This window comes from Gavia stellata, chromosome 9, assembly GCF_030936135.1.
Source record: "Gavia stellata isolate bGavSte3 chromosome 9, bGavSte3.hap2, whole genome shotgun sequence".
In the NCBI taxonomy this organism is placed as follows: domain Eukaryota; kingdom Metazoa; phylum Chordata; class Aves; order Gaviiformes; family Gaviidae; genus Gavia; species Gavia stellata.
This window is the reverse complement of record NC_082602.1, coordinates 22,218,427-22,290,515: the sequence shown is the minus strand read 5'-3', so window position 1 is coordinate 22,290,515 and position 72,089 is coordinate 22,218,427. Positions and strand designations below refer to the sequence as shown.

The 72,089-nt window shown below is 38.5% G+C and overlaps 1 protein-coding gene across 2 annotated transcripts; it reads right to left on the bottom strand.

Annotated features, from left to right (window-relative positions):
* Nucleotides 1-29,798: 29,798 nt before the first annotated feature.
* PCGF5 (polycomb group ring finger 5) lies at nt 29,799-59,401 on the bottom strand. 2 transcript variants are annotated; one of them, XM_059820924.1, is made up of 9 exons: nt 59,112-59,401; nt 47,850-47,946; nt 42,572-42,627; nt 42,390-42,449; nt 38,601-38,749; nt 37,170-37,268; nt 35,437-35,526; nt 33,436-33,495; nt 29,799-31,151 (listed from the first exon to the last, which is right to left on the bottom strand). In XM_059820924.1, the coding sequence occupies exons 1-9, from the start codon at nt 59,221-59,223 to the stop codon at nt 31,104-31,106; spliced, it is 771 nt and encodes a 256-aa protein (XP_059676907.1). In that variant the 5' UTR covers nt 59,224-59,401; the 3' UTR covers nt 29,799-31,103. The 2 variants fall into 2 exon arrangements, with proteins under 2 accessions (XP_059676907.1, XP_059676906.1); XM_059820923.1 differs by lacking the exon at nt 33,436-33,495 and having other exon boundaries at nt 59,112-59,261.
* Nucleotides 59,402-72,089: the final 12,688 nt, after the last annotated feature.

The following is a 72,089-nucleotide window of genomic DNA, read 5'->3' as shown; positions in this document are numbered from 1 at the left end:
TTTATTATTCAGGGACCCCTAGATTTTAATTTTTATATTTTTTCTAATGCTTGACTTGCGTTATGGTAGGAATTATGCTACTGTCATTTGGTCAACTCTAGCAGCCATTGCTTTCATTAAAACCAATGGAAGCAAGATTAGATGGAAACCTACTCACAGCAAAGCCAACCAAACAACCAAAAACGCAGACAACCCCCAAACCGTGTAATTTATAAAACACTTTCTTTGGTACAGCTCATCCACAGCTCCATGAGAACCATGAGGGGGTATATCAAACCCTTTGCAAGGCTGAAGAAGGCAAGTATCAGGTGGAAGACACTTTATAGGGGATCTACACTGACTATTTCTAAGACTTTGAAACTTTGGCAACTATCTGAGATGTCTTCAGGTTTTCTGGCTATAATCTGTTCTTTTCAGACCACAGAATTGCAGAATCACAGAATCATTAAGGTTGGAAAAGACCTATAAGATCATCAAGTCCAACAATTAACCCAACACCACCATGCCCACTAAACCATATCCTGACCAAACACAGACATTCTCAAACCAAAACAGTTTTCCAACCAACATTGCAGAGGATTAAAAATGAAAAAAGTAATTTCTCCCTTACACAGTTAAGGGAAAACCCCCAATGAGGAACTCAAAAGTAATACTCTGCTTTTATACAGAAATTCCAAGAAAAGAGGAGCCGGGGAACAAGTATAATGAACAGCCAAGGAATGGTCTTTAAGAAGGATGAAACATTAGACAGTTTTCAAGCATATCTTAAGCAGATATCATTGAAAAAATGGCTATAAGGAGCTTTTGTTAGTGTTACAAATTTAACTGGAAGCAGGCTTCTGTCACAGTAATGAAGCTGTTACTGTAAATATTTTACAATGGAGAAATAAGCTTTTAGTAGCTAATAAAAACATACATATTTAAAGAAACAGTGCATTACCCAGGTCAGCATTATGTTTCACCCCTGATTTCCCTTTTTTTCACACCCTCTGCACATTTCTGTCTTGCTGAAGGCTATAAACCTTGAGAGAGAGGAGGTAGTGAGGTTCTGCACAAGTGTAATAGTCTAAACCTGTCTTTTTTTTTGCAGATTGATACTTAAGAATTTAATGATTTACAAGGCAACACCTCTGCTTGAGGCCTTCTTTCAGCTTTTATTAATTAAAAGTACATGTCTTTTTGATACAAAGTGGAACCTCCACGAGGTGAGAGGCATTGCATTCTTGAGTATATTTAACAGAGCGCAACGTAATAGATGTAATTTAGGGCTCTTATATACTGCTCATCTCTTTGGTGGCATAAATTTAGAAAGTGTTAAAAGGTTTAGTGCTTATAGGGCTTAAGCATGTTATAGCAAGCCAGAAAAAAAAAAGGCGGGGGGGGGGAGATTATGCATTCTCTCAGGAATCTGACTAAGGAAGTTATGGGTGTAACTGCAGCGCGCTTTGGCTTTGGTGAAAGTCTAGAGCAGGAAGTATTGTGGGATGTCCCTGGGGAAACTCACAGAAACAAAAGCTATAAAGTAAGAGAAAAATCTAGAAAAGAGAATTGTTATAAAACCTCAGGAGAAATGAATCTCCTATTGGACTGAGAGTCTAGAAGAGGAATTCCCTCTGGAATTGACAGTTTATTGCAGAAAAAGAAATGAAATGCTATAGCAATGATGGGTTCCCCCAGAGTGAGAGGAGGTTTTTTTCTATTCTGCTATTTTTGTTAGTTATGGCTATGACAGCAATTTAAGCAACTGAAAGAATTTTAAACCACTTGGGAAAGTAGTCAGGATTTTGTGATTGACTGTTCTTTTGTGATTTCTGTAAAATGAGTGGGAGTCAATGCAGTGGGACTTCAAATCTTGCCCTCGTCACCACTGACCCCAGAGACGATCCAAAGGTGGTGCTGTGAAAGCCTACACTTACTACTGGAAAGAGTCGTTACTGACAAACATGGTTTCAGAAAATGTTCAAAGTAGTCATGCAGCCTCATGTCTGACTTCTTTTTCTACAAGCAGAAGTTACCCGGTTAAGTCTCTTCCGGTATAATATTGTCAGTTGTTTTCTGAGTGTTCAGAAAGTCCTGCTTTGTTTGCAAATTTAGACCAGAGAACAAAAAAAAGTAATTTGTCAGCTTCGGCAAAACTATATATTTGAAGCTGGAGGCAAATATCAGGATACCTTCTTGCTTGAAGATTATGGGCCAGACTACATCGAATGGTGGAAATCAGAGTAAAGTTCAACAACATTATTTTGCCAGTTCCCGGTAACTGAACGTCTCAGTCTGGGCTGAGCTGCCCCACGGTCAGACTCCAGTGCTTGCAGCCAGACAAGGTTTCTGCTCCACAGACCTGCAGAAGGGCGCAAGTGACCAGCGGCCCTGCAGAGACATGTTTTAAGTGTAGCTTCAGCATCTGCAAGTAGAGACCAACGCCTTCACTTGCATAAAGCACTGGGCTCTGCTCAATTCTGCAAAAAATCACGTTTATCCTGTTAAGTTTCTTTAGGGAAGAGGCATACTAGAATTAGTCTGCTTGAAGCTGTTTCTTCTGCTGCTGCAGCTTTTTTTAAGTATAGAATTTATTGGTCTAAAAAAACAGACATGTGCCTGATGCCAAAATTCCAGTGCCCAGTGTTTTATATCTACATTTGCTTTGCAGCATCATTCAAGCCCCGGAGTTGACTGGTCCAAGTAGTCTTAATAATAATTGCTTAATAATACTACAGTAGCTCCTCAGGAAGTTCCCACATGAAAAAACCACTGCTGGCAGATTGAGGAGGGAAGAGGTTCAGGTAGACATTCTCCCTCCTGCATAGGCATCATTAGGATTTTATGTGGACCTAAACATGTGAAGAATATAGCTTTCACCCACAGATGGCGATGAACACAATCTATGCCTTCCCAAAGATAGAAAATTACATATTTAGACTCAAAGAAATGCCAACATATAGCTTAAGGAAAGGACCTCTAGCTTATGTGAAAACAATAATCAATCTGGCATGAAAAAAGTGAGAGTCAGATTTGTGTAACATCTACCCATTCATCAGGCTCCTGTGCAACCCAGGAAAGCGCAGTCTCTGAGAGGAAAACTGCCTCATCCTAATAAGGCAGAGCTGTCTGCTAGCGACATAGTCTGGATGCCTTCTATATGAACTAATGCAAACCATCAGGAGAGCTGCTTCTGTGTGGCTGAGGAGCCGTATCATCTTTCCATCAATAACAAAGTATGATCATCTTTGCAGGATTATTCGTGCTGAGTTGCACACAAATGCTTTGCTCGTATGTGTGCTGCATGAAAACCTCAGGTTACAAGAAAAGCCACTTACCAATGTCCTGGGTTACCCTCTGCACCTCCTTCATTATGAAAGAACAGTGAAAAAAACCCAGTCATCGTGCCTGAATAGTAAGCATTTTTTATGCACAGGGAATATAAAATTATAGCAAATATTTGATTTATTTTTGACTCTGTAGTAAAATGATATTGCTTTTTAGTTTGACTTGTCAGGACCTTCCTTAGTTTAGATTTAACTAGATATGACTGAATCCTTTAGAAATAATAGATGTGCTTTGGAACAGAAGACAACAGCTCAGAAGAAGGGCATCTATTCAAACAGCCATGCTTCTGCCTATTGCTGAGTGGAGGTGGCAGGGTGTCTGCTGAGGTAGAAGCTCACTTATTTTGAAGAAATGGCTTTATTTCTTGATATATTTATAACATTCATATCCACTACTTTAATGCATTTCAGGGAGAGCCAGATCTCCCTACTGACGTCAAGAGAAGCAGCTGAAAACAGGCCAATAACAATTTTTGGGTTTCAAAGCAGGCTCTGTGGCTGTGCAGGAAGGAGGAGATTTCTTGTTAGAAGCACAAGAAAGAAAAAAGTCATTTACAAAGAAGAAAGTAAGTAAATCATGTCAAAATTACTCATGTTTTGCTGTAGCTCTTATATTTTGTTGCCAAAAAATGATCCTTCCTGCAGCAAGATTTCCATCTGAATTATTAGGTGGTTTGCTTGATTAAGGACTGCAAGATGTGGCTTTTGCACCAAAACTTCATTTTGGTCTATCGGCAGTGTGGGCTTTTCTCATTCAATCAGAAATACCCAATATATTAAAATGAAAATGAACACTGAGCTACATCTACTACATCTTACTGTTTTCTCTCAACAATTATAAACATCCATCCAAAACACAGTGACATTTCGTACTTTTGCAGAGGAGCTAAGTTAAAGCAAGTGGTGACCTTTTCCTACTGCCTGCAATAATCAAGTATGGTTCTACCGGCCTCCTAATCCTCCTCCATGCCCTCCTTCCAAATTTCTTCCTGGAACAGGGTATTAGTGGCTTGAAAGAGAACAACAAATTGTGGTGAGGGTAGGAGAGCATGCTGTGGTGCTCTCAGGTGAATAAACAGTGCAATTGAAAAGATTTTGATTAAACGGATATGTTTATCTCTGAGCAGAAGAAAGCACGAGCTTATTCAACTCACATTTTTATGAGGTGGTTTGCTTTTGTTCATCATCATTGGGGCTCCCTAAAGTTCAGGAAATTAAGGTAGCCCCGACATTCACATGCAGAAAGGAGCCTCCACCACAAACCTGCCAGTTACTGTAAGCAGCTCCTTTAAGAGCAAACTTCTGCAAAACCAGAAGATACCCAAGAGGTGCATCAGACCAAGCATAAATACACCTCTATAGCTAATAAAGCAGAAAAGAAGTTGAAATTTTGAAAGGTACTTTTAAAAATCCTTCTAATGAATGTATATACACAGAGCCAATGAAAACTATGATGGATCTCTTTGATGTGCCATCTCCTACAGATATGCCTTTTCTCTACCAACAAACCACACATGTCAAACTCTACCTGTGACAGGAGAGAAGCTGGGTCTGACTAGGGATCTACAATTCACTTACAAGGCCTCCTATTTCACTTGTCATTCTTTAATAGCTTCAAGTTGCCAGTCATATGGTTTCAACAGTGGGCAACTTCCCCGCATGAGTTATGGCTTCCATATTCAAATTTCCATATTTGAGTAGATGGACAGACCCCGTTACTTGAACTTACAGATCTTGGAACAGTCCATCTCCATTGGAGCAACAGAGAGAGGGATTGCAGTACACTCAGCAAAGAGACCAAAAGGTAAGCAAGCGTGGACCACTGGTATGGCAGAGTGCCACTGAAGCATCGTCAAGGTGCCCTACACTTGTAGGTGTAGTCAGTATAGAAACCCATCAGAAATTTTCCAGAAAACAGTTTCCACGTGACCAACATCTTCTACAGATCAACAAAAAAAAAAAAAAAGTTCATTATTTCACCTCTCTGTCCCAAGCAGACAGGACAAGAACAAATGCTGACACATCAGCCTTTCACACAAGACAGAAATTGTCATTTACAGCCACCTCTGCATTTTTCTCCTTTGGATGAAGGATTTCATTCCTCTGCACCAGAATCTGTCAGCACGCACCTAGCAATAATGATGTATCTAAGCGTAGTTACTCAGCACTATGTACCTGAGCACCTACAGCTGAGCAAACTATTCATTTAGTAAGCCAAATTTGGAGCCTCATTCTGCTTACCCTGAAGAAATGCTCCATCATCATTCCACTGCTTATGCTCTTGTTCTGCCATCCACAGAAAGCCTGGGGACTCAGAAATGTCCACTCTTGGGCAAAAGAAAATGGAAGACATTAGAAAGCAGAAATACGAGAAAAGAAACCTCCTTAAAACCAGGAAAGGTCTTTTTTTTTTAATTTATTTTGAAGTGGGCTGGCCACAGAGGAAAACTTCTTTCCTCTTCCTCCATGTTGCTTGAGTTCTCTACGCATACTCTGAGTCCAGGTGGTGGTTGGGAGGGAGCTCATTCATCTTTAACATCAGTTGTGATGCAGGGTTTACTAGACTGAACTCCTTCATTCTGGTTGAGAAATAGTTCCCTCATTTCACCGCTTTCTTTACTCCCTTAAGTTTCTCTCTGCTCTCTCCATGTCACCATGATGAGAGAACGGTGAGCCCAGTCCCAAGCAATCATTCTGAGTCTGTATTTCAACATTGTTGTGGTTAATTAACTTGTCAGATAGCAACTGAGGTGTAGTTGGATATGTAGGTCCCTCAGGCATGCTGCGTATTTTATCTTTGCCGTATCGCTAATTATAACCATAGTTGTGATTAGAATGCTGAGATTCACGTTCTTACACCTCGCTCTTTCCTTGCCAATCCTGACTTTCATTTCAGCCTCCTCTCTCTGGCTCCAGCGGCAAAGAAAACAGACATCAGTGACAGGGAACGCCTGCCAAAGCAGCAGGAGCGAGCCAATGCTGATCCTTCTTCCAGTAACACGTCCTGGCTGAGCATGTCCAGACTAAAAAGTTATTAGAGCCAAACTTACACATCCTCAAAAGCAGCCAGTATCACTAAGTACTAAAATGAACAGCACTGTCATCAGAAGCTTCTTGAACAGACAACCTTTAGATTAATGGAGAAATTGGAAGCAGGTTTAAAACCAGCTTTTCCTTATACTGGAGGGCGTTTCTTATGCTTAGTTGCACTAATAATACCTAACCCCTTGAAATGCTCATCCTTTCAGAGACCTGTTAGGGTCCTTGCAATAAGGGAATTAGACCAACAGCCCTGAAAAAAAAAAAAAAAGAAACAAAAAAGGATACAAGGCAACATCAAAAAGGACTTATGCGGGACACAAGTCCCTGATCCCAGACTCTCTTTGCTTGGTTGCCTCCTAGCACTGGAGAAAACTCAGTTTGACAGATACCTACTTTTTCCACTTCACGATGCCCAGGTGCCCTGAGCTGCACCACTTTATACATTCAGAACTGTCTCAGCTCAGACAGAGCAGAGGAGCTGAGCATCCACCTCTGCTTCAACCTGCTGTACACCCAGAGGCAGGGCTTTAGCTCAGCCAGGTGGCAGGAATCACTCACTCATGGTGCAGCTGGTTTCCAAGTCTCAGAGATGCAGACAGATACCACAGTGGCTCCTGCCTTCTTGTAGAACAGAGGATGAGGTGGGATCCTCTTCATTTGTTATCAGTCTGATGCTTAGCTGCTTCTGCCTGTGGGCAAGAAAGCTGTGATTCTGGGCAGGATGTCTTCGTCACTATGCAACAGCTTCATCCTCCATGAGGCAATGCTCCCCATCCCACCAGCTGAAGCTGTGATACTGTTCAGGGAAGCACGGACCATCCTCAGGGCACTCCAGTGCAAGCAGGGAGTCCTGGTTACTTTGCTGCCAGAAATGCTTGCATATATTACTGTTCAAGTGCCAAGCACAACTCATGTTGGGGGCAGGAACCACAGCTCACAACATCCGTCTTCCTCATGAGTGCCCTAAGCATTAGCCCGCAGTCCTGCAGCCTTTTTTGTTTCTTTGTGTTCATGCTTTCTCTCCTTTTAATTAATTTTGGTTTGGTGGCACATGTTCAAAAGGAAAGGGGAAGGGTGTTCTTCCAGGATAAGCAGTTGCCTTGAAAATAGGACATGTGGATTTTAATTCTCTCAGGCTGAGAAGGGAACCGAATGTAAATCCCCTGCTTTCTCTGCAAGGGCTGTAACCACCCATTGCTATGGGAAAGGTGCACATCCGACACCCAGCAAGCCATACCCTGCTCCTTGAAGGAATGAACCTTGGAACCGTCCCCAAGGCAGAGCCAGGACCAGGCTCTTGTGGGAAGGCTTCTCCCTGAAGCTTGAAGCCCGTAGTAGGACATTTCACTCAGGTAGTTATCCAGGCAACTTCTTGCTGAGTGTATAGACTTTGCATGACCCTTTCTGGCTGCTAATCTAAAATGTTAAGAAAAAAAAAAATCAGTGATTCTGTCTAAAAATTGGTATGGTAATAATGATGCTTTCCAGATTAAGCCAATATTTACAAGTGCTACACTGACCTTACAGTTTGAGTGAAATGGTCTTATACCTGATTTAGTTACTTTTTTGCCTGAAAAATTCTTTTCCCCCATAACTTCCTTTCAAGCAACGTTAGTATTGGGTCTGGGTTACTTGGAGCTAGTCAAACTGCAAAAAGGTTGTCTCAGGGCACGTTCTTTCTGAAAAAATGCCAACAGATATTCACAAGCTGGGCTTAGATCACATGCTGAGTTTTGTAGGCTATCGTGAAGGTGTCAAGTGATGACCACTTCAGGCATCCATAGCAAAGGCCTAGGGGTGGAGAGGCTGTGACCCTGCCAGTCCTTTAAGCCCCACTGTCCTGTGTGCAAAAGATCAAAAGCAACTGAAATAACAGTTATCATGTTACATCATGTTGATTCAATACACAAATACACGTATTTTCACTTCAGCTTTTCCTGTGCTTTGAGAAAAGTGCAATTTAAAAAAAAAAAAAAACTTTGAAATTAAATTGTGTATGTCCAAAAGCCAAGCCTGTTATGTTTTGCTACTTTTCAGTTAATTTACACTAACAGGATATTTAAAAGTTCAACATACCACCACTGTCCTGTAATAATACTTCACAGTATGATAAGATTCACTGCCTTATTTTTCTTCTTGGCCCAGAGTGAATAATTCAGCATTGCGTGTTTCATAGTCTGAGTCATAAATGTTGAAATTGATTACACAGAGGCATTGGAGTAGTCTCTCATTTTGCTTGCTTAAAGATCCACTAAAATTCGTTGAGACATTTACAATTCCCATGAAACTCAGGCTTCTAACTTGAAGCTTTTTATTTTTTCCCACCCACTGTCAGGACAGGAACTCTGAGGATGCAATACACGTTCAGAAATCGCAAGAACGCCAGAAACCCCAGATGTTGTCTGTGAAGTGACTATGTGATGAACATTGCTTAAGCTGGCTTTCTTCTAGCAGTGGACAGGTATTACCAGTATACAGGCATATGCTAATTCTCAGTACTGTGTAACCTCAGTGGCAGTCCCTGTTCCTCTGTCTACAAAGAATTTTGGTATTTAATGAAGTTTCTGTTTACTGAAATTACCTCTTTTAACTTTCTAACACCCTTTTTGGTAGCAGAAGGCAGCAGTTAGATCCTCCCAAGTCTTACTGCTCCAGGATAAACAAACACACACCCCACCCCACCCCTTAGCTCTGTTCTCCTCAGTCATACACTCAGCCTCTTCAGTCCCCCATTCTAATGGCTCACCACTGAATTAATCTCTTTGACAATAATTGCACTTGTTTAAAACAAAAAAATATATTGCTGGTCTTCCTACTGGAAGTAAGCCCAGATACACCAGAGTGCAGGATGGAAGACATTAAAGTGGGTTTTTTTTAAAGGTGGGATTTTGCTTCTTGCCTATGGAACCAGTTGGTGTCAACTCAACAAGTCATTTATGCCCCTGTTGAAATCCATACAAAGCTGGAGTAAATCTACTAGAGGAAAAGCGTTGTTTGACGTTGTTCTTCATACAGGTGTAACTGACTCGCTTCTCTACACCACATCCAATGCCAAAGCAGATTAGTGTTTGCCATTTTGGAACACAGATCAGAACTGATACTTGTCTGACCCCCAGTGCAGGAGATAGATAGCTAACATATAGCTAGCGTCTAACAGAAAGGGTGCAGCTCAAGGTAATATAGCTAGAATAAAAGGGGCACTAGCAGCACCTACTTCAAATTCTGAATATGCTGCCTGTGGAAGAAAGTCAGTGGAAGACTTCAGGAATTTCTAAACATGCCAGCCATTTAAATAATGTTGTGTTACATACAATAGTGCAGATCTTCATCCATCTGTAAGTACTGTGCAAACTTTTTATGCAGTGCTTAATCATTTTCTTTTCTGCAAGCCAATGGGTACTGAAATGGGGACTCCGAGGCAGATCAAGGGAGCTGATGGAACAATCTCAGCAGCCCGCTCATTAGACCTCCTACATGACCAGGACTGGGCAGGATTTTCTGCATAGCATGTTCCTCTTCCTCAACTTCACAAGGGGAATTAGAGTACATCCAATTAAGACGCAGAGGAAGCTACAGCTAGAAGGAAATAACTTAATTCATATTTCACTGGGACATGAGGGTGAGACATCCATCTTTAATTAGATGGTGATACATCCATCTTTAATTAAAGCAAACACAATAAGGATAACAACGCTCTGCAGTCCAGGACCAGAACACAACCCTTACTGTAAATAGAGGGTTTAAATATTCTTAGAAGGATCATGTTTTAAAGAGTTGCCAAAACCCTTGCTGGCCAGAGCTAATGCCCTCTGACATGTAGGGAGTCATATTTTTAAAATGTTTTGTCTTTGTGACAACCCCATCCCCTAATGAGGGGCCATCCCGCACACGCCCCATTATAGGCTGCTGCGTTGCAGCCTGCTTTGTGCACGTGTCACACCTTGCAATTCTCCCTTTGTTGGTTCTATTCGCAGCACTATATTTCAATACCACTCTGATCAACTGGTTTCCTGTAATAACCTTTGGAACTTACATCTTTGAAAAATTATACAGCAAAACCACTCCAGAGATAAGAGTTTTCAGGTGGGCTGGAAAACACTCTCTGGCACAGAGGAGACTCAGGAGTTTTTAATTTGCTTTAATGCAGTATGTGTGTTTTCTGGCACCAGTGGGGAAAGAAAATAATGTTGTTTACAGACAATGATAAATCAAAGTATTTTTAAAAGACTGTGTTCCACTGTCTCCCGATCGCACAACGGTTTCATGGAGAGGAGCACGGACATGAGGCAAAGCAGTGCCTCCCAAGAGGGAAGAGGAGGGCACGTGCTGACACCGGGGCACAGCCAGATCACCTCGTCCCTCCCAGTGCTGCGTATTTGCTCTGCAAAGCCCCAGCTATGCGAAGGGCTTGCTTTGCTTGCTGCACACTTTTTCAAAAGAGGGGTATTACTTAGGTTAGAGATGTCTATACTGCACAGTAAGGTGGGGAGGGATCTGTGGTGAAAACGAGTAACACTGTTGTAAACCTTTTATACCTTCCAGCCCAAGGCCTCAAAGCATTTCCCAGCCGTTAGTGTGGCCTCAGGGGCTCCCCAGGATGAGGCCGTCCTGAGCACAGTGGCTCCCACAGCACTCCCAGAGTGGCTGCTCAACCCCACAGCATCTTACTGCGAACCCCTCTCTGATGCTGAGCGGTTTTGCTTTTAGCTCTGGCAGGGAACGTTTCTGTTGCATCAGTGCAGAGTTATTCTGTTCCAGGGGCAGCCTCCCAGTCTAATGCATGAGTTTTAAAAGCTTACTTAGTAAATATCAGATTTCATACCGTTTCATCTACCATTTCCCACCCCAGTCGCAGGGCTAAGGACAAAAGCAATGATGTAACTTGCATTTCTGATCAGATTGCTGCCGGTCTCCTCTCCCCTTCCACCTCTCCCAAGGTTTCTAAATAACAAGCATTACCATTTCCCCCGCAGTCACTCCAAGCCCACATCGACACAAAGCCAGGCGAGGCTGTGGCATCTCTTCAGGAACACAAGAGAAAATGAGACCCAAGACACCCACGAATTGGTAGAAGGTAGGAACTATTTCAGTCTGCTCCTGGGTTTAAAGAGCCAGCTGCCAGGAGAAAAGACTATGGAAAATCTCCTCCACAAAGACTCACAGTAAATGAGAAAGGTCAGCGGTGACAAAGCTACTAAAGAGATGGTAACTGTAGCTAATTAGATGGGCTGCTGCCTAGCTGTCTGAAACTCAAGGATTTGTCTGTGAGACACTTTATTTTAATTTTTTGGGGCCTCACCAGCCTTGTGTATTATGCCGATGTAGTTCATACAACACAAAGGTGTTTCTTTTGCCTTTCTTTTACTATTCATGCCTTAAACACATCATTGTGCTCTCCATTAGGTCTTTTTTCCAGAAAAAGTAGGTGAAGGTAGGTAAAGGAGAAAGCTGCAAAATCTTACACACCCAGCATATAAGTGGACACTTGTGAACTTAAAAATATTTTGCAGGTGGACAATTATTTCAAAATTTTTTCATTAGGAAAAAGTTTTCGCATTTGAAATGACCAGTTCCAACATTTTCCTAATTGATTTTTCAGTTCAAAATTAAACAAAATTCCTGTTAGGGTCATTTTAGCTTGGCATCTCCAAGTCAGCATCTCTCCCCCTTTCTTAGCACGTCTCTGTTCTTTCCCTGCTGGAGATAAGCTGGGGGATTTGCATGCTATTTTCACACTGACTCATTTTCCAAATATGGCCATTTAACAAATATTATTTCTGCAGGCAGCCATCCCCTTCAGATCCTTCATAAAGGAAATTACTCAATCAATAAAGCTAATTTTCACTCCCCCCTGAAGCAGCCACCCACCCCAGCAGATGTTCAGAAAGAGACTAAAACAAAGCCGGAAACCTACTCAGGCCCAAACATCTCTTGCCAATGTCCTCCCGCAGCTAAGGTTGAAATTAATACTTTATCTATACTCGGAAGCAACGCAGAGAGCAAGACCGTGTTCTGCTGCTTTAATTAGCTAACTGAAAGATTAGTAAACAGCAGTGATGAGCTCTGGTCCATTCTCACTATGTTCACAGTCAACCCACTTCTACTAGAAATACAGTTTTCATGTTGAAACAAATTCAAAGGTGACATTAGCCCTACCTAGGTGTCCCCTGTGTACAGCACAAATCACCGCAGCTCTGAAACTGGCCCAGTGGGACAGAGGAACTAGTCTCACCGCCTTGTTTTGTCCCAGGACGAGGTCCACTCTGGAAAGGGAGCAAAGCCTTACCCGGAGATCCTGAGGAAATCCTGCAGCTGCGTTACTTCAGTTGTGTATGGATGTCACTGGGGAGACCCTCAGAACTTCTTGAGTAGGGCCTGTTTTTGCAAACCTGCAACCTGGGGCAAGTAATGCATAATAGCATTAATCACAGGAGGAAAACACACACCACCACTCTTTTTACATCTCTTTTGTGTGCAATAAGAAAAATGAGGTTCAATATCGCATATACTAAAAAACAGATCTTGGGATCTAATCTAACCTTCTTTACATGAATATGGGGTTCGTGGAGCAAGTCCACGCTTAAACTGAGAAACATTAGAATTAGCTTCTCCTCCAGAAGGGTCTTACCTTGCCCAAATTCTTGCCGCATGCAATCTTCCTGATCCTAACGCGTTGGCAACCACAGCACAGAATTCCCTCGGGAGTCACACTTGGGTAGAAGGGGCACTAGCACCCTTGAGCAGGATTTAATGAGTGCATTAGCTGGCCTTAGATGAAGTTTGGAAGAAGACAGAAAAATGAAGGTTTAAATTTAATGTTTAAGAAAAAAAGAAAAATTACAGTTGTTCTCAGGCATGATATCCAGAAAGGTTGTTAACAACTGAAGGAGGTCTCCACAGAGGCAAGGAGGCATAGGGGAAAAAAAGAAGAAAAAGCACTTGGTTGTGGAGAAGGCGATTTCATGGCCAAAACAAACATCGTGAAGTGACTCAGAAATGCAATACCAATGTAAAGCATCCATCCTTGCAGTATGTAGAGCATAATGTAAGAGAGGTGTGAAGGAACTGGGACCATTGATTGTAAGCCTATGATATGAAGCTAAAACCAAGGGAAAAACATTGTGAATAATGATAGCAGGAAAGAGAATGAAAGGAGAAACTGATCTATCTACCTACTATCTAGCTACCAGGTTAAAAAGAAAATAATGCATTTTTAACCAAGTGTAGCTAACCAGGGCACTTGTAGAATAGATCTATTCACATGCCTAAAATAACTCTCCTGTCTCTGTAGCACCAGGGGTCTCACCACTCTAGGCATTGTAGGGCACCATTTATGTTACAGGTGTTGCCATTTAAGAGAAAATTAGCCCATCTCCCAGAGATTTACCTCCTGGGAGTCTTCTGAGCTGAAAGGCAGAGTGGGGCACATCACCTCACCCACCCCTGTGAGTTGGGGGGTGGGGGATGCCGCGGCTGCCCCGGGAACCCCTTGGGGGTTCGTGCCACCTCACATGGGTGGGACGGGAATTTTCCAGAGTAGGGGCTACCTGGGGACGATGCCCCATGCTTTGGTGTTGTGCTAATAAGGAAGGAGCGGTTGAGGACCACGACAGCTTTGCATTCGGACCTCAGCAACTGCACATACCTGTGGCTGCTGGTTTAGCAGCAATTTCCATCCTGCTGACACAACCAGCACCAGGAAAGCCAGTTGCAAAGAAATTAATCACTGTAATTTCAAACACAGCTGCTGCTATTAAATAGACAAAGACCTTTTAATGGCAAATAGAGGAAAATCTTCTGTAAGATCTGGTAAGTCAGCACCTGATTTGATAGGAGAACCAACCTGAAAGGATGGAAACTGGTAACACAACGCAGCTGGCTTCTCAGACAGGACTTCTGGTGCGGAGAGCAAACAGAATAGTCACTTGCTGGTAAAATTAATGGCAAGAGTTCATGGCTTCACAAGCCCATTGGCTGCTTGAACTGAACTGATAACAAAAGGTGATGAGAAAAATCTTTCCGCAATTCAAACAAATAGTTGTGACATGTATCATATATAATGAGCTTGAAACATGGAGGTCCAGCACATTCCTACCAACAGCTCCTGAATATGAATACCTGCTTTGCTCTCTTTGTTCTGCTTATTGCAGGGCAGCAGAGTATCAGATCAATTTACCTTTGTTTTTCTATATAACTACCTTGCATAAATGCTATCAGAAGAGTCCAGCTGCATCACCTCTTGAAAATAATAGATCCTGGAGATTAAGGATGTTTTAGAAATCTTTACCACGTAAGAGCTAGAGCTGCAAGGTGGTGTTTGGTGTCTCATCCTGCCTGGGTATGGAGTCACTCTGTTTAACTAACACCAAGCTCCTAAAGGTCAGGACTGATGACAGACTGCACACAGATGGAGTTTCCAAACCTTAAGATAACTCTTTACACCTCCTCCCCAGCTACCACAGCTGATTACAGCAGCTGTCTCCTGCATTTAAGCTTAGTTTTTGCTTAACCACTGTAAAGGTATTATTTACAGTTCAAAATCCTGACTTGGACACATCGAAACCCAGGGAGCATCTGCTCTGGACTGATCATTAATAGCAGTGAATTCTATGCTAACAGCTTAGGACTCAACTATTGTCTTTGTACAGGAAAAAGGACAGATATTAATGAACATGGAGAACACCTATAAAACCAGCATTTTTCTTTTTTCAGTTCTCCTTTCCTTGACTTCTACTTTGATGTACAATCCAGTGAGTCATTTTTTTTAATCTTCTGTAGGTTTTTTTTCTATTTACTAAGACATTTTCCAATCACAGAACCCTTTTCCTTTGCTGCTGTCACATTTGCAGTCTCTCCTTGCCACTGAAGGTCTCTCAGTGCTAAGGGAGGAGCTTTGCTTTCTGGCCTTCCAGTATTGGGTTTTAACATTAAATTTAGAAAAAAAAGATGCCTGGGCTTTTGGGAAATTGCCAAAAAGTAATTTTTCTTTGAATGCAAAGCACAAACTCTCCATATGCATTCCATCCTTGACAAAAGCACTGGGTGTGGGTAAAAGCTAAACAAGCCTTGATCCATCTGATTCTGGAGAGCTACGGAGGAACTTTTCCTTCCAATCCTTGGGACGGACACCTCTGTTTTCTCCGTGTGCCACTCTGGAACCTGAGCCTTGCATACATCCACATTGCTCTGCTGATAGCAGTCAGCTGTGTGCTGTGTTGCTGCTCCTCATTCTTACTCAGAATCACCTCAGCATCTGGGCATTGCTGGCTTGCTCACATATTCGTGGAAGTCGCAGAAAATCTTCTTGCCACCTCTCTTTGTGAATGGAGAGCTGGATGTGAACTGGAGCGTCTAAAGTGCTGCTTGGAAGGGATCTATAACACTTTGAACATTCTTAATGCAACTTTCACGGGTCATCACTCACCAAAGCTGGATTTCTTCTCCTTTTCTAAATATTACTGATGCATGAAGAGATACAGATTCAGTTCAGCTTCAGCTCCTCAAATTAGAAATGTATATGTGCCTTGTGGTCTGTTGTATTAGAGGTGGTTGTACCTGTAGGCTTTTAGACATGTGTATAATTGATCCCGTACCGAAGTAGAAGAAAATACATTTGACTTACAGAGTAAATGGAAACAATCGTCAGCCTCCGTGTGGACTGCATTTAGGTAAGTTCTCTTAGCAGCGTGCTACAACCCACTATGCTTTTGCTCTTGGGACATGGTATCTTTTCTCAGAGGCTATTAATAGTATGAAGCACTATCTAGTGCTTACTTTCTCACAGAAATGTTTTATTTATATTCAAAACTGTGCACTCCTTACCACATTATTTTCCACCACTGCCACTCCCAAATGAAGATTCTTATTCCAGTGGTTGTTTGTGGGCAAGTAAAAGCAGACCAGACAATATAGGTTCTTCATAACAGGTGGCTTTCCTTTCCCAAGACTTGCGCTCCTGAAGTATTTAGCAACAAGAAACCTGTGAATCCACAGACTGAGTTTTGCACAGGGTTTCACAGCCTCAGTTTCTGGCTGATGGCCACACCCAGAAGCCTCCTTCCTTCTGTCATAGCTAGGACACCTTTTTTTTCCTGTCTGTAATTCTATGGTAAGACTCTAGGATGCCCTTTTCCTTTTTCCAAGGTCAAATTCTTTAGTAACTCAACGCTAACAGTAGCTGGAACTAAGTCTAACCTGCCTAGTAGTAAAATGTGAGGACATGTAAAACATAGTCATACCTGCTGGTGACCTACGTTAACCTGAGGTATGGCTTGGCAGCAGTTAAGAAGATGGGTGATATCAAGAATGTATTTGTTGCCGAAAGGTAATATACTTTGAAATAGGGTTTTTATATATAACCCATGGGCGAACATATTGTATACAATGAAGCATGGTGTAAAGGTAATCTGGCTAGCAATGACCCGAGCTGGTACCTCGGCCCAAAACCCACAGCCGCTGCCTATCTGCTGCCAGTTTCCACACTCAATGCACAGAGCTGCTAATAGCTTGAACAGTGCTGTACCAACGCAGCGACGGTACTTGTACTCAACTGGTTGCCTCATTGCTGCTCTGTGGGGTGGCTGCCTGGTATTCCCTTCTGTTGGCATGCTGAGCAATTTCCTCCACATGGTGCTGTGATGTTACATCTCTGGAAATTCTTGGCCCCACCTGCTGTTGTGCAATTGAGAGAGCTGAGAACTACGAGAGCTGAAGACTGAATTTCTTACAGGCTATTCAGCTTTGGCTTTAGCCAGTCTCCTCCTGTGACTAGCAGTAGATGACATGAGAATACAGAAAATCAGTACACGTCCCTCTCCCTTGGAAAGAGAACTAGCCTCTTCTACCACATCTGTTCCCTTCTCAAAATCCAGCAGGTATTATGAGGAACTTAAAAGAATTTAGCTTCTCTTCAGCTTCCTTAAGCAGTGATTGTTGTAGTTACCCCTTGTTGGGAAATGAACCTATATTAAGGATCGTTGTGATAAAGCATCTTACTCCGTTTCCTGATGAAAGAGTTTTTTTACTCCTGAGAATTTGTTTGCCATAGAATAGGTCTTGGCCAGGAGCTGCAGGCAGAAATGAGTATTTTGAGGCTGAATGCAGATAGTAAGCAGCTCACCATGTGCAGTCACTGAAAGGGTTTTCCTGGGCACTTTTCTCCAAAGTCAGGGGACAGACCTGAAGAGATTTAGGTGTGAATTTGGATTTCACTTTTCTGTTACCTTGAAAACTTATCTTGCAGTTGCAGCTGACTTACTTTCTTGTGCTAAGTTGCACATTGCCATGGCAAAGTCACTCCTGCACGTGTATGTTTTAAATACATAACCTACAAAGCACTTTGGATTCCTTTGACATGGTAAGCATCTATTCTCCAGGTGATCTTCTTGTTTTAGATACAAGCTGTAAAACAAATGGAGAACGTGCTACCAGTAGGCCAATTCCTATTTCCACAACAGCATCACTAAAAGCCTATGTACACGTTGCATGTTACACATAAGTACTCTTTAAGCACATGCCTTTTTATAGGATCAAGCATCTATGTAACATGTCTTTGGTTTCATGCTGTTATCATGCTGCAACATAGATCCTTGTGGTTTTCATATCAAGTATAGAAAATCAAATTATAGCAGCCTTTGTCTGAAAACAAGAGCAGTGCAGTTTTTTATCCTTCATAGTACAACTTCTCTAAATAAGCTATAGCATTATTTATTTATTTATTCTTGTATTAACAGAAATTTCCACTAGCCTTTCACAATGACAAACCATTTTTGATTTTACATGTCTGTGAATAAAAAGAAAAAAATTCAAACTAGATGGGTAATGCTCTGAACATGCACATTCATCCTCTCAAAGTATTAGCCAGAGAGCTCTTCAAAATAGCAGTTATTCAAAAATTCAAAACCAAGTTACACATTGCTTACCTCAAGCAGATTAGTAATGTTCTTTCGTTTATTTATAACGTACCCTGGAAGCACTTTTTCACTCTAAGAAGAAAGATTCTGGCAATCAGCAGATCATGAAGAGAGGGCTAGGTTGACTGCTGCAAGTTACAGAACCATTTACCAGTACAGATTCATGCCTTTTTTCTTCTCTTGTTCCAGGGATTTTCCTTACCAGAGAACAACAGCCTGAGCTGAATATTTGCGGAAAGAGAAAGGGTCTAGAAGAAGTCCGTGAAATTGCTGTTTAACATTATAATGCAATCAGCACTGGAGATGAAGAAAGAATACATATAGAAGTACAGTTGCCATTCTGGATGCTGTTTGTTTCCAAGAGGTGCTCATTGGGACTACATCCCTTTCTCCTTCCTTTTTAATGGATTCAAATACATTCCAGAACTTAGTGAAAATGAATGCTGTCCAGATAGGCATTTCTGGATGCTGTTACCATAGAAAATCTATGAAACTATTTAATATATGCAGTATAAAACCTAAGACATAATCTATACACAATGCTATATAATAGGTTTTACAATAAATAGCAGGAAATCCATTATTTTCAGCTATGCTAGCACTTCTTAGATGTACACTAGAACAAGTGCCATTTTTTGCAATTATAAGATTCTTTTATGTCAAGACTGGTGACAAATTGTTCACATGAACCAGATTCAAGTTACTGTGTTGAATTTTGTGAGTCCTGTGGAATTAGGCAAGTAGCCCCTTATATCACAACTAAATAATCTTAACATAAGTCATGCATTACCTGTCTCAGAAGAGACCATTAGATCTACTGTTCAAAGCCATTTTTCTGTTGAGAGTTCTTAATGAGTAATAAGGTGGTTTACAAATTCAACACCATAAACTAGCAAAGCGCAGGAGCAGCAGTAGACTTCCTGAGCCCACTTTCTAAGATCTTCAGAAATCTTGATGTTGGGCACAGCATAAGGACAAGATGAGCATACAGAGCCGTCTCTTTACGTCTGCATCACTTTTAGTAGTTTACAGGGAGGAGTATGGGAATAAGGCACCTTTTAGAAAGCAGTCAAGACAAAATCAAACCACTTTGAGAAAGACATGGACAGAAAAATTAAAGGAAGAATACTGGCTAGTTACAAGCTCTGACAGTTCTACAGGTGTACCAGGACATTAAAATCTGGCAGCAGGACTGGAAGTCTGCAGGAGCACTGACACATACATGTGGTGCATCTTCAATCACCAAAGGATGACATTAAATCCAAGGAATTTAAAGTGTCTTCAAAACTGGTATTAAGTACAGCTTTTCTTAAGAATAGGTTCATTATTGTAATTATTTTCCATAGCTATAAATGCACTTACTGTAGTTATTTGTGTACTGCAGGAAAGGACAGAACTTCACCTATAAATAGCTCTGAAAAGATGGACAGAGTGTTTTTGAATATAAGAATGTTTTCTCTTCCTGTGTTAGTTTAATGGGATAGATGCCAATGCTTTTATGAATTATGAATACAGCAGTCTTCTTTCCAAATGAAGATGTTGGAAGTCTGCCACTGGAATGAGGTGCTCATATTACATACTGCCAGCAAATTTCTGTTTCTTTAATGAAAACTAGATTACCAAATCACTTTTCTTTTGAAAAACATTACTCTTGCCTATAACGATGTTGCATAGCATATTCTCCTCTAGAATAAAAGAGAAAAAAAAAAAATCAGGATAGAAAGCAATTTGAATCACAGTTCTAACAGGGAAATGCTGTGCCCCTGATATAAATAGCTGTTTGTGTACCACCTACCTTCCCCCTTCAATAAAACATAATCCAGCTTTATGACTGATCAGGCATTTGTTACTAGTCCTATGCATGTTTTTTTCCCCACAATGATTCTCTTTTTAGCTACCTGAAACAAAGTAATTCTTTAAAATAATTTAATCACCAGCATTTTTAATGGAAATCTTGATTGAGGAAACATTGCTCCCTACTTAGGAGCAGAATTTTGCATTTAAATATGATTCAATTTCTGTTTCATAAAGAATGTAGTAGCATTATATAGAAGCATTATGTAAAGTTTGGTTTATTTTCCCCTGAGTGACCCTAAGTCTCAAGAACACTTTTAGAAGAAGGGAAAGTATTAGTCTATGACCTTTGACAAATCTGGAGGTCAAATATTCAACATGAAAAAGGTTCAAAGAAAGCCAATGAGGCTGCACTGCTTCTGCTGCACAGGTTATATGGCAGCCAATGGTGCCACAACTGCTCTTTGCCTGTGCATCAGCAAACTGCAGCATTACTAACAAATCCCATGGAAAATGTGTTTCATTTAATCATGTGTACATATTGCAATATACTATATATACATCTGCACGTTTTGTGTTCACAAGCAATTGTTACTATCTTCTGCTAACATCTAGAAGGATTTTACAGGAGGATGCAAAATGCTATTTGTCTCAGGTCATTTTAATTTAATCAGCAATCCTTTCTATCGTTTCCAAATCTGAACGTCATCTCAGATCTCATGCAGTGGTATTGCAGGTCTCACAGTAGCATCTCACATAAAAGGTATGAGTTTTCTTGAATAACAGCTGTCCCTCCATTGTTTTTCTTTGCAATAACTCAATATATAGTATGAAGACTGTTAGTTCACACCAAGGGCTCATTTGTAAGGATATCCTCTAGCTTCCAATTTGCATGCACATTTATTTTATGTTATCTTAGAATTAAACCCCCCCCAACAACATAATAAAGGGTAATCAGAAGTTAAGTGCACAGAACAATAAAAACTACTGAAACCATATTCACTCAGAAAAACATCAAAAAAGGAGAGAACAAAAAGGAAAAAATAAACCCGACATGATAAAAAGCAGTGAAATTATATTTAAAAAAACTGTGGCAGAAGCTGTATGGGATTGTTAAGCACTGAAATGTACTTTTTAAAATAAGCCTCACACAGTGTCACACTACGTAACCCACCTGGTTATATTTTACAAATGGGGTGCCAAATCCAGTCAACTTTAGTGTTAGGCAGGCTTCACACCTATGAAAATGAATGGTAACACTTTCTATGACATTGATGAGAACAAAATTAGGCCATGTAAGTACCTTCTGATTTTTCGATAAGGCAAAATATTACTGCATTCCATTTTCTAGTCTGCATTTCTGTGAGTTGATAGTATGCTTGCATGATTAAGATATAAAGCTAGTAAATGTTTTAATTCAAATATTATTGCAAACTAGGGAGAAGTCAGATAAAACCAGAGATTTTTTATTGCACAAAATAAATTATATAGAAACAATGCAACAAAACAACTCGTATTGTAGGCTGCACAACAGATGTTACAACATGAATATATTTATTGCTTTGAGAAAGGAGCAATTCAGTGCTAGTAAGCAGATTAGTTATACTTCTTGCTCATCTAGAGTTTTCATAAAATTAATCCAACTGGGCTAGAGGCATCTTGCAGCATACGGGTCAGACCAAACTGCCATTTGTTATCAGCTGTTACAAAGGTGCTGTGAACATTCTTGACATTAGCGTGAGCACTCAATTTAACATCACCGGTACTGAGCCGTACAGGTAGTTACATAATTAGGCATATCATTACGTATCAGATACATTCGTACACAAGATTCTAAAAGGTCCATTTACAGGGTTTGCAGGAGCTGTTGTTCTAAAATACATCTGGCTGACAAATGTAGATGCAGCTTTGAACAGGCACACTTCACTCTACAACAAGAGGCAGGACCATGGGGTTTTGCCAAAAACCCCCCAGTACTAACACTTCCCTTACCTAGTGCTAGCTCAGTGAGAGGTTTTTTCCAGGGCCACACTCAGCTTCTAAAGATTTTAGCACAGATTAAAAAAAACATTCCTTTGGTAGAACTGGGTGAAATTTACAGTGCTTTTTTAAACACTTCAAAACACAACGTATTTGGTTCTTTAAAAGATACAAGACTGCAATACTGGTACTGCATTCATAGCTCAGATGGATTTAAAATGCTACTTTGTGGACCCTGAGATGTTAACCCCCAATGAATTCATACAGAAATTAGCTCTTAACCAAAATTACGAAAGTGGACAATATTCAAATAATAAAACACATCAAAACCTGGTCACTTGCAGATCTTTGTGAAGAGTGCTTATTAATGAGATAGTGGCATTACAAGTGTTCATAAACTGAGTGAAACGCTCCCCCAATTTGACAATTATGCAAGTATTTACTCAACTGAGTTTGTAACGCTGAATTCTACTGCTAGTGTACACGCTCAATGTTGCAAAACTTATTTACTTAGGGGAAGGTTAATATAATAAGATTAAATTTAAATAATATCAGCCACCCATGAAAGGACATGCATTGAGGAAGTGGGAACTCTGGGTCATTTCAAGTCTTAGCTACAAGGGTAATTAAAGAAAGTTGCTCCACTGAGGTCAAGCTGAAGAGCTTACCTCAGCATCAGGCCTGCCCACGGAGTAGACCCCTGTAGAATCCCACTGAAATAAGTAAAGAGATTTTGAATCATACACTAATAACTAGAAACAACTGTGGTTGCCACTCTTTACTGTACTTCAACAAAATTCTTTGCTTTACCAGTTTCTTTCCTGAAACTGTGTTAATGCACTATATTGAATCAAAACACAGTTAAGAGTGAGGTTTCAAATAGCTGCAAAATATTACAAGAAATGAGTTATTCTGAATTTAAAAAAAATACTATTTGTACAAATGCTCAGAAACTTTAGTGATGCAATCACGTTCCATGCGTGTACCTAGCAGTAGTTTCCTTTAGAGGAAAGTAAGTATTAGACTTGACTAATCTGGCATACTTTTTCATCCGGGGAATGGTTTTTTAAATATTGTACGTAAAATTCTGTCACCATTTTATAAAAATATTTATAATAAAAGATTCAACTGAATAACCAAACATACCCTGAAACAGCCATTAAAACACAAAAATCACCAAAAAATTATTATTATTTTTTATAATTATTATGAAGTAGAAATGTTATAAAGCAGGATGAAGCTAATATCAAAGATGAAAAACAGCACCACCAGTCTATGTTTGTGATTAGCTTTCTCATCGGACAGAAAATATTTTATCATAGTCAGACACAATTGATTAAGTTAAGGTAAGAAATGCATTTAGCCCAGCTGTACTAACTACACAGCTTCACACAGAATAAACATTCCATAAATCAACAGAAAACGCATTTGAGCACAAAAAATAAAAATATGTAAGTGATTCTCTAAGCAGCATTTTGTTTTGTTTTTTTTTTCCAAAACATTAACATAGATAGATATTGGACTGATTAAATATCTACAAGTGCTTTTCCTTTACAAAAATACATATATTCTTAATAGTAGGATAGACTGTCATTAACAATGACCTGTGTTTTTTTCACTTCAATTTGAATGATTTATAAGCTAAATTTTACAACCACAAAAAGGTTTATTTGTAATATGATGTTATCACTTTTGACAAAAAGCTTAAAACATTTTATATTTTAAAACAAATTAGCAACATAACATCACAACATATTCTATGAGCTCCGAAGTACTGTGAGGGCTGTTATATTAAAAACTGGTAACTACTGATCAAATGCAAGGAAGCATTAGGACATTATTACTGCTCACCATAGGCTCCTTTCTTATCATAACTTGGATCACAGCTTATATAAGGACACTTAGGCCCCCATCCCAAAAAAAATCCATTGAGAGTAACTCTATAACATCTATTCAGTAGCCTGGAACATCCAACAATTCAGGCTTTGCATTAATTTTAAAAAATGCAAAATATTTTCCATTCAATAGTTAAGTCTGCAATAAGGGAAAAAACCGATGCATTGCTTCATGTTTATTCTAAGAAGCTTGTATTTGAGAAAAAACCCCACTATCAGTAAGTTTTTAGAATGAAATATTTCAGTCAGCTAAATAATTAAATTGTCCTATTACTTTCCAGTTTAGTTAACCACTATCCTGGATAAGGAAATCAAGATATTTGGATTTCTTTATTCTTTCTATTTTATACTGCACAAGTAAAATAATAGACTTCTTGCTAATCAATGGTCTCACGTTGAGAACAGCAATGCCATTTGCTAAAAAAATATCTATAAAAATCTGTAAAACATACTTAATATCTTCTCATTATCCTCCAAGTCTGTCCTTTCCACCCTCCAAAATATCACTGAACTACGACTAGAAAACCCAAAAGTAGCTTGGTGAATATTTTGTGCTTTGGAAGGTTTACAGGATTGACAGCACACTGAAGTTCTTTATTAGTTCACAGGCCAGGTATAGCAGACACATCAGTAATGCAAGCCTTTGTGCTTTCCTTCGTGAACATGAGCCATGACTCAAAGAGCTACTCTAGATCTGTTAACTCAACCTTTACGCTACTCCTGTTGGTTTTTTCCTTTTCTATTTTGTTTTGGAAACTGCTAGGTGTGCCTAACCCTTTAGCTTGGTGACACAGACAGCCACCACCAGTTAAGTTCTGCTTGACTGTTTCCAGGTGTAACTCTTGACCACTGCACTCTAGAAAAGTGTCAATGCCTTATTCCAAGTCAGTTTCTGGGTGGCTTTACCTTTGGTATTTAATAAGTCCCTTAAAACTATTCGGCAATCAGATTATCCATAAAAATAGCTTATTTTAAAAAAACTTTTTTTATGAGCAAACTAAATATCTGGCAACAAAGAGTAATTTTAAATCAACTAGTATGTGATATTTTTCAGTAAAAAGGGAGCATGTTTCATTTTACTGCATCAAAATTCATGAGACAACAGCAACAATGTCTACTATACTTAATATAATACAAACCAGAATTTTAGGAGTAGAATACCATCATAAAATATGTGCCTCGCACTTTGATAAACATCTTTATTACAACTTCATTTGTAATACAAACCTCAGCATGTTAACTAGCAGCACAAATGTTTTACTGTTGCAGCAATTCTGTATATTGTATAGCAACCTACTCTCAACTCTTACTTTGCTTTCCACTCAGTATCATGAGGAAAAAGGAAAATGCACAGTAACTCCTTCTGTTCACCTCATCCTGTCAACCGTCACATTAAACCTTGTTAGAAGCATTTGCTAAAAATAGACGCAGAAGTTACTTCAAAGAAAAGTACGCCTAATGGTTCAGAAAAGCATGCAAAGTTAAACTAATGCCTCTCTTTGGTTAGAATTAATATAATTACAAAAAATTCCACTTGTAGACATCTTTCATTCCAGAATGTCTCCTCCATCCTGGGCCTACAGAACTGGGTCTCTTTCTACAAGTACAAAAGGTAGCCTGGATCTTTCCACCCATCTATAGAGCTCCTCCATTTCACTGCCACACTCCAGAACTGCACAATCTAAATTGCTTACCAGAGAATGAAATGTCCTTCTTCAACTGTAGCAGCAAGCTACCTGAATTCAGAAGATTTACGGCACATACCTTGGATGGAAGAATGTGTCAGGAATTCATTAGTTAATCATTTTTCTATTCTGAAATCTAATGTTGTAATCTGATCTACAGTCAGTGTAGATCTGCTTACGAAGAAAAATACATTAACATTGTAAGATCATCTTCTGGAGGACATTCCTACAGAAAGATGTTTCAGCTGAGGTCTGAAGGCCAGACTACCCATATGTGATGAAACTAGTGGTAAATGAGCAGTTGGAAGCTTTTCACATTTCCTTTAGGGTGAATCAATCCCCTTGTGTCTTGGAATCCATCCTGGAACATGCTCCAGTAGACTGCAATCCTTCCTCAAACAAGGGTCTTTAGCTGAACAGCTTGTGGAAGCATTACCTTGTTCAAACTGGCTATAAAGGATTCAAAATACAGAAATGTGAAAACTTTACTGAAATCCATGAAAGCTGCCTGACAAACCAAACCTATGAGCTGACTCCTCATGCAATTTCTCCGTTATAACTCCTCAGTGTTTCTACTTGTTGGGCATGAAATGGGGTGGTGTACGGGAATGGGCAAAGGATGTCTAAGAACCTGCAATTGATTACAGGACCCAGGGTGCCTGAACAGACATTTTAACTGAGATAAATAATAAAATAACATAGCATGAAGCAAAATGAGAGAGGAATATCCTGCCTGATATATGCATTTTTGATGGAATCAAACAGATGCCTTCCACCTGTCTAGGTTAAGTGACCAAGCTCTTGATTTAAGCATCTCTATGTTTATGTGTTTGCTGTGGACAGGCATATAAGTCTTAACTGCCTTTGGTCTTTTCCAGGATAAAAATGAGTTTGATCAGTCCATGTAACTGACCAGTATTTTATGTAGCCCCTCTATAAACAGGCCTCAAACTGTTTATTTTGAAGCTTAAGACCAGCTTTGAGCAACTATCTGTTCTCTAATATGTCTACCAGACATAGTACCTGGCTGAGCTGGATGCTATTCCTTTTGCTGCAAGTCCTCCCAAGAATATTTTTTTCCGGGGAGTGAATGCCTCTTGGTGTCTTCAGTGATATGAAAATGTAAAAAAACCACAAATGGAACAATACAACTCAGTGATTGGTTCAATTAAAGGACTAAACACTGGCCTGTTTTGTTATTTTAGAAAAGAGCAGAGGAGGAAAATTGTTTACCTCTCTCACACAGTCATGTCTAACAATTATACGTTGAAGAGATGAGATGGAACTCTGGACTATCACTTTGTCTGCAGCAGAGAACAAGAGCCTAGTTTATATCTAAAGGGACTGTGATCAATCTCTTTTCTCCTGCAGATATACTGGAACTGTTTACGATAACTGCGGAAGAGAAAAGTCCAAGTCAAATTGTTGGAGCCTAAGGAGAAAAAAGACTAAGATTCAGAATTCAAGGGTTCCTCACGCAGAAAATGAAAGAATGTCAATATAAAAGTAATTCTTTTCATATAGTTTCTACTGAGATAGGTTTTTTCAATTTTAAGTTATCTAAACAGAATACATTTCTTTTTCTGCTTGTTTCCCATGAAAGAAAGCTTCTCAATACAGCATGTTTATGAAATATTCTTGCTGAAAATATTAAGATCATAGATAAAATACAGAAGCAAGTATTACCCTGCCAAATGCAAATAACGGGCTTAGAAAGTATTCTGTATTAATAATCAGGCACTTTGCTTTATATAACATTTTCAGTAAAGTCAAAATACTTTTTAGAAATTTTTTTTTTGCATAGTAACTGCAAGCTAGCTGAGTATGCGCAATACACTTACGGCGCTGCATACTCCTAGGACCTAAATCCCAGAAGCTTTGATATAAACAGTAACTACTATAGTGATGCGTCACTTAGATTATTGTAGTAATCTTACTTGGTATTTCATTCAAATAAAAATATGCTTATAGGACTAGACCCTTAGCTACGAGCAGTGTAGTAATGCATGATGGAAGATACATTTCTTGATTAATCATCTAATTCCAAATTATTTGAGATATTATAGGGTCTCGCTTGTAAAATCCAGCTTACAGTTTGTTACTAGACAAATGCAGCATACAGCTATGCTCAACAAAAAGTTGCTTATGACCTTCATTAATGAGTTACCCCAGAGTTATAAGCAGATACATGTTTTTCACTGGGGGGGGAGAAAAAAGCATCAAATGTGCTAAATAAGAGACAGCAAGGTTAGGTAGTAGTGTGGAATTTTTTAGGTCTTACTCCTCTGCAGCTACGTACTGCCAATATGGGAAAGCCATAGAAACACAGTGGCAGCAACACTTATTTTATATTCCTATTCTTTACAAACATGCAGTGGTGACACTTTGTCATGGAAATGCTCAGAAAGTGTGACTGTATACAGCAATCTGCTCTAGGATGGCATATGGTGCAGTTTTAATGGAATGCTTAGGTACTTATTTCACTTTACTCCAACTTTGGCACACAGGAATCTGTACATGCATTCTCATGTTCCTATGCTGTTCAGATATTCTTAATTGGCACAAATGAATTAAATATGCATATCTGTAGACACATGGCACATAGGTACTATACGGGAGAGAAATTTCCTGTAAAAAAGTCAATGCCTGTGTTACACAAGCTGCCCAGTTAAGATATGTATTTCACTGGCACTTCACTGCTACAAAAACTATTAAACTATAACAACGCTCAGGCACTGTGCCATCCAATCAGAAATGCATGAAGTGTAGGTGGCTAGATCATATGCATTTAATGCCATGATTCTCAGCTGGGAACATTAAAACATATCTGTCAGTATTTTCCATGCTTAAGATGAAGATTTGCCTTCTGTAATCTAGCTTTAAGTTGCATCAAGAAAATACCATTAATTAAACCGATTTCCAATTCTGATCAAGAGAATTCATGGTTTTCCAAATTGTGAATACAGAAAGTCATTAAACAGCCAAATCTTCTATTAGTTGCCATTCAGAACCCAATACAAAGTAGGCCTATTTCAGAGGTCCTGTTAGGTGGATGCAAACTTCTGTGTAAGATAACTGAAAATGGATTAAAAATAATGTGTTCTTCTCTTCTTAAAACAAGTCTGTTCAAATTTGTCAAAACAGCAAGCACAATTTTTGAGAAAAAAATTGTCCCCTGAACCAAGCAGAAATTATGCTTAAGAGTACTACCATTAGGTTTGTGATAAACTGAAACAGGCGTTCTATGTCAAGTGAATCTACAGTGAAAATTCTGGTATAAAAACACGTGAAATATATAAAAACTGTAAGGTGTCATTTGTATGTGCATGTAAATATTTACAAATAATATCCTATTTCTACCATACAAAACAACTGTATATACTAAAGAGAAGAATGATTTTCAATTAGAATGCATGCTCTGCTCTTCCAAGCTGCTCCATGAGGAGGACCTCTACATACACAAAGCATCTATTTTTCCCTAGAGACTCTGCAGAGGAGAAAAGCCCTCCCTACATGGAGTATCTTCTTGTTTCTGTCAAGTAGCATATCATAGACTGGGTGGGCAAAAAGACGACTGCTTCTTGCAGCCAGCACGTACACCCCTTCCCATCTGCAGTGTGGGCAAACCAGCGCCTATACCAGTCAGCACACTATGGCTGCAGAAGGGAGCAGCAGCTTCCTAAACATTTTGCTTCCCGAGGTTCACTGGCATCTGCACAATATGTGCGACCTTGACCTGCAATGGCAGGTTTCCTAAACAGACTGCTGCCAACAGCATCTTTATTTCTGCATGTCATATGGGCTTTGGAGTGCAGTGGTAGAAGTTAACCCAACTATATATGGATTCCTCCCTCAAGTCATCAATGTTAGAACTCCTACTAACGTTAATGGGGCCAATTTTAATCCACAACGTGCTACTTTTTCCTACAGAAACATACTAATGTACATGAACAAAAATTTACAAAGGAGTTACAGCCTTGCATCTATCTTTTATACTTGATCCCAAGATAGAATTTTCATTTTCTCTTATCTAAGTATGATTACTTCACTCTACAGTAGCTTCTGAAAAGTTCATTTGGTTCCTTTTTGCTGTATGCAAAAGGCATAAGAAAGTAAATAGTTATCTACAACACTAGCAGGTGCGTATTAAGTAGAAATTACTGAACTACAAGTATCTCCACAGAGTTTGAAGTGAAAAACTCAACTGATTTTTAAGCAGAGCAAAGACAACGGAAGACTACAGAAAACAGATGCGTTACTATGCTCCCTGCAACATTACCAGAAACCTCAATAAACATTCTATACTAGAACCATTACACTTGCAATACCTAAGGAACAATCTCTTTTTATCCAGCACCACCAGGTCTCAGGTGGTATTTTGGTCAGACTGCTTATCTTCAGTATTGCATGACCTCTAATTTTATGGAAATATGAATGAAAATTTCTGTAATGAATTCTAAACTCCAGATCATCACAAGAGATACATAAAGTAATTAAAGCTATATATTATTTTTGTTTTAGCATATTACATACCTCCAACCAATCCTAAAAGGAAATTCTTACTATGAAAGGCAGTAATTATGTAAAATTTCGCCTTGGTTGGAATCTTACAGTGAAATTTATTTGTTCCATAGAGACTTACTTTATTTTTAACTTCCTTTTTATGGAGGCTTTATCAGAAGAAATGTAATCTGACCAGAAGCCATTTTCCAAAAATAGCCAGTATCCCAAATTCCAATCTTTAGGGAAACCATAGAAAAGTGCAATCACAAAGGCTGCAATGCTTTTAAGCAATACTAGCAGAATCTATTTAGAAGATTTAAAATTACTGTTTTGAATTACCATGTTCTACATCTCTTGTTAAAGGTAATTAGTCTTCATTCACTGAAAAAGGACTGTTGCACACTCATGAGTGAGCTATACCTGGACCCATGAGAAGCTTATCAAGAAAAAGGTAGTGGCCCAATCACCACTTTTCTAAATAGATTTTCTATACAAAATATTTTCAAGGTATAATCCTTAGTTATTTGTACAGTACTCTATGATTTAAACAACAATATTCAGTAAAATAGTAAGTGTGTGAAACTGCAACACCACATGGAATGAGCACTCTGCCATTTTGCTAGTGTAATCAATATTAGGACCAGAAAAAATTTCTAACACGCAAGCAAAAATATTCCATAGTTTTTGACTCTTGACTGTACACGTCATGATTTTGGCTATGATTTGCAGCACACTCCTAAGATACACAAATATCTTATGCACATTTCAGTAGCAGAATGGCACTTGGCTTGCTCTAATAGAAACAACAGAGATGCAACTGACAATTTTAAGAAAGACAATGTCCTTATTTGCATGCTGAAATTCTGGTTGTGTCCCCCTAATCCAGGCACATCCATTCATTGTGCAATCTGTCGATGGGTAAACAAATAGTGCAGGATTCATCTCAGTGGGATCTGGACCTTTGGTCTAACCGAAGTCAATTCTAGGTCGATACTGAAGTACCATAGGGTAAGACTAAAAACAAAATCAAGAGAAAAACAACAAAAACAGACAAGAAAACATGAAGACATAATTCATAAAGAATACAAAGAAAATGCAATTAAAGATTGCCTTAAGAATAGCCAGAGCTTATCCCTAAGACACATGTATATGACAATCAGTTTTATTTGTATGAAATAATTCTATGCATTTCCACAGTTAAATCCGTACCTGTACTTCAAATCTACATGTAACCTCTAAGTCAGTTAGTTGCAGTTATTTGTCATTAATATAAAATTCCTGTATCTGCTTTTATATATTTCATGTTTTATATGTTTTACGACATAAATACTTGGGAATGCTCAAACAACTCCTCTTATTTCTGTGTTGCTGTGTTTGAGGAAGAGCAATCTTGAAATTTTGTACTTTCTAAAACAACATCCATTTATAGATGATGTACTTTGTTTGATTTTTATATATATGGAGGTTCCATAGCTATACTAGTAGTCAGCACTAGTTAATGGGAACCAGGCTACGCTGGTATTAAAAAGAAAAAAAGATCAGGTCAAATTGCTGTCAGCTGATTTTCTGAGAGATGAGGGCTAACTTCTCCCCCAAATCCAAACTCCTCAACTTCAGATTTAGTGACACATTTTTATTAGTTCTTACTGGGGGGGGAGGGGGAGGGGGGGCGGGGAAAGGCAAATCAACTGCTTGGATCCCTGAATTGGACAAAACTGTTGTGGAACAGGAGGGAAGAGTGGGTGGGTTTCCAGAAAGTGCCATGGAATACCTGGGCACTTGTTGCTGGAAGTTCTATTTTACTAAATGTCTTATTTTTTCAGTCTCTCAGCATTTGATTTAAGTCTGACGTTTTCCTCTTCACTTCAAGCAACTGTATGGGCTTAACTACCTCTCTGCCACAGGGCAGAGGAACATTGCTATTTTAAGTCTTTTTTTTATTGCAAATTTGGAATTATAAAGAATTATTACAGAAGCAATCATTAAAACCAGAAATATTTTACTGCATCCTTCAGATGCACCACAGATGAACTTCCGTGACCAAAAAAGAAAGATATCACTGCAGAGACCTATACAGATTAATAAACTTTCCATGCCATTGTAGTGAAATGATTACCAGAACTAAATGTGATCTTACTTGCTGGGGATTTACAAACTGGAGTGCAGAGAAATCAAAACATAAAACCAGAGGTACTCAACAGTAGCAGGAGCATTTAGGAGAGAAGACAGGGAGCACCATGTGTAGTCTGCATGTGCAATTAACAAACATGTATTTGTAGTACCATAAATTACTTGGTCTCTGATATTTTTTTTGCATAGGGTATGACTACCATATTATTTAAATGCTATTTCACATGTTTTTACTTTGATTATATAAATTGTCTCTAAAAGTATCTAACTGGAAGTGCACACAGGCAGAGACAGAGCAGTCACCTCACTGAAACTGCCATATAAACCAGCGAGGCTCAGTGTTTTTTGCAAACAAAATTACAAACCAACTGTATAAATAAAATGCACTATGCTGGAACAATTCTAATTATTGAAGTAAGCAGGACTGCAGTAGGTCACTCCCATCCATAGTGAGGAGTGACCCTCTAGCCTTAACTTTAATTTTTTGCTCAAGCAAAAATATTATTTCAAACTTCCCAAGTAACTTTTAGATATTAGTTCAAATCAAAATTCTCAATGAGGAAACTGAAATATTATTTCATACAGGTATGAACCAGTTTGATGAATGAAATTTAGAAATCAACTTCAGTTTGCAGGTTCTGGAGGTTTTGGCTTGTTATATTCTAGAGATAAGGCATTATTCCATTTCTAATTTTGAAAGATGTGAAAGGAATACAGTATTAAAAAAAATCTAACATTTCTTTACTCCATTAAAAAAACCATACAAATTGCCATAAAGAGATGACACCAATGTAGTCTCTTTTGATTCACACTCTTCAGTTTTGATCCCTTGTCAGTGACTGCCCAATGCTACTAGTTAGAAGGATGAGACAGGAAGAGGTTAGATAATCCTTCCAGACTGATGCAGATATCAGCCCACAAAATGATATCTCTCTAACAAAAAGATAAATGGCCTAATGTAAAGTAAAAGAAACCCCTAAACCTTTTGAATGGATTCTATTTATTCATTCAGTAAAGCTTTCTCTGAATGAATGAAAATGCTCAGGCCTCGCTCAGAGTTTTAGCACTTTGTAGTGAGGAATTATAAAAACTCCACAGCTTGGATTATAATTGAAGTGCTGACAAGACCTTAATGACTGTAGTATGTACAGTCGTGAGTGCCTCTTACCTGATAAAAAGTGCCATCCTGTGAGCAGACTTGCGAAGATGAGCAGTTCTGACACCGAAACTGCGAAGGAGATGATTGTCTGATCAGATAAGAGGCATCCACAGCTGGACATATACATTCACCATTTAATTTTTTTTTAAATTTTCAAATGTAAAGCTTAAAATTAATTTACTTATTTAAAACAGGAAATAATTCTCTAATGAATAAATGGATATTTTCCCTTTACTACTCTACCTCTTGTAAGGTCCACAGGTATGCCAGTAAAAGCTCATGGTGAATAGTACCAAAGACAGAGATAATGGATTTACTGGATCTTCATACAAAAGAAGAGATTGGTAATTAATTACCATCACAACTTCTGTTTTATAACAAGACCCAACACAGTTAGGGAAACCAAAATCAGAGAAGCCCAGATGTTACTGGATTTATTACCAGCACAATGTAATTTTTACAGGTTTTAGTTTGCCATCTCTGACTTCAGGGGAGTGATTTAAAACTACATAAAGGAAAAAATGAACACATACCTAACTATACCATGCATATGTAAACACAATTTACAAATTTAACCAAGAGTTGTCAACTCTTATATTCACTTAATGTTAAAAACGATAATTCTGACATTTTAAAAAAAATTTAACCTGTAAAAATAATGTCCATTTTGTCAAGATGATAGTTACTGTTGCTTTCAAACCAATGCAACTGCAAAAAGGCCATTTGTAGCCAGGGGCTGCAGAATTAAATGCCATGAAAGAATTCCATGATCACTAAAGTTGTTGCCTCAACATTTCCTAATAGTACAGCCAATGCTAACAAAAACATAACATGGGAAGCCAAACAAACACCCACTGGTTTCAAGGCGGTATTGGAAAAAATGCTACTTAAAGCTCCCTTATTGGTCCAATATTGGGGTTTCAGCACTCATCAAATTTAAGTGCAATATGACTTTCAAATTTAATGAATACTTGCCTATATACATTAACTCCCCTAATTCCTGTCAAAATCTATCCTTGCCCCCCTTCGGATTAAGGTAAAGCTTTAAGAAACTTGTGAATTGTTAACTCCACAGTGTGCTTAATCCTCTGTCTTCTCGGTCCGTGACCCAGTGCTTTTTATTCTGAGTACTAGGAAGCGTGGGGGGGGGGGGGAAGAGTACAGAAAGTTTGGAGTTTTCTACAGATCCGTACATTAACATATGTTAAGTGCTTAACCTTAGCTGCACTCCAATATAGCCTCCATTGGTAGTGATAGACAACAAATCTGCATATACTACAAAGCAATAAAGAGTGAAGAACAATCAACAGCCACACACAAACGAATGTATAAAAGAAAGAGAAGAAATGGGGATATGACTTAACAAAAAAAATTAGATATACAAGGCAATATAAGGGCTACTAAATCAAACTGAATATCAGACCTGAAAGAAATGTCTTTTAATAAGTTAAATATTGCAATTGTAAAATACACACATGCAGCAAGGAAAATCCATTTAGCTGTGTTATCTGGATGTTAGTGTTATACAGCGTATCTAAAAAGAAATATGGGTGTAGTATTAACAGAAACAGTAATAAAACAATTAGATTTCTCCAATAATTTTTCAGTGTCACTTTCAGTTTGCTCCTGAATAAAACAGACTCTTAATAAAGAACTGCTGGATGCAGATTCCCCAACTATTGTAACTCAAAAGGTCACTAAAAGCAAATTTGCAGAAAAAGAACAAGTGCTTGGGATTTCAGATACTTGACTTAAACCTCAGAGCAGAAGTTGCATGTAAACTTTGTATACCTGCTACTTTAAAGTTTCAGAATCTGCATCATGTATGTGCTGCAGGGTTTCACTCATAGGGTTTAACATAAGAAATCCAGAAAACATGCAAAATGCATTTTTAAATAAGGGGTTTTTGAAGGGTCACAGAATATATTTTGGACCAAGCTGTGAAAGCATGTATACTCTCTATAATAAATATACCAAAACACCATTTATTAATAATGTAACAGCATTTACGTTTTCGCCTCTTAGTCTCCATCTCGTCATATAGATGAATTCCATAGTATGATCCTTCCCCATGATTTCTCCATTGCATAGTACATCCAGCTTAAAATACAACAGAACAAACAGTAAGACAAAGGGCTGCAGAATTTTAATGTCTAAATGAACTCCTAAGTGAATCTCTGAGAGTTAATCCCTCAACTCCTATCATTATGCAATAATTTCATCAGACATGTATATCCAACCTGGATAAATACAACATACTGACAATAAACTACACTGCTATTTTCAATAGTAGTATTCCACTTTATTTCTTCACTTTTGTGTTTTCAATTAAGGTGTGGACAGAAGAAAGTCTACTAAACTAGGTAGAAAATCACTAGTAGACATACACTCCATATATTTATCAATACTACACACTATCTGCTTGAAGAGAAACCCTTGTACTGTATTTTGAAGGCCTTCTTGCTACATCAACGCTCTGTCAAACCCAAAGATTTAAAACAGAAGTTCTGTAATTTTCATTTTTAAAAATAAATAATAATGTAATTTTAAAAAATTACTTCAGAAATAGCTATAAATTACAAGAAAAATGCTCTTCTGAGTGTACAAACATGATTCTTCATTAACTGAAGACAAAATAAAAAAAAAAAAAATTAATGATCTTCTCTGAAAAATGACTGGTTTAAACTGTATTATAGCATCTTACTATCACCCTCCACTGAAAATATTTGAAAATTCTTTCATTATTATAGCCATAATGCTTTTCTGGTTTTTAGAGGAAAAAAAGGTCAAAATTTTGAAGTAAGCAGACACTACATAACACAAGACATTAAGGTGCCAGAGACAGTTTAAATTAACATAATTAACAAAACCAAATGACATCAAAACAACTGGTCAGCATGTCATGATACTGTGACAAACTCCTGCATATAGCTCCGAAACAACCTGTGCACCTAACCTAACTCAGCCCTACCTCTGACTAAAGCTGGGATGCTCCCATTTGTGCCTGCAGTTCATGGAGTCATTGACTCCTGTAAGAGAACTGGCTGAAGAAATAGTCTGGCTGAGGTCAAAATTCCTGTATCCCTGGGAAAAGGGAAAGCAGAGGCTGAAATCTCGTGCTTCCCAACTCCATCCTGCATCACAACTTCTATCACGTTAGCAAGTCCCCCAGGGAAGAGTCTTGGCCAAAATCAAATCACTCATGGAGCAAAGACCCTCTCTCCATCAAATTCTACCTAATTCCAGAGAAGGTGCAAAAAAAGTATCTGCATTTGGAAAGATTCAAATGGTATTGCTCCTCATGTCTTCATAATTACTGGATAGTTTCTTACATCTAAAGAAAATGAAACTGCAGAGTAATTTGTGTATGTCTAGTTGATTTCTCCTTTTCCCCAGTAGCTACTAGCCCAAAACTGTATTAAGGGACTTTTTTATTAGCCATGAGGAAAGAGAAAGCATTTATTTTTTACGTAAAAATATCAAAACCTAACGTATCTGTTCCTTCACAGGCAAGCAACAAACTGAAGTTACTAGAACTGTATGAGTTCCTTGATTAGCAACTTTAGTCACTGTGATAAAATTATCACTTCTCATTTAAGGGCAGAAAATGTAACTTGGAATATTGAACAGTACACAGTGACTGGGCTAAAAAATATTTCTCAAGTTCAAGTATGATTAAATTTCATAAAAAACTAATTCTTTGCAGGGAAATAAAAACACAAGCATTGTTCTTTCAAATGTACCTCATAAGAACTTGGAAGTTTTAATTTTAAGCTGAGAAACTTTTTGATAGTTCCCACGGTCACTCGAGTAGAGCAGCGGATAAATTTCTTCATTAAACCCTAAAGCAACAGCAACAAAACAGAAAAACCATGTTAGAAATTTTAGAGCATGTAAGCAATCTTTAATGCAAGAACAGCTGTAATTGATTTTTTTTTTCAACCAGTGATCAATTTTACTGCACTCTCTTCTAATTCAGAATGGCACCATAGGTTCATTTTTGTTCACTTTTTGCAAAATTTACAAGATGACAAACAAGTTCATTTAACCCATCTCTGGTTCTAAAGAAATTTCCAAATGATAGAAAAGGAAGGAAGGGAAAAAAAAAAAACCCACACCAAAACCACAAAAAGTCCCAGAACTTAAATAATCTAAGTGTCTGTGTTAGTAACATTGGGGGTCAAACAGATGTTAAATTTCTTAGAATTTCTTCGGTCCTTGAGAGAAAAAGGATGTAAAAACATCCTCAGATAATCTAGGTAAAATAGAGGGAAGCTATAAACCTGAGATGTGATCTATCATCACAGATTCTGTGATCCAGAACCTAATAGTTTTGATTCAACAGGAAAGCTGGAAATCTGAAACTCCTACATGGTGTTGGAGATACAGATTTCTTACTGTATATAGCATAAACAAACAGTGATAACACATACATATGTTTTCTTGCTGAATCAAAACTTTCTTACTGTGCAAAAACTTCTAAAATTATGCATGTAACACAGTACACAGAAAATATAAGTAGTGTTTTGTTTTACAAATTTTTAATATTTTTTAATTCTTGTCTTTGTAATTTAATAAAATATTATTAAAATCTAAGAGCATTTCTAAACACTTTCTTCTAGCCTCAATACCATTAGGTAATCTTCCCTTCAGCAGTTAGCAGGTATTACCCTACACATTTTACAGACGGAAGTGACCTGCCCAAGGCCACAGACAACACATCAGTGTCAGAATCAGGTTCACAGCTCAGAAGATCTGGATCCCAGTCATTCAGTGCACAACATATCTGAAAAGCAGCTTCATGCTGCTTGGTAAGACAGCAATCCTGAAAGCGTGAGGCAGCTCACCTACAGCTAGCTTTTTAAGTACCTCTGTGGTATGCTGTAATAATCTGTTGTGTAATGCAGTTATACACCACCAAGGCTGTAGACTACAAAACTGTAATCCATTAAAAAAAAAATCCACTGTCACAGATGGATTGCTGTATGAAACTGTATTTTTTACAAAATTCCAAGATGCCTTGAAATGTTTCAAACAAAAGCACTAAATAAGTGTGGAAGTGGAGACAGGTCACCACATTAAAGTCTATTATTAATGGTTATAAAATGATTTGGTTCCTGTAAGATGCTATTCTGCCAATAATAACAACAGCACAGATTATCTTTACTACTCACTTTGACTACATTATCTCCTGATTGCCCGTTGTTCCGTAAACAGTCGAGGCAAATAGCAATCTGTGGGTCACTCCTGTGATAGTCTTTATCTTCTTCATTTTCATCACACTCCTCATCCACTTTGGGTTTATCAGCTTTTGGGCTTTCATCTGTAAAATATGAAGATCGTATTATTTAAGTGTAAAATAATTAAAAGTCACAGTAGCAACAAACACATATTTAAAGTAATACTTCCTTTTCAAAAGCACATTTTTTCTTCAAATTAACTTTATAGTTTTTATTCAGCGCATTCTTAAATTGATCAATTTACAAATCTCTGAAAACAAAGTTTTACTATTGAAATTTTAATGTAATATGCAAACAACAGATTTCTATGTGACAGAAAATAATTAGGCTGATGGACCACTAATGGTTATGGCTGTCTGCTTCTGTTTGTGTCCAGTGATTAAAACCCTGCAACTGCACATGCATCAAGATCACCCAGTCACATAAACCTACTCTATGGTGTCACAGTTCACTGCCAAAAAATACTGCTTTTGAATAAACAGTGGAATAACTAATCCCAACACTTGTATATCAAAATAACACAGGTAATCAATTCACATTAACTGTCTGCTGCAATAACCCAGTGGAGACAAGTTCCTGAAATGTTATCACAAAGTAAGCTAAGGCAAGCTAAAACTTAACTTTCACCTACTTTTGACCTGGTCTAAGTAACATCACTGTAAAAACTCCAGGTGTCTCTATCCAGAAGGATTTTATAACTAAATAGCCATATACTTACTTATTCCCCTTTAAAAACAAAAAATATAAGAAAAGCGGAATGGTCCCCGTATTTTTTGGCAAAGCACATATATCCTATGTAATTACATATACCATGTTATGTCTGTTCGCTGATGCTGTTATATGTTCTATTGATTCCTGGTTAAAAATCTAATTCTTTGGAAAAGATTCCATCTCCTACAGTTTTCAAAGGTTTAGCAATGTTGAACACTCAAATGCTAAGACTAGCAAGTACATCTACATAAGGCAACAATGTATGTAAATAACCACCATACAAAGAACCATAAAATGGAGTAATTTTTACAGATTTGGAATACGGTATACAATAACCCTATTAAATATATTTGGTTTTTTCTGTATCCCCAACATATTTATTGTGATTTAAAACAAAGGCTGCTCTCTGTTGGAATAAAGCATTACCACAAGTAACTTGAATAAGCTACTTTTGCATTTTCTGAAAAACTTTCAGATCAAATTCTGCTGTTTTCCTACACTTACCACAAACTTTAAGTCATTTAGAAGAGTTAAGAAGAGAAAATAGAATGAAAACTTTAACAAATCTCAAGCTATGCCTAAGTTTCTAGACACAGTGATTAGTTCACTTCGTTTAGTTTACATATTCAAAATGAGTTTTAAGCTACGTTCATTACTTTTCTTTCATACTGTTTTGAAGTATTTTATAATTATAAAAGATTTGTCCACAAGTCCCTACTAGCTGTTGACCATTTAGTTGAATGTGCATCATACATACCTTTTGTTCCTATCATCTTGCTATAAACAGAATTTACAGTATCAAACTACAGATTATTTTTTTCTTTTTGTGAAAGCCCAGGAAGCAAAGTCTTTTAATCAGGCAGGTACAGTCTACCTGTCACAAGCATTTGTCTGAGATTCTGCTTATGATTCACAGATTCTTTGGCAATGCAAACATATAGACAACTTTCAGCAGTTATCACTGCTGAGTAATGGAGGAAGATTTAGTTATGCAGTTTGAAAAGTCCTGAAAGGCTAACCAACTACAGAACTAGGGAAATGAGCTAATTTCCAATCATAAAATCATTCCAGAAACAGGTCCACACACAAAAAAGTCGCATCTTTCAAAATATTCTGATAGAAATTCAAATACTCCTCTGTGTAAATGGCACCAGACTATTTACTAAAAAATCCTTGTAGATATTAGAATTAATGATGTTCGTACAGGCAGCCTCCAGAAATCGATGTGATGGCCCATTAGAGGCATGTTATTAAAGTTCAGTATGACAGAAGTTAAAAAAAAAAGACAAAGAAAAAAGCAAAAAAGAAATTTTAATCTCACCAAAATGGACTCCGTGTTCTCCAAGTCAAAAGCATCAAGCCAAGAACAGAAGACGGGAAAACCAAACCAACTCCCCACCCACCTCCACCCCTCTTTCCTTAAGGAGTAAATTGGTGTCTCATTTTTTTTCTCATCTTTCTTGCCAACCTTAGAAATTGTCTACTTCCTGTGCTTTTCTCAGATATTCAACGTAAAACTGATTGCCAGAGAGTGAGTCAATGTAAAGCTGTTTGCCCTCTTTCTTCTCCAGTTCAGACTGCAGAGGTCTAATAAAGTATGCTTCCTATCATCACCCATCAATTCTCTCTAGTAACCACTCTCCTAGTGGAGTCACCAATGCCCGAGATATGCTTTGTTGTTTGGGTTTTTTTTTCTTCTGATATGTGAAAATTGTAAGCCCTGGGTTTTTTTTTTTTTTTTTTTACAGAATTTGATGCTAAGGTTGGGAACTGTACTGTGACCTGTGGTAAATACATAATTGATGGACTCTTTTAAACTAGACTGACTATGTGATTGCAGGTGATGGTATTGACAACTGAGACAGTCCCTTCTTACTGAAATTATTCTCACCACGTGTTTATTCTCAGGCAAGACTCCAAATGCTTGTTTATGGCAGAAAATAGTTTAATTGCTCATAATTTGTCTCAATGAGTTATCATGACTTTTAAATGGTTTAGAGAGTCAAATTTCCATAGCCCAAGGACACAGTCACTAACAGAGCTGGATACATCTGTAGCTACTTAAAAGTATATTTTGAGAGTTAGAGCCTTCCTCTGATTCACAAAACAATCCAATCACTCATTACACTTAGTAACTTATCTCTGTTAGGTTTACCATTAAATTTTGGGAGGAAGGTAAGAACCAGAAGAATAAGCTGGTTAAAAGTAAGTCATATTCTACAAATTTGCAATTTATATATATTTTTTCTATCTATGTATATAGGAGAAAATAATTTTCTAAACAGTCAACAAATGTTTATATTTCATAAAAATATTTTCTAAGTATTTTTAAAACTGCATAGGTATACACTACACAGTATGTTGTAGTAAACTAATATAATTTCACCTAAACTGTCCTGCAGTTCTTCATTTAATTATATAATAAAGAACCTTGTCCATTATAAATGATGCCAAATGCAAATCAACAAAACTAGTGAGAAAGAAAATGAAATGTTATGAAGTTGAAAAGAAGATATTATAAAAAAATTGAGTGCAGAAGAGTATTGCAAGACATTTACTTGACAGTGATCCTTTACCAAAAATAGCTATTTCTTTAGCTTAGCAGAGCCTTTCAAAAATTCTTAAAAATCCCAAATCAAATAGGCTATGGTATCAAAACACTGATGTCAAATTAAAGGGGCATAAAAACAGTTGGATGTAGTCCTCACTTAGCACCTCAATACTGAGCTCTCAAAGTTCGTGGATCAACTACAAAAAAAAAAAAAAAAAAAAAAAAAGAACACCCCACCACCACCACCACCACCCCAAAAAAAAAGCATTTTGGAATCTATATAAAACATTTGTTTAGCATGTGTGGAAAACTGTTTTACTACTTGTCATAACTAATTCTTGACAACCTCCTACTTAACAGCTGGTCAAATTCAGTAACAGCAAATAATCTGTAAAAAAACTCAAGTAGTTCTGCATCTTGCTGTATTAAGAAAATTAAGAATTCAAGTGGAAAATCATCACCTTGTCCATTTTCTTGAGGTTTGTTTTTCTTCCAAAATTCGATCTCTCGCTGCAGTTCCTCTAGTTAACATCAAAGAACAGTAATGTGAATTTTTAAATCAATACTACAGGTGTATCATTAGAAATAGCCATTTTCCCTCCATCAACCCAAACAGGTACCCAAAACCAGATGAGAAACTTACGTTCTCGAAGTCCAGGCACCAGCTTAAATATAATTTCCTCTAAGGTGTTATCCAGCCTTTCAAAGGGAAAAAATACATTTCACATTAAGTAGAAACTAGCATTTTAAATATTTTTAGCCTTTAAATAACAAAAACCTTTGAATAATAAAACAAATTGCACGTAAATAATACATCCTGCAAAACCCAATTGATTTTAGCCTGAGAGACAACATGCATTAAAGCTTACCTCAACCACCTCTTAAATGGATTTCTTTCAGAATTAACAAAGGAATTTATTTTTAATGTATACAGACGAAAATGAAGCAAAAGAGAAAAAAAGTTATACTCTAAAATTGTCATTGTTTTAATTTGTGTTATCTGCAAACAATTGTGTTACTAAAAGGAACAAAGTGGAAAAGTAGTATCCAGTTTTAAGGTCCAAGCCATGAGCAGTAAGCATGAAAATCATAAACTCCATTATCATATTAAGTGTTCAAGTGCTTTGGTAATAAGGCTGTTATGAAAAACTGAACAGACTATTCCCTACCCATTACAACACTGACAAACCAGTCTTGGCAGGATAAAGAAGACCACAGAGCACCCGTGCTGCTCTGGCGAGACAGTTCTCAGTACCCAACATAATTCATTTAAACTATTTAAATATCTGCCGTGAGTTTGTCTACCAGATGACAGTACGCAGCACAGGCATGTCCTCTGATATCCTGATATTAGTGCCAGAAATGGCTGTTACAGTCCCTTCCAGAGGACACAGTGCATTTACCTTTGTTGCTGAAGCTAAAATATTTTTCTTCCCTTTTCTCTGAATTTTACCTACTCTCCTACCCATTTAATTTATCATCCACTTTCTAGTTCCACTTCCTCTCCCTGTCTCACCTATCCTTTGATTTCCTCTGTCTCTCATTCTGTTTCCTTTTCCTTTCTCCCCTCTGCCCTCTACATCTTCTCTTGTGAACAGTAACTAACTCCCACTGTCCACAGCCTAAACAAAAACCCATGACAAAACAAAGTACTAAGTAATACCACTAGAGAAATTAAGTACCTTCAGATTCAGGCAGAAGCTACAATACAGTAATTGCCTTTAGTATATTTTCAAATGCCTTTTCATCTCAATAATGATATCTATCTCTTTACATACATATATATTTGCATATATGCATACAGGTATGTGTACATGTTATTAGTAATACACTACAGGCCTGTTACAAAATGTATGTCTGTTCTCTATCTTTTGTTCACTAGCAGCGGCAAAGTAGGAAGAAGACTGAATGATTTTATTGTTGAGGAATGCCTAAAAGTAATTTTAATAGATAACAATTATCTTCTTATAATAAATCCATAAGCATTCCAGGTTCTCTTCTTTACAGAATTTGTATTTGTAATTGAAAGTTTACAATTAGACCTACTAGCCAATGATCATCTTCTGAGACTAGTTCCCTCTGTTATCCGTCAGTCCACGGAGACAGTCATACCATAAGAATACTCATGTTTAAGCTACAACCACCATCCATTTTTTAATTCCTTCTTCTTATAAGGACAAAAAAAAAATATTTCAGCAAGTGAAACAGACCTCCCCTAAAACAAAGAAGCATAGAGAGTACTTTCTCACAGATAAGGAAACCAAAATCATGGGATGTCTGAGCACTTAGCTTCTGACAGATGACAGTATAGGTCTACCTTTCCAAATGGTAGCCTCTCCTCTCACTATCTAATGCAATTACATGGTACTGCTTTCTGTGAAGTTCCCACGGCACAGCACTGGGAACTTGGGAACCTGTTTAGGAAATGGAATTCATTTCACATTGTAAGAAAACTCCCATCTTCATAACTTGCTCATTAAGATAAAAGAAATAAGGACTTCAAAAGAGAACATCACTACCTTAATTCAAAATCCCACTAACTATTCCTCAGGATGGTATAATACATGCTGTTTCTTCTACATTTATTTTTGAAAATTCCCACTTAGCACTTTCTAATTTGTCTTCAATGGCCCAAAACAAAAGTCACCGGTAATGCTGACATAGCAAGAAAACCAGTGTACTTAGCAAATTTACGATGCTAGCAGCAAGAACCGACTTCATATTCTAGTCAATGACTTTATTTTCTTTCAAAAATGAAACAAAAAGAACTGTTTCATCCTTATGAAGCATAAGCACTAATCAATACTTTAAAAAATGCAGAAAAAAAGCCCTGCTTACCTGATCTTTAAGTACAGGGAAACTAAACTTAAACTATTGGGAAAAAAATAGGAAATTACAAGAAGATTCTCAATTTCAGATGCATCTTACAGTGTTCCTATTATCCACGCCTATGAGCCCTCTAACAGAGATTTGTATTTCTGTGACTCGCATCTAACCCATTCCAAAACGAAACTACTTGACATAACTCCAAGTTCGGTCTCAGTCATTTAACATGATACTTCCTGTTAATGCTGAAAGAAAATCATTAATATTTTAGACACACCTCTTTCCACCCCCACATCTTCCAACCTCCAAACGAGAACATGTAGAAAGAAGAACCAAGCATTTATGTCAGCTTTGTATAGTTTCTTTTTTCACCTCTTCTATAATATTGAATGAGTTATATGATCAAAGCTACTCTCTGATAATTGCTAATTATCTGAAGCGAAGCAAACAAAGACTATCACTCAGGAAAACTTGCATGCAAAGAAGCATGCTACCAAGAAAATATGAAGCCTGCTTTCATGGTATAACCAACCCAGACCACAATATGGATGATGCAGAATTCTGCTAAATCAGGAAAGGGAATTCTAGAATTTAACATTCTTCCTAGGTTTTTGATTTTGGAGCTCAATGTTGAATTTCAGACTTGGGCTTATTGTTTCAACAAACCCTAAGTGCTGCCAACTAAAACATACATCTAAAAAAAGCACATAGTCATGAAGTTATTCAGAATTGAGTTTATAAAGTAGTTTATAAAGTTTATCTTAAAGATCTCAGTTAAAAATACTATCTAGAGTGTTCAACGCCATTTCTTACAAAATGACTGCATTCTTGAGCAATGATAGCGCTGGTCTCTACAGTCAGAGTAGAAGACATGTATTAAGTTATGCAGGCAACATCCAAAAAAGATAATTCCATTACACTGCTCACATGCTCTTCTGAATGTTAGTTTAGCAAATGTTTAAAACTGTTTCATAGAATAAAACCACAAACTACCAGCTACATGCAGTTTGTTGGCAAATAAACCCAATGACTCTAAAAGGAGTTTCAGGAAATAATCACAGAGAAAATAGCTCTTCCCACATTTCTGGCTTGTGGTCTCAACTTTTCTCACCCTTCTATCATTTCCTGCTTAAAGCATATTATTATTTTACTAAACATCTACTAGGTGTTTCAGAAAATGCATTTTTTTTTCAGCTCCTATGAAATGGTCCTGTCAGAATAAAAGAAATATTTCTAAAATGCTTTTGTTTTCAGCTTATTAATAGGGAAAGGGACCTGGGAGTCCTGGTGGCCAACAGGATGACCATGAGCCAGCAGTGTGCCCTTGTGGCCAAGAAGGCCAAGGGCATCCTGGGGTGCATCAAGAAGAGTGTAGCAAGCAAGTCGAGGGAGGTTATCCTCCCCCTCTACTCTGCCCTGGTGAGGCTGCATCTGGAGTACGGTGTCCAGTTCTGGGCTCCCCGGTTCAAGAAGGACAGGGAACTGCTGGAGAGGGTACAGCAAAGGGCTACAAAGATGATGAAGGGACTAAAACATCTTTCTTATGAGGAAAGGCTGAGGGACTTGGGTCTTTTTAGTCTGGAGAAGAGAAGACTGAGGGGGAATCTTATCAATGCTTATAAATACCTAAGGGGTGGGTGCCAGGAGGATGGGGCCAGTCTTTTTTCAGTGGTGCCCAGTGACAGGACAAGAGGTAACGGGCACAAACTTGACCATAGGAAGTTCCATCTAAACATGAGGAGGAACTTCTTTACTTTGAGGGTGGTGGAGCATTGGAACAGGCTGCCCAGAGAGGTTATGGAGTCTCCTTCGCTGGAGATATTCAAAACTTGCCTGGACGCATTCCTATGCAATCTGCTCTAGGTGAACCTGCTCTGGCGGGGGGGTTGGACTAGATGTTCTCCAGAGGTCCCTTCCAACCCCTGTCATTCTGTGATTATGAACTCTGTACAGCATCTTCTGTTACGGCTGACACAGCGCCTCAGACACTGACAGGAGATCAGAAAAATACTTACGGTAAATATCTACATAAACCCTTTTAGCCCTACCCTTCCAAAACCCATTCAGATGATAAAGACTTAAGCTAATAACACCCTTTAGAGTTGCTGAACTTAAATCTCTCTCACCTATCCTCTCAGTATTTAACTGAAGCATGGGAATTGCCCTGCACACACATTATCCGTCAAAAATCAAGGCAAAATACAACAAACTGTAGCAAACACAATGACATTAGGAAATAATACCAACCCTAGTAAATTCCAGATGTAAATATGTATTTTAACATTCATGTAAGAATATTTCTTCCTAAGTTCACAGCAGTATTACAAACTAATAATATGGGGGGGGGGGGGGGAGTGTTGGGAGTGAGGGCAGGGAGTGGCTTCATCATTTTAGGAAAATATGAAGTTCTTCCACTTACGACGACATTTCTTGATTTCCCTGTACTATACTTGTAGGATGACTATCACCTTTGTTTCAACATAACATCACTAAAAGAGAATCCAGAATTTCAAGAAAAATAATTGTTTAAACAAAGATGTGTTATTGTGATATTAAAAATGCAAACTCTCAAGAAAGGGCACTTTCAGTGTCAAAACTTTCTTTCATGAGTGTCTTTTCATTAATCTGACAGCAGATTTCAATTCAGATTGGTAAATCTACGCCCTGGAAAACATTCAGTTATTTACGTGATTCATTTTCTACGTTGTTCTAAGAAGGAAAAAAAGTTGCATGCAGTTTGGAATGCCCTAAATCATTTCAGAAAAGAAACTCTAGACTTTAATTTCATGTAAAGAATAACAGGTAGCTGGTTCATGTATTTGTTTAATAGAGGTATTAAAATATTTATTTTAATTTCTGCAATATACCCAGCTTTTCTGTGTCTTTCCCTTGTCTTTCCTCCTTTTATTATATCTGAAAAAACTCAATTTACAATCTACTGGGAGATGAAAAATTGACAGAATCTATGGCCAAGAAGAGTCGATATATGTATTTTACAAATAAGCAAAAAATTTAATTCCTTTTCAGGATAAAGATATTATGATTTTTTGTTGTTGTTGTTCCATTTCAGCATACATTGTGCAATGTCATCTTACCTTAACATTTCTAGTGGATTGGTCTCATGCACTTGGTTGCCACACCTGGGACAGTCATTGCTATCTTCAAAGTGTTGAACAATACAAGTCTTACAAACTGAAGGACAGAAAAAAAAAAAAGAAAGAAAAAAAAGATTAAGAAAACTTTAGATTAAGATCTAAATAATATTGCTTGAACATGACCTAATGATACCAGCTAACTACTTCATGCATCAAAGATAAGAGTTTTATTTTAAAGCAAATAATTACGATGTACCCTATGCATTTTCTGTTCCTCAAAGCCATAGCTAGTTCTGCTCTGCCAAGACACTGAGTTCAGCAGCACCAAATTCAGCAGAACAGGTTAGACAAGTGCTGCTCTACAGTATGCAGTATTTTTACTACTTATAATTCTCCCAGCATCATAAAATGCACAACCCATACTATGTAACACACGTAAAGAACAGGTTCTGAGAAAGTGCATGCTGGGGAGCTCTAGCCCAGCAGAGCCAATCTTATAAGCCAATGACTTATGCATATTATTTTCTTTCCAGCAGTGTTGTTGGCAACTGAAAATACTGTTGTAAATACTTCTCGTAAGAAAAAAGTTCACAGAAATTGTACACAGGTTCAAGGTGGGTATGTTTCCCTTTTGACATAGCACCTTCAAAAGCAATGACAGAACTTACAGTAAACATTTAATACTTGAATCTTACAATGAAAAATCAGGATCATGACCATGGCAAGTATAAACAAACCCAAACCAACAACAATGGGAATTTAAAATCCAATAAACTGAAATTAAACAAGGTGCTACACTACTGTTGCTTCCAAATGATTAATTGCAGACTGTAGATTTTATTGCCATTAATAAGAAAATGGAAGCCAAGCTGATGAGAACAAATATGCCTGCTATTATTATTCCATTACAACATTCTGGATGGAGATAAACTCCATCCTCTTTTATTATTACCTCACCTAAACTGAAATGAGAACTGCAAATTCATCAGTAAATGGACTGAAAAAATAAATGGACTGCTGCAATCGCAATATGCTTTCTGCTGAAACACTGTAATTTCTTTCATCTATTACCTAAAGAACTAAAAGTACCTCTAAAACAAGCTGGTAAATCCTAATTATATGACAGTATTTAAGGAATCTTGAAATTCCTTTAACAAATGTCACCTAACAAGCAAAGCCTGCATTTATCTTTGCCTTAGTATGCTCAGAAGAGTTACTACAAATCAGCTGATGCTTATAATGTACACACCTTAAACCTCTGTACAGGTGTTTTCTCCAACTGCTTTAAAACACTAACTTAAGGACATTAACTTCATAGCTTTGGTTGAAATTACAATGAACTTTCCCCTTTAAGTCTGACGGACAGACTTCAGAGCTCTCTGGCTGGTTCTTGGTGCTCTCCCCAAGCTAAATGGCTCTAGCAGGGCTGGACGCAGGGCAGATTTCCAGTCATCTGGTAAAATGAAGTCAGAACGCCCACGAGTCCTGCCAAACAAGCCCAGTCAGTGGGGCGCAGTGCTGTCCTCTGCACATGGGGACTCCAAAAGTCGAGAACACTGATGCTATGAGAGCACCGCTCAGCCCTAGGGTATGAGTTAATCTTTTCTTAACCTCAAGTTATGAAATATTTAGCACTGGCATACAGATGCAAGAACCTGTAATCACAGACCTCTTCTTATGTCACAGATCTTTTACAATTTGTTAAATTACTAGACTTAATTGATTTTTGCACATGCATTCCCTAACACTTCCACTGGGTAGGAAGTCTAGTACAGAGCAGCAAATGCGATGTTTCGCACCTACAACACTTCTTCACTTTTCTCTAGCCATTTTATAACTAATACTCCTAGGACTAAACATTTTGCTACTACACTTACAGAATACAAAGAATTTCATCACCCACATAGAAGTTCTCATGCCAGCCCAACAGAGCATTTAAGAACACGCTTAAATTAAAGCGAAGTCTGAATAACTTGTAAAATATATGTAGTTAAGATTTCTATAATCTCGCATTAATATGACTGAGAATCTCCTCTAGAACTGAAAATAACAGAAGTTATCCTTGAAATTGAGAAGATATGAAGATTCTCAGCTCAAAGTTTTTCTTAAGACATAGCGTCTGCACACATTCAACCCAGGGGCAAACATCACAAGGTGGAATTCTTTAGCTGATCAGTAGCTCCTCAGCCATCCCAGCTCCCATAACTATCTGAACTATCTTTCCTTCTGTCACCCACCTGAAATACAAAGAAGCACAGGGAGCAACTGAAGGCATAGTTCACTAATCAAAACCCAGCCGCATACACACAATGATATAATAGGGAAGAGGCACAGGCAGTAACATATATACAAAAATCACCTCTCCCAAGAACATCAATCACTGTTCTCTTTCCTTAAATTAATGCACTAGCTGGATAAGGGTTAGAGCTTTCTGATTTCAACTAGCTATGCCAAGATTAAATAGATGTGGGATTTTTTTAATTTCTTCACCTACATCTAGTGTTGACATTTTTAACTGTGTTGTTTGCTTTAGGTACAATTTATATTATTTTGCACTTTACCTTAATTTGGTTTAAGTTTTGTAAGATTTTAAATAGATAAGAACATGACATTGCTCACCAAAATATGTCATGAATCTGCTCTCCAGTGCTCCCTTTAAACGAACATCCTGATTCTAAGCACAACTTCCAGTACCTTCAAAGGTAACAGAGTGTACCCTCATTTCAGGCACACAGCCCTGGAGAGGAAGGGGTGTTGTATAGTAACATGTAATAAACAAAAAGCCCTCTCACCTGTAGCTAGATAACAGGGTGCATGCTTGGTCCCCTGAGGTCAGGAAGTGTCACAAGTGGGTCTCAGATTCACACATGAAAAAGCAGCATTACTGTCCCAAAGTTATACTTTTTGAACAGGCATTGCCGTAAGGCATAATGCTCTGTAAAAACACGTACTAAGGAACAAATAGATACCCTACAGGTGTCCAGACCTGAATTACTTGCAAGCAGCCACCAATGCCATTCAAGTGCACAGATAGAATTTGATTAGCGGGCCAAACACCATAATGTAATATTCTCCAAAAATGTTCTTGCTTATCTTCAAACTGATTATTGTACCTTTACTTTCTTGATACTACCAGTAGTCCTGAAGATTGTACAAAAAAAATGGCTCCAGCTAAATCACAAGCATGTCATGTCATTTGAATTGAAAAAACCAACAGCCAATAACACTAATTAATATGAAATTCTGATGCAGTGTTCATGAGAAAGCTAGGATGAAGTGAGCTTTTCTTTCTGAAATATGCCATGCTGGTATCATGTCATTCATTTATCTTGCTCTTCATGTGAAGTGAAAAATGAGCCAATCATAAAAAGGTCCTACTCTAAACATGACAGGAAAATCAAAACAAAAGACAATGTGGCACAAAACCATGATGGAGAAGGTTCTTTAATTGATAATAATATGTATTGTAATCACTGTAAAAAATTAAAAATATTTTAAACAGAAGACTGTACGCATAGTAGCTAAACTGCATTTACATTTATTTATTTAAGCAACCCAGAGATTTTTAGAAAGAAGATAGTCTAGAGAAGGAAATACTGCCATGAATGGAAGTAGTTAACATTGTTAAAAATCGTATCTGCCCCGTTCATTAATGGAGGGGATATCTTCTTCCGATTTATCAAAAAAAAAAAAAAAATCAGGACATTTTTGGTGCATGATTCTTCTATATTATTGAAGTAGAGAGCATCAAAGCAATAAATGTAGAGATACTAGGCTTGCGTGAAGTAAACCAAAGGACTAAACAGGATTAACCTATTAAATCTGATGTCAGAGTCCTAGAATAAGCACTTCTTGAATGACTTCAATGAGAATGAAAAGAACCATATTCAGCCCAAGCTTCTCAAGGAATCTGTGATATATGCTACTGTCAATTGAGCTCTTCAACTGCAGCACGTGGTATCTCATAATCCTGGTATCTATATCGTGCTGACGGGGGAGATGATACACTACTTCTGTCAGGAGAAAGCGCACAGATTAGTGGCGGGTGATAACAATACTGATGAGAACCGCAAGGTTAAGAATCATTTGCTATCTCAGGAATTCCATTAGTTGGAGAACCTCAATTTAAAAAGTGTGGGGGAAAAAAGGCTGAGAAGCTAGTATGGTGATGAAGTTGTGAATTCTAACACAGTTGTGAATAACGGCCATATGGAAATTCAGCTGAAAGTCGCTGAGGTAAGTAACATAAGGGTTTGGTTTACTCTAGACCTTTTCTGACTTGACTTCTCAGAAACTGAGCTTAGGGATAAGTCTTTTTCAATGGAGAGCTGCAAGTGAGATGGAGTTCCTCTTCTGCTAGCTCCTATAACAAAGGAAGGGGTTGGTCTTCATTTTTTTTTTTGTAAGCCTCCTGTCCAGTAGAAACAGCAGCATCTCTATGGAGCCAGTCTTTCTAACCTGACACCAATTTTAAATGATTGATAAAGAATAAAGAAATTGGAAAAAATGGTATAAATGTAATTGGTATTGGTCAATATTAATTTTGGAATTGATAAGCCTAACCCCTAACATTCTCTTATTTCAGAATTTTTTAGCAATGGAAACTAAGAGGATTAGCACAAAAATTCTTCAAAAGGATTAGCAGTGGCTTCGTATCAACACCAGAGTGGTTTTTTTTTTCTGTAAGCAATTAGTATTAGCCTCCTTCAGAAAACATTTCCCTGTGTTTTAAGAAAGCTATGCCTGAAATTCTTTGAAGAGAATTTAATTCCCTTCACTTCCTCTTGGGATCTCTGCTCCATTCACGTCAGAGAAGTTCTCAAAGTCTGTGATGAGATGACGCTGATCTGACTGCTTTGAGAAGGACTCATTGAATTGTCTTGTAAAGATACTTTAAACTTGGCTTTACTAGGCTTTTAGTTTGTTTTCCAAAATAAAGACAAATAGGACCTGAGGTATGGCTTTCATTTACACCTAGAAGAAATCTGAAATTACTACTGTTCGGAAGAACCCCATGCCACAGGATAGATAACTAACACACTTATTTGAAGTCAGATGATTGACTCCCCAAAACCTCCCAAATACTAAACACTGCTAAACATAAAGCCTGCTAAAATCCACAATAACGTAACTTGAAGAAATATTTATAATATAAACCAATCTATGGAAAGGAACTGAATTCCTCAGTCTGAATATATTTATGTGGTCTCTTCATACCTTTTTTTTGAGGGAAGATGGCACCCTTGGAAGCCATGAGTGGTCCGAGAAAGGGACTAATGATTAATGATGAGTTTAACCTCCAGTGTAAGAGAGGTCTTTGAGTAGAATATATACAGACAAAACATCATAAGGAACCAAGAATCTTAAGTCAATCCTATACGGGTGCATTCCCTACCCCAACAAACATACAGATCTGGATCAAGTCTTTGTGCAGTCAGCTCAAATCACGAGATCATCTTATACCATGAAAAACCCCTTGAAACTGTAAATCAATACTACAGTAATCTAAACCAACTTTTGCTTTATCCTATGTAAAGCTATGATGCTATGAGAATTTGTCTGTCAAAACTAAATGTGATTTACTGATAGCAATGTAAAAGTAAAAAATACACATAAATTCTCGCACTCAAGAATAATGAACTGATATGTGATACTCCTAGTAGGAGTAGTATCATCAGCCAGTATTTTCAGATATGAGAGGTATAATCATCCTCTGTTATTCTCAATATAAAACACTGAATATTTTTCAAAGCCTATCACTTTGAAGTTTTGGAGAACGAGATGAAGTCTAACTATTGGGTGTAAAGGGTAGGGAAAAAGGGAATCTTTAAATACAATTAAATTATAGATATATTTAATTTACCACCTTAGTGGGGCAAAAAACCCAAAACCAACCCCAAACCAAAAACCTTTAACGCTTCTGGTACAGATTAACAAAATGACATGGTTTCACTTGCTTTACTGTAGGTCATGTGTGGCAGCAAACAGGCAAAAGAAAACAGCTTAACCAAAATTTAGACAGTTTGCAGAATTTTCAGGTATGTGCTACACATGCCAGTGAAATGAGGACCTGAATTTCATGGTTGTACCATGACACTTCAGATGAGCAACAATAAAAGTTAAACTCACATAAGATGATTTACTACAACTGATAAAAGTACTTATGTGACACATGCTAGTTGGCCGGCAACCATAACATACTACACAATGCTATGTTTTCCAATACAGAGATATCTGGTTCGCACATTCTTTCAGATCTTTGTAATCCACTGAAAAATACAGATAAAAGTGTCACGACTGTGCTGTATGTCATCTTATGCAAACAAAAAAAGTACGTATCTTATGCATACCTACACACACATTGTTCAATGAGAAAACTCTTCCTAAGTTATTTTTTAAATGCTGGTTAACAAGGTACCTAAATAAAACTTCATACTGCATTTTTTAAACAAAAGATTCTACAAAAGAAAGTTTAATTAATTAATTGTGGGACAAATTCTTTGTCAGAACCCATCCTTTGAATTCTTCCAAGAATGTCCTCTCTCAAAGTTAATCACTCTTTGATCCAGTGAGCAAAGGAGGGGCACAGGATACGCACAGCTAGTAGAACATCAAACCCATCTCAGTGATGGCATAGAGATATAACAAGTCATTTGGTATGTTTAATGGAGTATTTAATTAGCTACCTTAAACCTGCTTTAAAAGCGCTTACTTTTAGGGAAAGTGCATAAAAACAGGACAGAAAACTTTAATATACTTAACTACCCTTCTCAGAAACGATACATGTGAGACTACTCCACCATTAATTACAATTACCAGCCACAGTCAAACTGGATTCCCTTCTCTTAAAAGGGAGAGATAATTTCAGTATGTGGTGATCAAGAAAAACTTTCTGGGTTGATAATCTTCTATTTCAAAATAAGACAGATCTGCTAACCTTTAAGACCTGCTACATGCCATTGACTGAAGCTTCTGCAGGAGAGGAAGTATGAAAGCAGGTCAGCTTTCTTGTCTGATGGTGGGAAACTTTGCTGCAGTGAAGTTCTTTTGGGATCTGCTGGTGGGAGCATAAGTTTTTAGCAAAATCTGAAAAACACTCTGGTTCCAAGATGACCTGTTTGACAGTGAAAATTACATCTCTGGTCATTTTCCTGCATGGAAGAACATTTCTGAAAGTTCCTAGACTGCATTGGTTGACAATTTCTTAAGGCAAATACTAGAGAGACCAACTAGGAGTAATGCACCACTTGATCTGCTGTTCATAAACAGGGAAAAACTGGTGATGAATACAGCCGCAGATGCAGCTTGCCTTGCAGTGACCACAGGAGGACTGAGCTCAGGATCTTGAGGAAGGATACAAAGTTCAACACCAGAGTTAGGATTCTGAACTTCAGGAGATGGGACTTCAGCTTGTTTAAGCAACTGCTAGTCAGATTTCCCAAGGAGGCTACCATTAGAAAGAAAAGTACTTCAGACAGCTAGCTGTTTTTCTCTAAAGAAAATTTATTTCAACCTCAAGATCTAATGAGCCCATTGTACAGGGAATTTTGTCAGAACTGCTTAGTGCACAAGAACTGCTTGGTGCACAAGCTTCCTAATTAATATGCAAAACTAGAGCATATTAGAAGTGGAAACAAGGGTGGGAAACAAAAGGATATAAAATCATTGCTCTGGCACTTAGGGACAAAATTAGGAAGGCCAAAGCCCAGACATAGCTAAAACTGATGAGGGACATAAGGGGATCCCGCAAGTAGACTAGTAGCTGAAGGAAGTTCAGACAAAATGTGGGTCTGCTAATGAATGAGGGAAACAACTTAGGAATAGATTATGTAGAAAGGCTTGATGTCCTTAATATCTTTTTTGTCTTGCTCTTTCCAGGCAAAGCCTGATCCCAGATCTGCATGCATACCATCATGATTTGGTAAGCAGAGGGATGACCAGCAGCTAGGGAACAGCAGGTTAGGGCCTACTGAGAAAAGCTGGATGTATTCAAATCTATAGGCCAGGTAGGATTCACCAAGCTGAAAGCTTATCACCATAATTATGGTGATTATGGGAGGTGCCTGATGACTGGAAAAGGGCAGTGTGTTATGCCTACCCTTAAGAAAGATGGGAAGGATGTCCCAGGTAACTATAGTTACAGTCTCCCCTAGCTCCCTGGAAAGATGGCAGATCACGTCTTGTCCCTTGGAATCAATTTCCAACTATATGAGGGACAAAAACGTAATCAGGAATAGGCAATATCAATTCACCAAAAGCAAATCACGTTTGAGGCTAGTAGGTGATCTAATAACAGATGATACCATTTGAATAGCAGTTACAGGAGTGACGGAGGCCAGCTCTTCTTGGTAGTGGCAAATACTATCATAAGGAGCAATGGTCACTAGCTGTTGTTTGGCAAGACATTCAGAAAAACTTCCTCACTAGGTAAAGAGCGTAGCACTGGAAATGGTTATTGAGAGAGGCTGTGGAGACTCCACACTTGGAAATTCACAACTCAACTACACAGAGCCATGGCTTGACATGGTATAGTGTTGGCAACTAACTTGCCTCATGCATGAAGTTGGCCTAGACAACCTCCAGATGTCCCTTCCGACCAACACTTCTACAACTGTGTAAACAGCTGATATTTTTTAAGACACTAAAGAACATTCCTGAGGAAAGTTTGTTTTCCAAGTTTTGTAAGCGCACACTGTACTAAACAACGGAGTGACGCAGGAGACAGATGATGGGACATACCCTTTAGCTCACATCTAGCCTGCTTCAACCAGTAGTTCTTAAACATCCTTGACAACTGTGTAACAGACTAGAAAAAAAGGTCTCAGTCCATAAGAGAAAACCATTCTGTTGCAAGTAGCAAAAAATAAATGAAGTACTGAATTTGCAGAATATTAATTATTTTGCAGTAATATAAGCATTTCCTTCCGAACAGAGATAGGCAAGTTTGTACTGCTGATGCCCAAGTTGCACATATTCTTCCCAGTAGTAAATAGTGGAGTTGTCTGTCCAACATTTCCAAAAACCCCATCAGAAACATCTCTTATTAAAAAAGGCACACATATCTCAGAGCAGAACTTTACTACTTACATTCTTCAGCAACGCAGAAGACGTGAATTAACCGCTACCTGATTTGGTTACTACTGATCACATTAGTTCCTCTGTGATCACTGGAGAACATCTATGTCAATACATGCTTTTCATCTTGTCCAGAGTAATACATTGTACTCCCAGTATCTAATGAATTTATGCTGCTTCTTAAACCGTTAATATCTGCAGATTTCAGTCATTTGTGCAACACTGTTTTGAATTACGGCAATTAGCAGTACAAGACAAATACCGAAGGACAGTTAAAATTGTATTTTGTGGTAACTATTTGGATACGACTGAGGAAGCATACCTGTACTTCAAAAAAAAAGAAAAAAGGTTAAATATTTTCTAAAAGCCAAAGTGTAAAATAATTTATCAGAGTATCTTCTGAATTCTGCCACATACAGATCACCTTTTCCTCTACAGACATAAGACTTCCATATCACCACCTGAAGTTTTTCATTTTCCTTTCCATCATTGTAAGCTTCATATTTTGGTAACTAAACATTGCTTTAAAGACAGACCACTTTCTTTCCTGCTGTTCTACTTAATGACCCAAACAAGTGGCAGCTTTTCTGTGAGGAGACCTGTGCAACTATATGGCAGCTCAGTAAAATTCACTGCCTAGTCCCCAGATGAGCACATGTAACAGAGCTGTCCCCGTGAAGAGCTCACAATCTACAAGTAAACAAAAGAAACAGATGCTGCTGAGAAAAAAACGCTCCTTCTGCCATTATTGTTTTGTAATGGGAGCGAAAGTAAATAAACAAATAAATTACCTAAACAGAAAGATACCATAATAAAACCAATTAATTTTTTTTCTAAGTTTGAGCTGATTCCTGACGCAACTGTTTTCCCCTCACCCCAACCTTTTAAAGGTTACTACTGTTCACCAAACTTCAACCATAAAAAAATTAACTAATGCTGGAATTTTTCCATTTTCTTTAAAGGGAAAGATAATTTAATAATAGCTAATATACCTCTCTCCCTCCTGTTTTATTTCAAGTTCTCATAAGGACACTTCACTTAACTTCTCCTGAACTTCAGTTCCTTTACCAAGTAACCCAAACCAAAAGAATAATACCACAAAACACATTAGAATCCTTAGCTGATATTAGACCTGCAAAAAGTCAGTTCAACACTGTTTTTTCTCAAAAACTAACTAAAAAAATAATATTATAATGGTAAACAATATTATCTTTGTACTATGAACAACATAAAGGAATGATATGTTTTAATTCTCTATGTGCTTGATATACTAGGGACATAACACCGCAATGGAAAAATTAACAGTGAAGACAATAACAACTGCAAGAAAACACTGCGCAGAAATGACAGGAAATGCTAAGCCAAGCCTTTTAACTGATACTTATTAAAGGTTTAAAAATGGGAAATCTACCAGAAAACATATCGTTCCCCTTACTCTTCTTTTAGAAGAATTCAAATTTTATTTGGAAGGACACCAAATTCTCAAGAAGGTCCGAGCAAACTATCTTCTATTCAGGAATAAAGGTAAAAAATTCAAGCGTGTAAGTAACTTAGCTTGTGGAAGTAAGCTGACTGACTTTGATGGGACTGTTCATACGTTGAATATAATTCATATACACAAATATTTTCAGAAGTATTAGGAGCATAAGACAGCCTGAATAACTTTTCCTGAGTCAGTTTCATTCAAAGACATCTACTCCCTAAATAAATATTTTGCCAGCTTTCAGGTATTTCTACGCATTGTGCCATGGGAACACATTACAGAGAGATGTGAGCCAGCACTGACCAAACTGGTGTATCCATCGTGCTCACTGCCAACAGATACATTGGTTTACGTTTCAAAAGCATAGTTGTATTATCAAAGTACCACACCCGACCTAACGATCTTACTTGAAACCAGCCAGGCCACAGTGATACATGTTTGGTGCTAGGGCCAGCGCAATCACCACTAGCTTGGGGGAAAGAAAAGGGGTATCTTTATTCTGCAAGGTGTTAAGCAGAGTTGACATGCCCTCAAGATGACCTGAAATGGCAGACCAGTGTCTAGGAAACCCCACCAGAAACTGTGTAGTGTTTCATGCATCACTTCAGAAGTAAACAAAAACCGGCACAGAGATCACATTAAATATGATCACTTCAAGGAAGTATCACTTATGAAGGAGGGATATTTTGCAAAGCACTACTTACAGGTATGGAGGCACTCAGTTACTGTAGTTGGCTTGATGAGATAGCCTTTACAGATATAGCAGGTGATATGAGGATTGAAATCTTTCACCAAGTGCTTCCTCTGAGTAGCCATTCGTGGGGTAGGAAATGCTGGCAGAGCGCTGGGGGCCAGAGGAGCAAGTCTGAGACGCGTCGATGGCCGCGGTTCACGAGAGCTGCCGCGCTGCTCTGTGCAACTGGACTTCTCCAGGCATTTGCTCGTAATTCTGGAGATCTCACAGGGACATGGCTCGTAACTCCTGCTCCTGTGCCAGGCGAGTCATTTTCCTACCTGCAACACACGTGGAAAGAGAGAGGTGCGTAAGCCCGGCAGCACAACACGGGTGACAGTGTCCCGGAGGACAGCTGTCGCCATCAACTCGGCAGGGCCACCCGGCTATGATTTACATAAGAGCAGCTGTCTGCCCGGCGCTCGGCAGCCGAGGTCCCAGGCAGCGCCCCCGCCCCCGCCCGGCTCGGCCGCCAGCGGGACAAGTTGCCGGGCGCTGCGGGGCAGCGGCGACAGGTGCAGGGGCCGCTGGCGAGCCCCGGCGGGGTCCGCGGCCGTCCCGCTGCCCGCCCGGCACACCCCGCCGAGGCGCGCCGCGGTCCGCAGGCCTCGGAGGGCCCCCGCGGGGAGGAGCCCTCCCCACCGCCCCAGCGCCGCGGGAGCCCGCCGGCGGGAGAGGGCGGCGGGCGGGGAGCCCCCCGCTCGCCCGACTCCTGTCCCTCCCTCCCGCACCTGCGGCGCCTCCCGACCCCGCCTCGGCCCCCCCCGCCCCGTACCTGGCGCAGCCCGGCGGCCTCGGGCGGGCGGCCGCCCAGCGAAAGAGAAAGGGAAACGCCGTGCGACTCCCGCCCCCTTCCAGCCCTGCCTCCTCCCCTCCCCTCCCCGCCAGGCTGCCGCGGCCGGTCCCAGGGCCGGCGGGCGAGCGGGACGGGCGCGCAGGCGCTGCTCCCCGGCCGAGCCCAGCTGCGCCACGGCCCGCAGCGCCGCTCCGGGGCGGGAGCCGCCGGGAGCCCCTGCGCGGCCCCGCCGCCCGGGCACCGGGGCGGGCGGCCGTGGAGGTGAGGCGGAGGGCAGGCGAGAGCGGGACGGAGGCGCTGCCGGCCACAGGTAAGCGGCGGAGCGGCCGCAGCGCAGCCCGCTGCCAGCGGCACGTCACTCGCCCCGCTTCGGCCCTGACACCGTTTCTTAAAAATAACTTCAGCTTCTGCCCGTGGAAGGGTGAAACGTAACCCCATTTTCCCACTCCTCAAGAGGAAATAATAAACCACCGGACTAAGCGAGGCCCAAATGCTGCAAACAGTTACACGTGCTGTACATGTGCTTCCCTCTAACTCGGACCAACTAGCCGGAGAACAGTTAAGCAGGAGTGAAAGCCGTCTCCGTGGTTCAGCGCGCCTGCTTTTTGCTCCCCTATTCACAGAAACGCACTGTATGACCAGGAGATTATCCATAAAACTAAAGCTGTCTTAATGGTATTTTCCAATCGCGCCATTTCTAGAAAATTTCTTCTGTACTCCTTTCAACAATAATAACAGAAAAATAAGGAAGCATTTCCTATATATTAGCTGCAATACCATCACATTGCGTGTGACTGTGCTAGGTCTCTGCTTTTCCCTTCTGCATTTGAAATAAATACTCATTTTGCAGTCTCCCTTTCATCCTTGGGTACGTGCTGCAACAGCAGAAGGCTTTAATAACTTGGGCCTGCTCCTGCCATCCATTCCTGCTCCTGGAATATTTACCCTCCAGTAGATCTCCATTTACATCAATTCAATTGCCAGGCTGAGGCAGGTGCATTAAAAACTGCTACAATTAAAGTTAAGAGTGCAGTGGTGAATGCATGATAAAGCTGACATAGAGTAATTCAACAGAATGTGCATAATTTTTCCTGACAAAATGTTCATCTGTGTGAGATTATTTCTCTACAACATGAACAAAAGTTTATAAAGCTAAAAATCTTCTGAAGCAGCATGTGGTATAGTTTAACAAAACGTTGTGTTTTGATGGTCTTGGCCTTCTATTGTTAACCATTGCTTGCATTATTATACCATAAAGCACACACTGCCTAGTCAAAGGTTAGAGAACGCTAAACTCTTAACAGAGAAAGTAGACAACATAGACTATATATATCTCACGGGAATATTTTAATAAGTAGTCACATTCTGTCAGTTTAGCCAAAGTTGACATTTTTCAGAATGAGCATGAAAGTGGCCATGCTTGAACGTAGACTAAGCGTGATACAGGGTTATTAAACTTCCATACGTGCATTTAAAACAAGCAACTGCTGATGCTCTCCTGGCTGTTTCAAAATGACTGCGTCTGGCAAGATTTGTTTTAAAAATAAACTGGATTCTAAGTGAGATTTCAAAGCATAGTTTCTCAAGTGTCCCTACTGGAAAAAAAAACCACAAACATTTTCTGAACAAATTTATCAGCTAGGCTGGTGTTTACACAATAATGGATACACAATGTTCTATTCAAGCACACTAAAAGCACAGAGTTATATCATTTATTATACTGTGTAACCCATACAGTAATAATTGCACAGCAGTTGTGATACTTGCAAACATACACAACTGGTCTAGATTCCCACAAGCCATACCAAAGTCCCCCTTTTAAGGACTACCAGTCCCATGCCAGGTAAGTGACAATGTGTATGACAAATTCTTGCTTCATCTCTCCACAACGTAGGAGCTCGGTCCTGCTGGTATCAAGCTGTATTTACAAGATGCTGAGTGCCCTTAACTCTCACTGGACGTGATGAAAGTTGAGGCATTCAGCACCTTTCAAGACCGCAACATAAAGAACAAATGAAAAGCAGTGCATAAGCAGCTCTCATTTCTTTATCAGAGGAAAGTAGTATAACAAAGATCCTTAAATACTTACTCCTACTTTATATCATGAGGAAGCAAATTATGTTAATAAATGCTTATGAATTAGTTATAATTTCAAAGGTAGTTAACTCCTAGCATTGCATACAACAGGTTTATTTAAAAATATAGGGACATATAAGTGATGTGAGCATTTTTATCTACTTATAGCCGTTAAAAGGTAAAAGAGGAATAGTGTTTGAATCAAACAAGGCAGTCGTTTTCATATGAGAGAAACAGAATTAACAAACTGAGCTAGTCAGAGTAAATAGATATCATGTATTAGCAACAGCAAATGTGGTATTACAGGGAGGGTGATTACAGCCCTCAACTCAGTGATGAAAATACAGCTGCTCTCATTTTTCTGCGTTTCTTAAATTTCTGACTTTCCTATTGACTGACCCGTACTCAGCATTTCTCAGAGTGTCCTCTAACACAGTACTTTTTTTGTTTTTAAACTAAGTCCTTTTTTACATATATGAGCTCATCTAACACATAGAAATTAGACCTTATCAAAGTAGAGGAGTAGTTTGTTGAAATCCCCGAAGAACTACTGGACCATCCTAATGTGAAACAGACTAATTCTTTACATTTCATTTACGAATAAAATGTATCTTTTTAAAGGCACAGCCAGGACACATAAGAACCTGTGAACTCCAACCATTTCATTAATTTTACTCATTAATGCAGCTCCAACATTTTTTAAAAATATCAATGTTTGATGTCAGTTCTCAGGTAAGTTCCAGAGAGAAAATAAACATTGGTCAATACAGCCAAGTTCTCAGAAACATTTGAAATGAGTGAATAATTCTAATGCTGCAAGTAGATCCACATGAGTACAACCTTACATCCCTATAGAGCTACACTGGAGTCTGTTTCTAGGCAAGTCTCCAATTACCCTCTGGTTATCCTAAGAGTTACTTGTATTTTGTAGATGGAAGAATTACTGGGACACATCTGGACTGGGAAAATAATGAAAAAAATCCCTACTTTTCTTAATAGGCATTGTGGAGCAATCTGAATGCTATTTAGAGGGACGCCACAGCATTCACCTTCGCTGAATACTGAGTCTTCAGACATCTGATGGAAATGCCATTTTATGACTTTTAAAATCTTGAAAGCTTCACAGAATTGCTTAGCTTGGAAGAGATCTCCTGAGATCACCTAGCCCAACCCTTCTTCTCAAGCAGGGTCAGCTAGAGCAGGTTGCCCAGGACTGTGTTCAGTTGGGTTTTTAAGATGTCCACAGACGGGGACTGCACCACCTCTCTGGCAATCTGTTCCAGTTTTGACCACCCTCATAGTAAAAAAATGTTTTCTTGTGATCAGATGGGATTTCATGTGTTTCGGTTTGTGCCCATTACCTCTTGTCCTGTCAGTGGGCACTACTGAGAACAGGCTGACTTCCTCATCTTCATTCCCTCCCATCAAGTATTTATACATGTTCATAAGATCCTCTCAAGCCTTCTTTTCTCCCAGCTGAGCAGTCCCCGCACTCTCAGCCTCTCCTCATATGAATGATGCTCCAGTCCCTTTATCATCTTTGTGGCCCTGTGCTAGACTCGCTTCATATCTTTTTTGTACTAAGAAGCCCAGAACTGGACACAGCACTCCAGACGTCACCTCATCAGCGCTGAACAGAGAGAAAGACCACCTCCCACAAACTGCTGGCAACTTACTTGAAATTACTGCGTATTTATTCAGGTATGAAAAATAGACCAAATACAAGCACTTTTGGATCTTCTATTTCCAGTGTTAAATTCCCTATCCACTAGAACAGTATCTAGAATAGAACCGTACACTAATTGGGTTGGAGGGACCTTTGGACGCCATCTGGTCCGATGGCCCTGCTCAAAGCAGGTCTAATGTTAAAGTTAAATCAGATTGCTCAGGGCTTTATCCAAATTAAGTGTGAATGTAGCCAAGGATGGATATATTTCTGAACCCTTGGCAATCCTCATTGTGGGTTTTTTTCCTCAGGTGCACTTGGAATTTTCCTTGCTGCATCTTGTGTACTTTCCCATACATATGAATAATACACTAGCAGCAAGTAAACTTAACTCTTACTGTCATTATCACTGTCTTTGCCATTATCTTGGGATCATGCATCATATTTCTTCGCTTTTTAGGCAAAGAGTAGTAATATTGTTTATCGTATAAACAATATCACTGTGCTCAGTGTGAAGACTGTCTTTGGTTTGATAGGAAACAATAGGACTTAGGCTACTCTTATCCCCATCTCTTATTCATGAAAATGATCAGCAATGAGGTGTTGCGTTTCTACTGTGAGGGTTTTGCTTCATCCCTACTGAGCTCTACATAAGATGCTGTATATTAGCACATAATAGCACTTCTGGGATATATATAGGTTTCTTTCCTTATGCTTACTCTTCTTTTATAGTCTAAAGTAAAGTAGCAAAGCAGGTTGCAAAATGCTAACATCTGTATTATTATGCCATTGACAAATAAGTAAACAAATGCATTCAAGATACATTTCAAGAGTAAGATAAAATTGTGTCACAAAGTGTTCCAATGTTGTTGAACTAATTTCAAGCAAATTTTAAAAAGTAAGAGAAATCATAAAGTAAGTTCCTACAGGTTTTATAATAATTGGCTGCTAGTAAAGGAGAGGGAATCAAATTAGTGACTCTACCAAGGGAAAGATGAGCAGATCTGTATTGTTAAACATTTCCTTGGCACGCTAAAATACTGATCAGCCATAGCGCACACTGCCTCTTCCCAGCTAGAGAAACACAGAAAACAAGTAAGGAACAAGGCCATAGCAGTGGGAGAGGGAGGTTGCCACTGCAAGAAAAAAAAAAAATCACAACTGTGAAATAAAATTGACTTGAAATTGTCACTAGCATGAAGGAGACAGTTTCACTTTAGCCACTTCTATGCAGAGGATGAAGTGAAAAAATACCTGGTTTTGAACATATTACTAGCTGACCATTAAACATACTGAGGGAAGATCTTGTGACCAGCTTGACATACCTCCCTGTGAATAACAGATTTAAGAACTGTGTTTACAGTCTTCAGGGGTATCGCAAATTTAAAAGTACCAACCTATCACAGCAGAATTCAAACTATTGAGCTGAAAGCAGCTGTAGATTTAAGAATTAAGTGCGATGGGCATATTTTTAAAAAGTATTTTCCTTGTTTTGTCTTAATTATTTTGTCACTATTTTGTATTTTTCTTTTGAAGAATAGTTTTAATAGGCATGATTGTATGCATCAGACACAAACATCTCCAGAAACTTCCCAGAGAAAGTGGGACAAACTTCTAAAATATTAGTGACCAAATTCTCTATTCAGTTCCTCTAGTGTCCAGCTGGGCAAACTGTGATCAGCTGTTGCTTTCTGTTTTATTTTTTAAGCACAGTAAAGGTATAGTATAAGCTACCATGTAGCCAAGCTGATTCTTCATGTGAGAATGACCTAATTGACAGTATTTTGGCTTCAAAGGCAGAAATTCTTCATTATGGTATAGAGCCTTGCACGGTGCCACAACCATTTTTTTCCTTTTCTTCATACGTAATTGATTTTTGGTGACATGGTGAAGAGGGGTTTGCCTTTGAACCATCAGAGATTGCTCACAGGGAGTGATGCAACAGCAGGAAGTATACAAGATGTGCAATCAAGAGGCTTCTGTGCCTCCATCTGCCTGGGGGGTTTGGTTTCGAAACAATGATCTTCAGTGGAGTTAGGATCTGTAGGTAACTAAAATACTGGTGGTATCCTCAACCTCTCCTCGTTTTGTCTTATGGCTTATTGTAGTTTTCATGCACTTTGGTCTCCTGTACTACATCCCCTTTAGTTTTTTATAGGGTATTGAAAAAAATGTTTTGTGGTTTGTGCTATGTTCTGTAGGCTGATATGAAGTAGGCAATATTTCACAGTTGCCTGCAATTCTCAGGAACCACAGAGAATGACCAAAGTAGTCTTTTACAGCCCTATGTTTTATATAAATTTATAGCAATTCTGTATAAGTACTTAAAGCAAGTAACAGTCACACATTTTAGTAGCAGCTTAAAGAAGATGCATAATTTGAAACAACCCACCTTGGTTCTAGATCAACTGCTCTCCACGCACCACAAAGATCTTACACCTTCAGAATTACTTTTTTGGTCTCTGGCCAGTTATTTCACTTCCATTGCATAGTTTGTTAGACTTTCTCTGAACTCATGGAAACCACACCTGTGTTGCCATTTCTATTATTGTATAATTTCTAATACTTCTTAACTACTTTACCTGTATTGCTATCTGATTATATGCTTCTGCCAGTTCAGTTCCCTTTTACTCTGCTCTCTACAATAGTATCACCTGCTTATTCTGTGGCTTTTCCAGAGAAAATCTACTTGGGAATTAACGCTATTTCAAGTCTCCCTGCTATGGTACAATGGAAAAAAATAAATCAATGAATGACAATGAGAGCCACATTATCAGAAAAACTCCAGTGGTGTAACATGCACAGGCCAGCCTGAATATAGCTGTTGTCTGCATGGGCAAGACTGTCTCCTCCATAGATTTCCAGGATCTGTTGGTCATGGGGCAAACACTGCCAATGTATCATTCCAGGGGAAAAGTACCTCTATACCAGTTTAATCATAGGTTTCAAGTTTTCTCATTGGGTCTCAATGAAGTCTACGCTTTTCCACAAGACATCCTAATGGCTATTTGCTATAATTCAATTACTTTTTTTTTTAAATCCTTGTTTCTGTCAGCATTATATTGCTTATTCCATTCTATACTGCATTTTATACCTATATAATATATATAAATATGTATTATATTTTTTCACTCTTTTTTTCCCTGAAAATATCAAAGCCACTTAACATAAACATATACAGCTCAGCTAAACAATAATGTGAAGTGTTCAAATAGTTTTATAAGAGTGTCATCTTTCAATCTCTGGGAAACGGAAAACAAACTATAAGAAACCTCTGATGACTCCCGCTAAAATTGTTACTAACAGGTTTTGTTTCTTACAGTTGAAAACTGGCAGGAATGCAAATCAAATTGTATCACACATGTCAAACAGCTTCACAGTTATGCAATCAACTTGCACTGCAAATTAAAAACAAGACTTGCTACTAGATCTTAAGTCAAAACAAATTTAAAACTCCAATAAGCTCAGCAAAAGCAATCCTCAAGAAATCTACTCATGCCCGTTATGATGGCAGAACCAGCAAACAAAGAGGCTTGAAAGGAAATAGAAAAGTAGCAACCAAATTGCCTCATCTGTTACAAGACAAATTAATGACATTCATGATGTCTTAGGGAGTTAACTACCCTACTTCAAACGATTTTCAACAGGAGTTCTGTTTCCAGCTCTCTCAAGAATAAAACCTTTAACTTAATAACACAATGTTGGATGGACTCCATTTCATTTGAACTGTGTGGGAAGACTCTCATTCATGGGAACCGTCACTTTGTCTGCCAATTAAAACAGTCGGCTTCATTGGAGGAAACCTATATAGATACTTGTGAATTTCATTTTTAACTTGTAAAATAAATAGAGAATGTTTTTTCTGGATAAATTAAGAGAGAATAGGGGGCAGACCAAGATACTCCAACCTTAGTTTCACATCCTCATATGATCCTTTTTGAGAGCAATTTAGCATATATAGAGAGTCAAACCCTGTGCAGCAATGTGTTCCATGTGATCCGTCCATCCAGTCTAATGATCATAGTCACAGCTGAATTTGCCTACTGAGTTAAAGACATTGCCTCCACCTTTCCCTAAGGATAAGCAAAAACAGAAGTTCTTTACGTACTTTGAATGTTTGTAACAGTTCACATGAACAAATGAGAGTCACTCCAAATAACATTTTACTGAAAGCATTATCTTGAAATATTAATAATTTTTATCCAATATACTAATGGAAAAAGATTAAGCAAAACTGATACTTTCAATTGATTCTTCATTTGAATAATAAGCCAGTTTTAGGGAGAGACCAGCTCAGGATTCTAGCCAGAAGCTATTCTCAGGCGAACAATCACTCCTCAGCCCATAACTTGGCATCATATGCCAGTTCTGCAGTCGCATTAGCTTAGGAAGTTGACAGTTCTGGTTGCCCAACCTCAGTCCCATGACTGCACTAAGTCAGAAAAGTTTGCATAAGTGGTGCCTGTGTCTGACATTATCATCACTGACTTTTCTAAAGAAAAGATGTATAAAACAATTCTCAAGTATGCAAAAAAAATGTTTGAATTTTTTTTGCAATTACAAAATCATGGCCTTCAGACTCTGCCTGCATGTAAACAGTGTATTCTGGGTTGATGTGCATTTAATCAGATTGAGCACAAAATCAACCGAAAGCTGTGAGACTATGTTTACCATCCCTGCATCTTGAGCTTCCTTTTTGTAATGCTTGGAAGTCTGGGTTCAGCACAGTGCTAATGAGATCACGTGGCTTTTAGCTGAGTAGGCTACAGCACTTTGGACTCTCTCTTTTTAGGCTCTGGACAGAGCAGGGCTGAGTCCCTCCCAGAGTACAAAGAATATACACAATCCTGCTTTTAAAAAGCTGTACTGTCTGCAGAAGTTCATTCTCATATTACTAACTTGTCCAGTCTCATCAACTAAACAGGATCATGAACTACTTTGCTAGAAAATTCTGTAGGAAGAAAACGATGGTAAGAAATGTAGGTAATACTTCAGGAGATTACATGCTTTTGAGTCTAAGAAATCAGTTCTTAAGCACACTGGTATAGGCAAAGCCCTTCTAGAGACACAGTTGTTTGAATAAAACAAAATAATGTCTGTTTTGGTCCTTAAATATCTAATGGCACTTACTGAAAAGGTCTGACAAATGCTCAAATTGGATCATTCTATTAAGATTCTTGCTTTATATTTAGAAAACCAGATTTTTATTACCTCTTCAAAAAGCTATCATTTAGCAAGAATCACATTCTTGCTAAATTTGCTACATTCTCCTGCAGGGATATCTATACTTAAATGGCAAGTGAACTATGTTTATATTTCATATTTAGGCCCTGATTCTATAAACACTACCATTCATGCTCACTATGCATGCCCATAGTCCATGCAAGTCTACAGTCCAGCTCATTAAAGTGCGTGACTATTCACTTGCATCAAGCTTAGTATGTAAGACCATGCAGCAGTGTACATACATATGGAAGTCACCTCCTTGTATTTTATAAAGGTGTATAAAATCAGCAGAGAGCATGCATCATTCTTTAGTATTGTTTCACACCTGGCTACTATTTCTAATCTGTATTGCAAGAGTTCCAAATCCTATAGTCACCATCAAACACTAAGAGATTCTAAGACATGAGATTTATCTCAGATATAATACTTCAGTTTGAGGTTGCCAGCTGCCCTTTTTTTTTTTTTTTACAGTATCAACACATTTAAAAAAAACCAAACAAACCCAAAACCTTTTCAATTTCAAAATTTTTCACAATTGGTAATGAGCTGAGGTGCCTGTTAAATTCATTTCAAGAATGTTTTTCTAAAGTAAATGATAAAACTATGCTAAAGATATCATGCAATATCTGACCTTTCTACATTACTACAATCTGTATACACTTTGCTGAGTTTTATTAGATGTGACTATTTTCTTCAGTGCTGTTCTAGAGGCTTAAAGCTAGAAGGTTTCACCTATCAATTTACAAGGCAAATCTCACTCCATTCCCTAATCTAATATCCTTGGTAGGCTTTTAAGAATAAAAGGCATAATACTCTTTAAATTATTTCCCTTTATCACAAATGTATAGATGGGAATATGAATTTTTGACAAGGTATTTGGCTTATGAGAACTTGTTGATACATATAACACACAGCCTGCTCCTATCATCATCATGCTGTCTATTTAATAATTCACATTTAAATACAAGACCTTAGTTGCCACAGCTCAGTAGGAATAAAATTAAGGAGATTTACATTTTCCTGCTGAGAAATCTCGAATGCTGTCTAGTGTTTTATCCTTGTGTCTTTTAAACTTGTCAGAAACACTGGCGCCATCATAACCCTCCATCAGTCAAGAATGAAAATATGTATTTTGGGGCTATGTCTTCTACTAAGCAGCAACTTACCAAAATCACCAGAGAAACCTTTGTTACAAAATACATCAAAAAGAGATACCTTCAAACAGACTGCCAATTTACACTTTTATCCGATATACTTTAAATCTATTGTACAAATTTCTTCATTGCATCTGTTGGTATCCGCATTTGTATCAGTGAAGCAATTCCCACCCCCCCCTTTTTTAAAAAAAAAATAAAAATCATTGAATAGTGTGAAAAATGCAAGAACAGTTGAAAACCCTCAAGGTGAGATATTGAAACCGCTTCTTAATAATCCTATTTTATGTTAGTGTCCCTCATTCAGTAAGGACAAACTAATGAATTTTAGTACAGAGAGACTCAACAATATTCCTGAAAACTACAATTTTTGGTACAATTAATGTGGTGCTAACAAAACCACATAAGAAAGATTTTTATAAAGAAGAGAAATGGGAAGCGTACTGTTTTGCTGCAGATAGATTCCATATAGTCACTTCTTTGATGAAGGAAAAAGTAGCTCCATAGTTTGTCTGGAGTGTAGGACCACCTGTCCAAATCTTTAGAAACGTAATTTTTACTTAGTAACAAGGTCAATATTACTAATTTTAGAGCAAACATCCTCACTATGAAGATGACCTCTCAATGATGTTACTGTCCAAACCACTGGCACTGATGTAAACAGGAGCCAATTTAAATGGTACTTAGTGCCTAAAGAATAACTTGTAACCACTTACAAGAATACTGTAAGTAATTTATTTAGCATAGACAAAAGATGATGAAGAACCCTACTTCTTTGATAAGTGTCTCTTCTTCAAAGCCACAGAATACAGTAACATTAATCAGACAAGATGCAAATATTGACAATAAAGAGCGAAAGGTAACTGCTACTCTTACCACATAATTTTCTCCCTCTGTTTACGATTTTATCATACAAAGTGCTTGAAGAGCCACTGATGATTAAGGGATTGGAGCATCTGTCATATGAGAAGAGGCTGAGAGAACTGAGGTTGTTTAGCCTTGCTCAGAGGGGTTCTTATCAATGTGTACAAATACCTGACGGGGCAAGTAAATAAGACAGAGCAAGAGACTTCTCAATATTTTCCAGTGCCAGGACAAGAGGCAGTGGATACAAATTGAAACATGGGAAATCCCACTTAAACATAAGAAAAAAAAAATCCACCGTGAGGCTGGACAAAGCTGGAATTGTTTGCTTGGTGAGCCTGTGGAGTCTCCATCCTTGGCAATTTGTCTAGTTGACCCTGCTTTGAATAGAGGGGCTGAACTAGACAAATGGACAATGGGGTGGACTGAAAACTGAACTGCCAGTCTCAAAAGGTTATCATCAGCAACACAAAGTCCAGCTGGAGGTCAGTCACTACTGGAGTACCCCAAGGGTTGATAGTGGGGCCAGTACTGCTTAACATCATCATTAATGACCTGGTGATGGGCCAGAGTCCATACTCAGCAATTTTTCAGATGGTGCAAAACTGAGAGGAGTAGTTAATACACCAGATAGTTGTGCCACCACTCACAGGGACCACAAAAGGCTTGAGAAATGGGCCTACAGGAGTTTTATGAAGTTCAACAAAGAGAAATACAAAGTCTTGTACTTGCAAGGAATAGCCCCCGCATGAGTATGTGCTGGGGACTGACGGGCTCGAAAGCAGGTTTGCAGAAGAGGACCTGCGTGTCCTGGTGGACATGAAATTAAACATGAGCCAGCAATGCACCCTTGCAGTAAAGAAGGCCAACAGCCACCTGGGCTGCATTAGGGAGAGTATTACCAGCAGGTCAAGAGAGGTGGTGAGACACATCTGGAATGCTGTGTTCAGTTGTGGATTCCCCAGTAAAAGGGACATGGACATAATGGAGCAAGTTTAATGAAGGGCCACAAAGATGACTGGGGGATTGACATCTATCACACGAGGACAGACTGAGGGAGCTGGGAGTGTTTAGCCTGCAGGAAAGAAGGCTCAGGGGAGATCTTATCATTGTCTATAAATTCTTGATGGAGGATGAAGGGAGGAGAAAAGAACACTGAGCAAGAGT

Excerpts from the sequence above, each read along its gene's own strand:
- PCGF5 (XM_059820924.1), bottom strand. The coding sequence starts at position 59,223 with ATGGCTACTCAGAGGAAGCACTTGGTGAAAGATTTCAATCCTCATATC. Across the intron at positions 47,947-59,111 it reads AACTGAGTGCCTCCATACCT|TTTGTAAGACTTGTATTGTT; the intron begins GTAAGTAGTGCT and ends TCTGTCCTTCAG. Across the intron at positions 37,269-38,600 it reads CAGGAGATAATGTAGTCAAA|GGTTTAATGAAGAAATTTAT; the intron begins GTGAGTAGTAAA and ends CTGTTGCTTTAG.